The sequence below is a fragment of the Acanthisitta chloris genome, unplaced genomic scaffold (genome assembly GCF_000695815.1).
Source record: "Acanthisitta chloris isolate BGI_N310 unplaced genomic scaffold, ASM69581v1 scaffold18468, whole genome shotgun sequence".
In the NCBI taxonomy this organism is placed as follows: Eukaryota; Metazoa; Chordata; class Aves; order Passeriformes; family Acanthisittidae; genus Acanthisitta; species Acanthisitta chloris.
Window position 1 is genome coordinate 1 of NW_008685576.1, and position 59,476 is coordinate 59,476.

The window sequence follows — 59,476 nt, forward strand, 5'->3', positions numbered from 1 at the left end:
TAGCACCAATCCTTTAGCCACCTATTGCAATACAGCAACCATTTTGGGTTGATACAGTGATCTGTCTTGTGTTGCAGGTCATCTTTCATTTGTGCATAGTTTTACTAGTCTGAGATACGGTATCCTGTTTTTTTCTTTCCTGTTTGAGCAATGCTGTATGTGATAGGGCTTGTGTATTACAAACTGCCTGCAGTTTTAAGATTCACTCTGATTTGTGACATTTGCAATGTAATTTTCCTCTTCATTTTATTTAATATTGGTATGTCTGAGTATGAACCTGTACCAAGACAGTTTTGCTATGCTGTAGCTGTATAGCTGTATAGCGCTGCTGTACTTTCATCTTGTCTCCCTGAATAGATCCATGTGATATTTGACCTCCTTTGGGCATTGTACTCTGTTTTTAATCTTTAGGGATCTGTCCAGTCCTGTGTTTGGAAGTATGGTGCTATTGCCATACTAACCAGAGCTCATTAACACGTCAGCCTGGAGCAGACAGCGCAGTATATATGCCAACAGCAATGCCCAGGTGAAACATGTGGCCATTGCAATAAAGAGCGTATGTTTTGAGCCCAGACTGCTGCTACACATTTGCCTTGATCATACACATGCACTGTTTTTCCTTGTGTGCAGACCAGGAGGTTGCTTAAGTTAGGCACAGCGGAGTGTCACAGGGTAATGGTTTTAAACTAAAAGAGGGTAGATTTGGACTAGATATAGAGAAGAAGCTTATCACAACGAGGGTGGTGAGGCACTGGAACAGTATGCCCAGAGCAGTTGTGGATGCCCCATCCCTGGAAGTGTTCAAGGCCAGATGGGATGGGACTTTGGGCCACCTGGTCTAGTGGAATGTGTCCCTGCCCATAACAAGGGTGTTGGAATTAGGTGATATTTAAGGTCCCTTTGAACCCAAACCATTCTGTAATTCTATAATTCTGTGATTCTCTAAGAAGAGAACTGACTTTTGTGAGATGGTTCCTGTTCAGACACAGGCTGATTATGTTAGAAATATGTGTCCTACCCGGATATCTGAGCCAAACTCACAGGTACCTGAGGAAGCAACCACCCTGGTACAAAACCAGTTGCTATTCTGGGGAGGACCCCCATGAAGCAGGGCACTGGAAAACTTACTTCTGGAAACCTGGTCTATGCAGTGTGTAAAGCCATCAAATGGGCATTTGATTCACAGCCTCTGGAGGCACATACTCAGATCATCATCAGTACCTATTCATGGATCTGATTTCTTTTTTTACGTGACAGTTGGAACACGTAGACTCATCCTCTGCTCACCAGCTGCATGCAAGTTTTACCTCCAGAGCTGGATGGAGTCCCTCCTTTGTGCTGGTTCAAGATCAACTGTGCTTCCTCCCTGGGGTGCTGGTTTCCTCCTGAGTCCTGCACAGTGTTTGTGACCCCCAGCTGAAGTCTGTGAGGAAGGAGCTGCAAGGGGCTATCCAGAGATGCAGTCGTAACAATAGGATCACCCTCTGGAATGAAAAGAGCTACAGAGAGACCATCCCCACTACTTCTGCGAGTAGTGGGGGTGTATTATAATTACTCATGTGAAAGTGATAAAGTGATGGGGCAAATGAGGTGGCAGTTTCTGCTTTTTATTCCCTGCTGTCTCTTTTCTCTTAAACACTTCATGGCAAAGCTGACAAGGACATTTCTCCACCTTCTCACAAGGGAGCATGTTGTCATTTAAAAAGAACAAGTCTTTGTGAGCAAGAAAACAATTTTGATTTAACTGCTGGTTTTTTGAAGCTGCTGTGTGTGCAAAATGATGAGGAGAGTGCTATAATCCACCTCTGAAGTGGTCAAATTTTGTGCAAGATGAATGATAAGGATTTGATACTACAGCATCAACGCCTAAGGGAGGACAGCCCATCCCCTCTGCTCCAGTAAGGCCCTGAGTGATGTCCATGTGACATATTTCCCCAGTGTAGCAGGAGGCTGCACGGCTCCTCGAGTCCCTGTAACAGTGCCTGATCTCAGCAGAGATAGCTCTGCTGAGGTGTGCTGAGACATCTCGTCACAGACTCCCCACTGGTCCCATTGAGGTGTGTTCCCAGAGCATGGAAAATGTACTGTGTGTGACAGTCAAGGATCATCCACTGGAGGATACTGCGGTGCAGGGAGAGGATGCAAGATGGGGAGGGTCTCCAGTGGCCATGCACCAGAGGGTATGGGCTAAACTCTTGAGCAATGCTTCTCACTGAATGCTGCTTGCACACAGGCTGTGGCACTGATGCAGTAATAGCACGAAGGGAGCCGTTTTGCCTCCTGCATTCTCCTCTTTGCATCTCCTTACACCTGTCAGTCATGTCTTGGTGACACTTGGCAGTCAGCCAGGCATTACACTCAGCACAGTTCTGTTGTCTGCCTCTCCCTCTGAGTCTAAGCCACTACAGAAACACATGAGCTGGAAATGGCTGGATTCTGCTGTGTCTCTTAAATAATATTATAATCCATTTGTACAAAGGCTGTTGTTTCTTCACACTTCTGGGGATGCCTTTTCTTTGTCTGGGAATTATCTACCCACAGCAATAATCCCCCCTTCAAGAGCTTGCTGAACTCCATCTTGCTCTTTATAAATGCTGAGGGGCAACAGTTGCTGTGGCTGATAGGTGCTGTCTGTTCATAGCTGCCCAGGGACCTTCTTGGATGAGTCATGAAGCTCAGGCTGCAAGCATGGAATTGGATGCTGCTTTACTGCCTGCAAGCAGTAGTTATGCTTGGTTATGTTACCATGACCTTGTTTATAAAAACTGATAGTATGTCTTACCTACAGGCTAATGGGGCTCCTCACAGCACTATAGCAGTGACCTTGAATGGATCTTGAATACACTTAGGATGACTTGCAAAGTGTTGCAGCATTTTGAAGGTAGACAGGGAGATGTATCACGTACCTGTTGTGTGACCTTGCTGAAATGGCATCTTTATAAATGGCTGCTTTCCAAAATAATGGCTCCTGCTTGAATATTTTTAATTTTGCAGCTTCATAGAAAGTCGGCAAATATTACTGAAAATTAGACAGGCTGATTAGGAAATGATTTAATGAAATAACACAAGAGATGAAAGAAACTGTCAGGAGACCTATGTTCCTGGCTGCCCTGTCAAATAGTGGATATGCTAACACGTAAGGTAATTGTGTTCCAGTACAAATGATTTAATTGCTTCTGGATTATGTAACAAAGCAGGTCCTTTCTTTTTCCCCCCAAAAAAAGCATAACTGTGTGTAGTTTTCATCTGAGACCTGCCTAGTTTTCTCTTTTGTGAGATATAAGAAAGTGTTCTACTGAAGGACAACAAAACCACCTCCTGCACTGAGATGCCCTTTCCATTCCCACTTGTTTGCTACTTAAACCCTAGTCAACTGTGCAGAGATATTTTCATATCAGTTTACTCAGTGCAGCATGAACTCATTCACTGAAAAGTGCAATAATTTGTTTTTGACTGGGTTACAATGTGCTACCAGAAAACCACCATTGTATTGTTCTTCTGAACCTAATAAGTATTTTTATACTTCTCTGTTTTGTGATCTTGCAGACTCAGCTCTTGGGAGTTTTGCTTGCTGCTGCTTCAAATTTTCTGATTAGTGTCTCATTGAATATACAGGTATGAAATTGTTTCTCTTTATGTGGAGTTGTTTATATTTAGTAAGTAACTTATGTTGCAGTTTGGTTTTGTTGAAGTTCAGAATACAAATTTTGTTGCATTTAATAAGCATTCTCTCTCTTTAACTGTAATTTAACAGTGCCCTTCAGTCATTGCTGGGACTTTGGAATTGTTGGGAGCTCTCAACCTGTTCTGTGCTGTAATTCTCATATAGGAACAGAGTCAAAATTCTTAACTCCTGCTCCTCCATGTAATGTGCCATGAGGAAATACCTGCTGTGACTCACTTGTGGTCCCACTGAACCTGTCTCAGAGTGTCCAAATCTAAAATTGAATTGGCCACAAGGTCTTAGGCACTGCTTAATGGAGTGATTGATGTAATTAAATGCATAAAGGCATAAAGTTTTTTGCAGTATTGGGCCCCAAAGCAACTTTGACCAATTTAGTTTTCCTTCTGCAATTGGGATAAAATAATCTGAGTAAATACTATTTAAATCATAAAAGTAATGGGAGGTGCTGCCCTTACAACTGTGGTAAAGGGTTGTAGGATGACATTTATAAAATCCTTTTTGTGTTAATGATTAGAATACATACTCAGTAGAAAGTTAAATAATTCACTATAATACATATCTTGTAGACTCCATTGTATTTTTAGGTCTTCTAACAAAAGTTTTTAAAACACAGAGCACGTTGCTATCTAAGTTGTCCAGAAAAAGTATTTTTGTTAGCTTGTATTTTAGGAGTTGTATGTCTCATATGAATCTAATTCTTGCTTCTTCTGTAAAGGATAAAGCAGAAAGCTGTGAAATATGAAATCTATTCATGATAACTGACTTTATTAATGCTAGAACGTTCTTCAGTGATTCCCTCCTATTTTAAGTATCTCTAGTTGGAGAATCCCATAGAAAGAAACCTGTTAGGCAGGGGTGGCAGGCAGGTTGGTATGACATCTGCTTCTCTGATATGAGTTCCAGCCTGTTGGTGGTGATGGTGCTAGGACAGGCTCTAGGAAAACTTCTGAGTTGAAGTGGAAAGGTGAAGGTGAAGTGGAAATTCAGTCTAGCCTGTAATAATGAGGTTGTTCAGACTTTATACTTTTGTCTGCTGAAAGCCAAAGTGGATGCTTTGCCAAGGGAATATGCTTCTATTGACTTGTCATCATTAACAGCACTTACTGGATTTGGACTATCTTTCAGGTTTTTACATGCTGTTTAGGAAAACCCAATAGCTCTCACTGCTGTTTGACAGATAGTTTAAACTGAAATTTTTATTTAGCATTTAAAATAGATTTTTCTCCATTTAGTAATAGTATTTTCTAAATATGAATAATGACTTTCTCTAGATCTCAGCATTTAATTTCACAGCCCTGGAGGGCTAAACTTCCTAGGATTTCATCCCCATGCATATGTTCCATGAAGCTGCAATAATGTGCTGCATCCTCTCAACAAGAGAAATTACTAAGACTATGGAGGATCAGAGATATTACTGCTTGGCCTGTGGCGTAGAATGGAAGTACGAGGAAAATTCAGAATCACAGAATCAATTAGGCTGGAAGGGACCACAGTGGGTCATCTGGTCCAACCTTCCTGCTTAAGCAGGGTTGTCCTAGAGCACATGGAACAGGATTGTGTACAGATTGTTCTTGAATATCTTCTGCAAGGGAAACTCCACAACCTCTCTGGACAATCTGTTCAAGTACACAGTCACTGGCACAGTAAAGAAGCTCTTCCTTGTATTCAGGTGAAACAACAATGCATCCCAGGATTCTGTTGGCCAAAATAGCCACAGGGGCACACTGCTGGCTCATGGACAGCTTGTTATGCACAGGGCCCCCAGGTCCTTCTCCACAGAATTGGTCTCCAGCAAGTCAGCCCCCAGCCTGTACTGGTGCTTGGGGTTACTCTTCCCCAGGTGCAAGACCTTTGCCCTTGTTGAATTTCAGATGGTTCTTTGCCCATCTCTCCAACCTGCCAAGGTCCCTCTGAAGGACAGCACAGCCCTCTGAGGTATCAGCAACTCCTCCCAGTTTTGTATTGCCAGCAAACTTCCTGAGGGAGAACTCTATCCCCTCATCCAAGTCACTGATGAACAAGTTAAGCAATACTGGGCCCAGTATAGAACCCTGGGGGACACTAGTGACAGGCCTCCAACTAGGCTCTGTGCCACTGATCACAGCTCTCTGGGATCTGCTGCTCAGCCAGTTCTCAATCCACCTCAGTCCACTCATCCAACCTGCACTTCTTGAATTTGCCTATGAGGATGCTGTGAGACACAGCATTGAAAGCCTTGCAGAAGTCAAGGTAGGCAATATCCACTGCTTTCCCTTCATCCATCAGTTGTTTCACCATAGAAGGCAACTGGGTTGGTCAAACATGAATTAACTGTAGTGAATCCATGCTGGCTACTCCTGATCACCTTCTTGTCTTCCATGTGGGCAGAGATGGCCCCCAGAATTGTTTACAACCTCCCCAGGGCTCTGCAGGGACACCTCTAAAATCAAATATTAAGTTATGGTGAAAAACAAATTGCCACCATTTATATGGCGATAACTGTATCTTTTGAGTTCCAGCATTTTTTGATGCATGCACAGAGACACTTGATTGTAATTTGAGAAAGGAAACGATATTCTGCAAAACTAATGTGGTAAACATTGCATCATTCCCATTTATGACACCTTCCTGATGGAGACTGCCTGGACTCTGTTTCAGATGATCAGTGTGATCAAAGACAAATTATCTTGTTATATACAGGTTCTTGCTGTACAACAAGAGAAAAAACAATTACAACCTGTGTCAATGATAGCATCTTCATGTAATGGGAAGTGTTAATGAAGTATTACTTGAGTATATGTTATACCTGTTGGCACAGGTATAGCTGTTTTTCCTTCAGAAAATAATTCTTTATCTGTGATCTTCACTAAGGTCAAACAGGAGACTGTAGCCAAATCCTAAATTCTCCCTAACTGTTTTAAAGCCCTCCCTACAGAGGATGTGATTAAGTGCTGCCTTTTTAATTTTGAAGTTTTATTTCTGGTGAGGATATACATCATGGACAGGAATGTCATGTTGTCTGTTCCCCTTCTCCCAGTGTGTTGCCACAGTTCTGATTCTGCCCCATCTCCTGCCTTTGAATATTCACAGCACAAGCTGTGGAAATCATGAGCTTTGCTTTGAGGCAGGAAGGGATGTGTGCAGTCATAGCTAGGAAGCACTAGCTAGTATTCACTTAGTATTTTTCAGGTTTATTCAGAGACCTGGTTTTTCAACCATTTCCACCACGGTTATGAAAGCACATCTGAAGCATCACTGAATTAACACAAAGCTCTGCAACAACAAGCTGAAAGTCTTGTTTAAAAAGAAAACCTCAATGCACCTGGAATTTGAAGTTGACAGCCCCCTTAATTATTCTGCTTTTCTCAGACATAAGAACACAATGGAAGTCTTTCTATTCATACCTCTTCCTAACAATTAATCTTCTAGAAATGCGCTCATCTCCGACTGGTTGGCCAAAGAGAGCTGAAGCCCTACTACACGAGCAAGCTATGGTGGTGTGGGATTACCCTCCTGGGGCTTGGAGAGGTGGGCAATTTCACAGCCTACGGATTTGCCCCTGTGGCTCTTGTCGCTCCACTGGGATGTGTGTCTGTCATAGGTGAGATGGTTTGCCATTTCTTGCTTGGGTACATGTTTTAATCGAACGTTTTCTTGTGACTAGAGGAGTAATACAGCAGGAACTGCAGCAGGAACACAAAAGGAAAACATTAAATGTTGTGGTTTGAAAAGAAATTATTCATACAATTGCATGAGCTGACAGTTTAACAAAAACTGTCTACTTAACTCAGAGACTCTTCTAATATACTTTCTTCTCCACAGTTTTATCTTTTGTATCACTTTGTGCTCTGCCAGTTCCAGCCAGTTAGTCACCCAGTGCTGTACCAGTGCTGCCAGCTCTAAAAGCCCCTGAGGAGGGAGGCTGACCCTCTGCTGACAGCACAGAGCTGTAGTCTGATCCTGAGTACCTACATGTTTTCTATGTTGCCATCACACCAAGCAGTTTCTGCTGCCTGTCCCCTGCTCATCACCATGATTCATGCTGACATGGGTGAACTTGCTTGACTCTCTGCAATGTGTGACAAAAAGGGCCTAGACATTTCTTGAACGTTTAGTATGTTTGTGGACAATATTAATTCTGTTCATTTGTTCCTTTCTGTACAGATTGACTGGACTTCAGCAGAAGTGATATGATTTTACTCTTTGTGTGGGTTTTTTTTGTAATTAAGGTATTGAGACAGGTATGAGCTGTTTCTTAGATAAAGAAACATTTTAAAATATGTTATCATGCTTCACTAATGTAAAACAGAGTGAACAGGGCAATATTGTAGAGGCTGTGAAAACATGAATATAGCTGCAGCTGCATCCCTTAACCTAGTCACTTCACATCCACAGCTGAAACATCCAGGGCTGAGATATCTCAATAGTTCTGCATATGCTGGAGCTCACTTACTTCTTATTGGCAAGTGATAACATTTCATGGTCTGTCTCTAGCTCCCAGTTTCATGCTTGGAAGTGACATTGCAGTGAGTGATTCTGCATGGGAAGGTAGCAGAGATTAATTATTTTCCCAGTGGACTGCCTGGCTGCAGTGGAAGGAAGCAGCTAACCATATGTGGGTGCAATTTAGCAAAGAGATAGTGGGGAAAGGAAGCTGCAGGCAATTTACTGTAATCTTTAATGTTAAACTGTTGCAGAATTTTGGAGAGTGAGATCTAAAGCCATTGTTAGTTCACCATAGTAAGAAAAATTTCTCAAAGAAAGGAATGAGATATTACCTGAGATGGAAATGTAAATTAATATGACATATCCCAGTGTGATTTTGGTGGCAGTAGTTATATTTTTAACAGTAGTAGACATTTCCAGATATCTCTGAACGCAAAGGGATATTGACCAATCTAATTTGTTCCCCAAACTGAATAAAATGCAAATATATAAAACAGGAGAAAAGAAGAGAAAAGCAGTGAGAAGGGAAAAAATCCCACTGGTTATTAAACTGCTACAAAGAAGAGATCACATTTAGGACTGATTTTTATCTGAGCAGATTCCTCTTCTTCACTTTTGTTAAATGTGAAGAAATGTTGCATCTGTTGATTCCTCCATTCTTCGTTCCTCCTTATAACAATTACCAAGAAACCATTTTTCCTAACTGTTGTGTCTTATCAAAATTCTCATCCACTTTTTTTTTTTAATAAACTGACCCAAAACGTTTATCCTGGAAGACCCCAGAAAGCACTTTAATATCTTATATTCCATTCCCATATATCAGCTGACAGTATCCATTTCATAGCCCAAACAATAGAGATATCTGAAATTTTATTTAGTCAAGCAGACATTCCTTTAAGGAAGGGAAAGTAAAAATCATGTAGACAGCCAATTACTGCAATAACTTCCCAGTAACACTTCGTACCACAAGATACTTTCCTGTCTTCTGAAATGAAAGCCAGAGAGAGAGTACATCCTTTTAATTTTAGAAAATTTCATAATTTAGGGCAATGACAAACTGACCAAGACACATGTGCATCATCTGCTAAAAACTGGGAAAAGGACAGTTCAGGCAGCAGGTCTTCCAGTTTAAAAGATCAAGAAATAGTTTTCTCGCTAAGTTGTGACCTTTTTAGGTCGTGGACTGTGGACTTTGCAGAGTCTGCCTGGCAGTTGTTTTGAGGTATTGTTGAATGTGTCTTTCGTAAGTTAATTTTTTTAAAGAAGAAATTAAGTACTTGATAACAAACTCCAAATGTGTATCTGAATCCTAAGTCCAACTTTCTGAGAAGCCTTTTTTTCCCAAATTCAGTGTCAACACATCTCACATGGTAAGGGCTGATTCTCACTGACAGTGGGAGCACAGTACCTATGGTGTGCTGAGGAGAAATGTGCTTTGCACTATATCCAGTCATCGAGGGGATTCTTTGCAGATCTCCATCACTCTGGGTCTGCGTGGAAAGTTTCCTTTGCTTGGAAACTAGGAGTTTGGAGGAGGATAAGGCAGACTGGAGTCTCTGCCCAGAATGGATTTGATCTGTGCCCGTCATATATCTCCAGACTTCTGAGACGGGAAGCATCCTAAAATAACTGGAGCCAACATCTATTATGCTCTGCTGCCACATTTAACTGCATCCAACTGAATTTTGCACTTAACCCGGTATCAATTAAATAGTGAAAAGTTTGTGCCTCATTCTATTGAGCTGAATGCTTCTGATGACTGGTTTTAAAAAGAATCCAGCACCACAGACCATGAATTGGCACAGCACCAGTAGATTTAATTATTTTTTCCTTAGAATTAAGCTACAAAGACTATATTTTTTCTTCTTACAGTGGAAGTATTTCTGTGTGTGGTTGCAATGATGCAAGCTCTACATCTGTTCAAGGTTTTAAATAGTTTGAGAGGACAGCAGTTGTTTTCTTCAAGAGGAGAAATTAGTAAATTTTTAATTTAAAAGTGGAGGAGTAATACATGTTTGATGTGATCATTAAGAAACTTTCTATACTTGAAAAGTAAAAATCATGTTTTACATGCAGCTTGGGTAATTTTAGGCTGCAGTGGCTTTTAGCTCGTCTTGTTTTTGCCTGCAGAAGTAACTTGGGTGCTGGGGAGGTGAGGAGAGGCAAGGGGCATTGGAGATCATTTCTTCTGCAGTTTTCATCATTCTGTAGGGAGTTGTTTTACACTTAACTCACTTAGACTGACATTGTTGAGATCCCTTTGCATTTTTATATGCTCCTTATAAATAGCTTTGGGGCAAGCTTTACAGTTTGAAAATTGATATCCCTGAAGGTATGTTAGGAAAAAGTTTCTCACATATTCTTGTAGAAATGGATTTCTCCCATCCACTGTAATGTAACATCTTTGTAGCCCAATGAACTTTGAATTTTGAGAACTCTGTTACTAATGATATCTGGGAAACATTCACCCAACTGTGTTTTAAAATACTTAATTTGTACTTGTCTAGAAGGTGCAACAAAATGATTTTCAGGGCTCTTCCTTCACTCTGAAGTGTGAATGTCCTCTAATCCAAGTTCCAGAATTAAGCTCACCTTAATGGTCTCTCTTTTGATCACTTCCTCTGATATTTGGAATTCTTTTTATTAGGATATTGTCATTAGGGATGCGGAAAAATGTTTCAATGTTCTGTCCACCACTTTTCCAGCACTAATGTTTAATCACATTAGAAAAGTTACATATTCAGTGTTCAGGATGGCTGTCAAGAGGTTATGCATCAACTGACTACATTCTGTAATACCTTTCATTGTAATCAGTGCGGTATTAATACCCACCACATAAACTAGGAATAGGTTTTAGTAGTCAATTACCTGTTATGAATTTTTTCCTAGGTGTCTCAGGCAGAGCTAGTTCAGTTTAACTCTGGCTATGCATACACATACTCTAATTCTCCCTTAAGCAGAGCTCTGGCCCTGAAGGAGACAGAGGTCCCACCAGATCTAAATGCATTCATTCATCCTCCTCATACCTAGATCTTCTCACCTGTCTACCCCAAAACGACCCACTTAGGTCAGCAGATTGGTTTTCTTTGAACTCCTGGCCTCCCCTTGAGCAAGACAGTAATCTGAGATGTAGATAGGATAAGATGAAGGAGGTTTTATGCTAATAGCCTTAGGGCAGGGAGATTCTCAGACAGGAATTGTCTATATGCAGACTCCACTGTGAAGATGGTGCTACAGGCACTCAAAACCAGCTATGACATATCAATCAGTGCCTTCAGAGTACACATGGACTTACCTGTCCTCATGCTTTGTGCACAGGCATTAGGGGCCATCTGTGGTTCTGTGCTCCTTCAGTCCCCCTCGGTAAACCTTTCCATGGGAGAAAGATATTTAAGCCAGATCCAAGACTGTGAGCACAGCTCCTTTCACCAAACCAGCTCTTTTTCCTTCTGAATGTGCTTAATAAAATGCTTGGACACTCTTCAATCATTTTTTTTCATGCTATACTTAAGCTAAACCACATTCCTCTCATGACCAGTAATGTCATCAGTTCAGCTTTTTTTCTTGCTCCCTTCTTAAGGTACAGCCTCTGGGACCCCTATGGAAATACTGGTACTTGCCCAGGAAGACCTACTCCTCATTCTCTGCCCCTTTAACTTCCTGCTCATCTGAACTGCATCTGTCAAATGTACTGCTTACCTCATCATCTTTCCTGATCTTCCTGACTGTATGGCAGGCTACAATAGCTTGTGTTTGGGGATGGATTGTAGCATCTCTAAGTTCTCCTGTACTGGGATGATCCTGAATCTCTTCGGCTTGGAAGGTAGATTGAGGGTCTGTCTGTATAAAGTATACTTTGAGGTCACTTCTCGAAATGTGACTGGCAGCAACTATATCCTCATAACTTGAGCACTGCTCATTGGATTTAGGGCAAAATCAACTGGATGAACTTAAATTGTGTGATTAGATGGAAACAGACCCTTAAGTTGCATAAACCAGCATAAATTCTTGGTCTCAAAGTGAAATGTTGTTTGAATAATGACTAGTACTCCTCCTTTGGCATTTCATCCAGACTGTGAGTGAAATGGGTACGAAAGCATTCTGCTGAATGGGTGGTTTTAAATGCCTTTAGCTGACTGAATCAGTTAAGCTCGACAAAGTGAACATTTAAGGCAAATATTAAATTTTGCAGTTTTTTTAAAAAAAAACCTGTTGGATAAGACAGAAGTAGTACAAGCAGTCTACGCATTTATGAGGAGAGAGCTAATCTTTTTTAAACAGTACATAAAGCTCATCTTAGAATAAAAAAGAGGAAAAGGAAGGATACACTAATATTTAAGTTATGAGCAGTTGTGAAAGAAATTATTTAGTGTAGACTTGACAATAAAAATAGAGGTAACAAAATTATATTCATAAATAGCCTGACTAGCAAGAAAACAATAATGAAATATACTTCTTTGTGAAATAGTTTTGGATACGAAAAATAAATGAAGGTCACTCTTTCATTTGAATTTTTTAAGGGTGGATTGGACAAAATGCTGAAAATGCACACCATGTATCAATACGTATTTTCTGTCTTTAACTTCTGTTGTGTATTATGTCTTTCTTAAAGAAACAAATGAGAAACAATCCTGACTGCAGCTTTCATGTCTAGGAGGCAGAGGAGTTGTTTTGTGAGCTGGATTCTCACCATTCATTGTCTGCTAGCGACAGAACCCACACATCACCCTGCTCTTTATTTCTATTTGTGCTGGAGAAAACCTACATATGGAGATAATTGTAAACTATCACTCTTCTAAGACAATGAGCAGCTGACTGAGCTATGTGTAGCAACATTACAGCCCTCTCTCAGGGCACTTAATTGCATATAATGAACAAACTAAAATTTTTTAACATTTTTTCAATTTAATTTGAAATTCACATGCTGCAGTGAATATATATTCATTCATTAATGTGGATATATAGTCATTCAGTTATGAATGTAAAACAGCCTGGTTTATGCTGATGAGAAGATGAAGTTGTTTCAACATTACAGTTACGCTCCTGAACAAACTCTTTTTTCCCATTTCATACTCAGCAGTTTTTCTTTATCGTGATTTTGATGTAGCGTCAAGTCATATTTTCCATTTTTCATTTGAGTTCCATGAGCCTACAGGAAGGCTCTGTCATATACAGCATTTTACAGGACCTATTTATTTCTCAAAATATGGATATTAATATAAGCATGCAGTCAGGGCATGAAACAAACTCAAGTATTTCATTAGGATGTGTTGGTTCTGTAATGTTTAATTCTTAATGGATCATCTCCCAAATTTTCTGCCCTTCTCTTGATCTAGCAGGCTACCACTCTCAGTAGGAATGGGAGTTAGATCTGTGCCTGCTTTTGAAGGTTTTACCTTAATAATTACTTAAAAAGCTCCAAATAGTTTTGATTCACCCCAAACCACACAAGTCTTCTCAGATGACCAGGGATACAGTCATTGCTTTGATGACTTTCAGGCTTGGAGTCATGTGTGTGTTGTATTCCCAAGACCAGTGGTTCAAAACCAGCCGTGCTTCAGAACAATGACAAATTTCTTGCCTTGTTGCCGAGCTGTTGCCAGCTTACTCTTTGACACAATTTTGTGTCTGCATTTCTGTATCATTGTATTCTATTGCTGACCAATTAAAAAACAAAACCCAAGAAAAAGAGACTATTTCTCACTCTGACACAGATCTCAATCTCTATAACTGTAGCTTTAAAAAAAAGAAAGGCAAACAAAAACCAGTTGCAAAGACATATGAATACTTTTTCTGCACAGCAATTGCCCAAGTTCCTCAGTCTATTCACCCATAGAGTTGAACATAACGTTCAATGATTTATTTTCCACATCAGTATAATGGTGGAGAAGGAGGAGGAAAAGAGTTTCTGTGAGGGAGTGGGAATAACAGGACCCTGGCATGGAAAAGGGAAAATGGGCTGCATAGTAGGAAGCTGGACTCATGCTGTGGCGATGGGATAAAATCAAGGTGAAGGGGAAGTGGGCTACAAGGAAAGTGTTAGAGCATTACATCACTGGTAGTGAGGAGGAGAGGTGCGAAGATGCAAGATACACTGTCTGTGATCTGAGGGATGGTGGGAAGGGAGGAGAGAGTCTGGGGAGTTTCAGCAGGGCTGCATTTAGGAGCTGAATTTGGGATACAGTAAGGGCTTAAATTCATATATCTGGTAGTCTTAGTTCTAACCTCTGGATGCCCACTTACTCTCCTGCCAAGGGTTCAAGGGTCCTAGGATAACTCAAGTTAGAAGGCACCTCAGAAAGTCCTCACAGCAGGATCATCTTGGAGGCCACCAGGCCGAGAGGAGATGGCAGGGGGAATGTGTTGGCTATCTAGCGTATTGTGAAAAACTGCATTTTCTGGAAGAGTCAGTGTCTTAGGCAGGTGAATGCACCTGAGGCTGTGAGCGGGAGCCTGAAGGAGTTAAGAAAGAGGATCAGAGCAGCTGGGAGGGCTGTGCATTTCCCACTGGGCTCCTGAGGTATCCTTTGATGTCTTCCATTTGTCTTACCAGACAGGCAAAGCTGCAAAGCCAGCAGAAGGCAAAACTAGCGAACACCAGCCTGCATTCCTGGGGCTCACAGGCTCCTTTCATACCCCTCCTCCCCAGCCCATCATTTCTAGTGAGCCACTATCATCTCTTGTTTCTTTGCTTTAACTTCATACAAACCTACTCTGAAAATTAAATATAAAAGGCTATTCAAAAGGCTCATGCGGGAGTTCAAATCCCAGAAAAGTCACAAAATAAAATAAAATAAAAATATCATGTTAGCCAGTGTGTTCTCTTGGCTGGGCTACTGTAACTTGCTTAAAACTCAGCCCTGGAGGTAACAGCCAGAGGTTGCCAGGCTTCTGATCAGTTGTGTATGTCTTTTAGTGTCTCATCAGGTCTGTGTAACTGTTCTCTGCTTCTTCGCTTAGATTTACCCCATTTGCTTTTCTTCTTCACTTGAATGCATATGGAGCATTGGCAGCTTACCCACAGGGACAGTTGTCTTTTGTGTTCAGAGTGTCTCCAGGGTCTCCCTCTCCCCACTTTGGTGTTGCACTTCCCCTCCTACTTAGTTTTTCTTCTAATCCCAGATGGCCTAATATATGTTCTTAAAGACTCTCCTATTTTTAGATTCCTCTGCATATTACTCTACCTCATATAAAACATTAATTATGCATGCATTCTGTTAAGCTCATGATCTCTGGTGCATTTTCAGCTATCTCTGGAGAAAGAGCTTGCTGCATTTGAATGTATTATTAAAGTGGATGACAGGCTGAGTGACAAGTTTCATTATCTGGCTGCATTCCAGTACCTCCTTGTGCCCACTGCCAGTCTCAGAGGTTGTGATCCCCCCCAAGCTGCCATTTTTCATCTCCAGATAGGTGAGCTCTGGAATTCTGAGCATAACTCATCTCACCCCAAATTGGATTCCAGCAGTGGAATTGAACCCTGGATTGCATTTGCTAGGTCTCCACTGAATACAGAGAGCCCAGACAACCACCAATCACTGAGGTATCAGTTCTTTAAGCAATAGGTCTTTGCTGTGACAGTGACTGCCTAGGTGAGTGGGTTGAGGTGGAATTTGGGAGAGCTATGAGAGAAGGAGACAGAGCAGTAATTAATTCCTGCACTATCTTGGATGATGCTGTTTCTTTCCTGGCTTTTGTCCTCTCTTTTTCTAAACCTAGGTAGCTCTGCTATTACCAGTGTTGCCTGGATACCACCGGTGTCTTCGATCCAGCAAAGTTGTCACTGAAACATTGAATAAAGAAAACAGTGTCAGGCAGCTTGCTTTCAGTGAGGCGTTTTCAGTTGAAGACTCTTTTATTGCACTTATTCATTTGCATAGATCTCCATCACTCTCAATATAGTTTAAATTTATGACTTCTGCTATATCAGATTTTTTACTGACTGGATAACACAGACATGATGCTGAATTTCAGTTATCTGTTTACTTCTTGGTGTGAACCTTTCCAGTTTTATCCTGAGTACACCTACTAGCTAACCATAAATTAATTTTTCTGTCAGAACAATAGAGATAATGAGGCAAAGAGTAAACCAGTAATTTCATGCTGTGAGCAGGAACAGAGCTCTTGTAATGGCATCTGATGACTTAGGTTCAATATGTCCCTTCACTGTCCTTCCTGGGCAGAGTCTTTGAGGTTTCTAAGTGAATCTAATATTATCAGTGCACCTCTCACAAAGGACTTTCCTCATCTCTTTTACATAGGAGTTATCCAGCCTCTTTTGCTTCTCTTTAGAGGTAGATGCTCTAATGTTGTGTATTGGAATAAAACTGTCTCTTCCAGGTGGCCAACAGTCTCGTCCATCCTAAGATCGAACCCCTTCTTTCCCTTCTAGCACATGTGCACACTGAGCTGCTTATCAGAAGTCCTGGTCCAACCACTACTGCTGCTCACCTGCCCACTGCTGCCCACCCTGAAGAGGCAGGGCTAGGACCTGGCAGAGAGCAGATGCAAGAGCTGAACAAAGGAAAGAGTTTCCCAAGAAACAGGAGATTATTTCTAGGGCTCACTTCTATTTTTCTCCTTCCTCAGTACAAATCACTGTGGAAGACCATGGGCAGTGCTCCTGAGCGGTACATATGCAGGATTTTCTACCTGTTTCCATACATCATGACCACTCTCTTAGTTCATACTAAATACTGTGATTTTGCAGTGTCTTTCTTCCTCTTGATTGTACTGCTGTTACTTCACTTATAAGCCTCTAATACACTGAAGTCTAAAGAAGCAGAATTTTATCACTCTATGATGCAATTTGCTTTGAGCAAGTCCAAATAGTGAGTTGGTAGCAAAATGGGGAGCGAAACAGTGAGGCTGATCAGTGCCCAGTTTTCCTGGCACATCCACATAAGGCTGAATCAGAGCAGTTTAAACTATGTCTGTGTGGGAGATGGGAAGGATATTGCATCTTTTCAACCACAGAAGAGCCTGCTGGATACACTTGAATTAACTGAGCATTGGTTGGTTGCAGGAATGGACCCCTGTCTGTTTATATCATGGTATGGTGCAACAACAACAGCCATGAGATATATTTAAGCTTAGCTCAGAGCAGCTTTTTGCTATAGCACTTGATATTGTAATAAATATACTAAAAAACCCCAAACCTTTATATTTCTATTCTAGGTAGTGCATTTATTTCTGTCATTTTCCTGAAGAAGACCATGAGGACTAGTGATATATTGGGTAAGCATTTGCTAATACAGACATGTGTGCTGCCATATGCTTAGCAAGCTGTAACTCTCACGCAGCCCCCCATCTTCACACTCCCACTTTCCCAAGCAAGTGTTTCAAGGCAGATACTTTGAAAATTGGGAAGAAGTGATAAAAAGAGAGAGAATTTTCAATGCAAGAGGAAAAGACTGCATTCCCAAATCCTCTGTGCATACAACCATAACTCATTCCTTATGTGTCCTTATTGTTCAAATGTATTTTCATTTCTTTTTTTTCTGCCTCTGAGGTTGTCTTGAGTATTATCTTTATGAGTACATCACGGTTTTAATAAAAACAGTGAAGTTATTGAGTTATTCATTCAAATATAACAGATTTTTTTCTTACTGTGTAGACATTGCACAAAACTTCAAGCTCAATTAAAAGTGGTAAGTTCCCTTTCGGTATTAATTTTTTCACTTCAAAGAACAAATAATCACATTGTCAACTGTTTTGTTGGGAAATGTCTTCACTATAAAAGCCTGTCAGCATTTTTTCTGCGTCCAAGACTGTTCTGCATATCAAAATTGCCCACCTTGAACAGAGTAATAGTGAGACATGAGCACATTCCGGGGTTTGGGCTTTACACCAAGCCATCTCAGCTGGGACAGTGCACCTGATGCAGGGCACCTGATACTTCTGTGGGTTCCTGGTGTCTAGGCATGATTGTCCAAATTGCAGTGAAGGCAGCTGTTCTCGTGAATGTTTTGGAGAGATCTGTTCAGTATCGTTCCAGGAATACTATATACTATTTATTTAGGTTTGAAATCCAAGTTTTCCAGCTCAGCTGCTACATTCAAACCCTCCCTCCTTTCACTGATCATGTTTCCCTTATGGCCTTATACACTGTGTGTTGCTATAACTAGTGTTCAGCACTGATTTATTTTATTTCTGTGAGTTTGACTTTGCAAGAAGAATTTAACAATGTTGCTACATTCCATAGGAATGAGCTCTGTGATGGGAAATATGGTGATGGTTTTGCAAGCACATAAATATAGAACAATTCTGCTTTTCCAAAGGAAATGTCGGTGATAGCAGTGCCAGCAAAGCCCTCCGGATGTGCTTTGTTTTGTATTCCTGAGCCTTGTATTCCACAATGATTTATAGGTTTGCCAAGAATGTTAAAGATTTCTTGAAGAAAAATTGATTAGCTAATATCTTCCTTAATCCAATACAGTTTATGAGCTCGGGATCAGCTCAATTCTATCTTGATACTTCAATCAACATCTGTGTTTGTCAGCTGGCTGTCCACAAGGCAGAACTTCCAGATTTTTATTAAAAGCACAATAATGCAACTTCAACCTTGAAAAGGGGCCCTGGCAACCTAGTGTCTGAACAGTCCTTTGCAAATCAACCTTTTATAAAAGGTGATTAGGCCTGCAAATACAACAGGGACTGGCAAAAATGTTGGTCTTGTGACAACTTCACATAAGCACTGGACTGGAATGTACGTGTTGCATCTCATTTTTCCAGGGCAGATCTATAGCTGGCCACACTGACTTTGGGAGAGTTATGTTTATTTACAGTGGTTAATGATCTAGCTGACTGCACCAGTAAGCAACTTGTCCTTTCAGTTTAGGCTAAGTTTATGTGACGTGCTTTGTGCCTGTGAGAAATACAAAGGATTGATTCTCCTTTGTCATACACTTGGTTTTAGAATTGAGAATGTTTGAAAATGTATTGTTGAATTGGAAGCCTCATTCATGAGGCTTTATTGACAGCTTTTTGCATATTTCCAGAAGTCTCTGAGTCTTTAATAAAAGAAAGACTAGAAAAGACCACAATTACAAAGCAAACCAATTACCTAAGCCCAGATCTGCTTAAATAGATTTAAATTTTCTTCTCAAAACTATTTCTAAATCAGCTGGAGAGCAAGGATGACCATGATTGTCAAATACTACATTACCAAAATAATGTGTCCTTTTCTTTAAAGGAGGAACACTGACAGTAACAGGGACATACTTGCTGGTGGCATTCGCTCCAAGTCTACCCCAAGAGCTCACAGCAAGACAAGTACAGAATTACTTAGTGAGCTGGCCTGTTTTGGTATATTCAGTGAGTATCTGGTTCATACTACTCCCTAAATCAGAAAAACTGGGGTTAGCAAGCTTTTTAAACCTCTGTGAATTAGTGCTAGAAAAACTCCTCCTGAAGATAAACTGCATGATTTTCATAGGAGAGAGAGTAAGTTCCTGGGTCATCATCCTAGTCTGCATGCAGAACCAAAAGATATCTTTTGAATTAGGTGCTGGGGAAAGTCATAGTTTTGCAGGATTAATAAGAATGGAAAGATTTTGGGGCTTGGGGAGCTTGAGGAAAAAACATAAATATTGGTACGGCTTGTATTTCCTATATATGTATTCATTCTACCCTGTCTGCGTGTACATCTAAATTACGTTTTTTTTCTGGAATGTGATGGAATTGTGCTTTTAAAAAACATGCTGTGTATGCTCTTGGTCATGCGTTTTTCTTTCATATCACTCTGTTTTATCCCCACATTGTTAAATCTGGCTGAAAGGAGCTTTGTATGGAGCTGAGATGTGAAGGGGTGGCCTGTTTCACTGCCACTCAGGTTAATCTGACCCTGAGTTGGAATTCAAATGCAAAAATACTATTTTGATTAAAGTATCTGTATTCAAACTTCAAATACCATGTATCTTCTTTGATGTATTTAATTAGCATCAGGAACAAGACCAGAGTGAGTAGGAGGAATTTCTGTCTTTCTGTTTTCCTTCAACTGAATGTAAAAGATGCAATACAGGAGCTTCAGAAGAAGTTACTTTTTTTTTTTCCCAGTAAAGTGACTTACTCAGGTTAGATTCTTAGTGCCCAGGCTTTTCTCAGTAGGAAGCTCAGTTAGAAAGCCACTGAGCAGACAGTTTAAGGATCTTAATCTTTCAGCCAACCTGCAGCCTTTACATGTATCTAACTATCCATGAGACTACTGATTAAGCACAAATTACATGCTTCTATAAAGACGTTGATCCTCTCTTTTGATTTGCTGTGCATTTTAAACCCTCTTTCAATATTTTGTGCATTTTAAAAGTACCTGAAGGATGGTGATACAGTTCAGTGGAAGAAATTAATGATCATGCTGTATAAATCACAACATGCACTTTCAGTCAGGCAGTAGAGAGGCTTTTGAAGGCAGTGCCCAAGAGTTTTGGGGTACTCGGTAAGGGTAGCTTCAGCCTCTGCAAGAGCTTCAGCAAGTCCATGAAATCAGCAGAGCAAGAGGGACTTCTTTAGGAGGGGGTTCAGAACAGGGATCACAGTGCCCACTGGGGGACCTTATCTCTTTTCTACTGACTATCCCCCTCTACCATGCAGTTCCACCTATAGATGATAAAATAGTCTAGCATTTTAGGCACTGATTTTAAACTGTTGAGTCACCAATTTGTGTAGAAATGGTGGAGAGCGAAAACTCCCCATCCACTCTCATTGTCACCAGATATTTCTGTGCTATTTGCCTTTCACATTTTCTTAAAACCAACAGGTTGCTGGAAAAGGGCTTTTCCCATCTGAGGACTTTGTTTCAGGAAAAGTTAGTACGAATGCAATTTAATGCCTAAGAAGACTGTGCTGTATTCTTCTTAGGAGATGTTATAAGAAGGTGGTGGGTAACCCCTGGACTTTCTTTCCCCTCTTTTCTCTTTTCCCTGCCTCTGCCAGCATCTAATTCTACAAGTACAGCATGACTAGCAGGGAAGGATGGAGCAAGTATACCACAAATCTTGTTGACTCAGCAATGTATCAAGCCTTATTTGTTCCTTCTGCTCTCTGGATTCATCTGTGTTAAGCCTCCTCTGTCCAAATGAAAGGGAGGAGTGAAAGACTCTGCAAGAGACTCTGAGATACCAGCCTGATTATCCTGGTATGCTGCTGGAAGATCAAGCAAACCCTGCTGTAAACACTCGCTTTGGGCAGGGAACTAGCTCTTCATAATTGTTTGTAAAATGCCCGGCACAGGTTGGCTCTTGAGATATAAAAAAGTGCAGCAGAAGTTGCAGAGTTTCCACTATAAATATCTAGCAAGGAGACAGTGCAGCAGTATAATGCAGACCAACAGTCTTTCTAAAAGTAGCCCCGAAGTGTGGTCTGCTGAGAAATACAAAGCCCCAATGGTACAAAATGTTCTCTGTGGGTGGTAAACCATCCCCATGTGGCACTCCACTGGCATATTCTGCAGAAATAGCCTCTAATTCTCACGAGACAACTTTGAGTCACCTTCTGAGACTTTGCAGTAGCATAATCATGTCTGAGCAAGAATGACTATCCTAAGCTTGTTTTTTCTTTTGCTTATGTGCACTTTGAGTCACTAGAGAAGACATAAATTATACATGAACCTCTTAGGTTTCCCTAAACAGAAGTGTAGTAAGTATTGGGTTGTTAATATTTAATCTCTGCAAAATCAGGTTCAAAGCATTTCTGCTTTTCTTTCAAAGTGCCTAGAAGACCCTCCTGGTTCTTTGGTCCTTATGTTGCTGTATATGCTAGAAAAGAGTTGAGGCAGACAGTGTGGTATTTTGTTCTGGTGCCTTCTGGTAATGCTTAGAAACATGGAAAACATCATGATTATAAAAAATGTTGATGAGATGTGAGCTTGAGGAGACATCAGTAGAGATTAGTTATAATAGCAAAGATGATTGTAAGCAGGTCAAGTTCCTTCAGTTCCTCTAAACAAAATACGTGAAGCTGGTATAATCCATGCACTTCCCATTCCTGGACTTCATATTTAACACTACCACAGCTATCAGCTATGAGAGCAAGCACTATTTTGGGTAGTTATCAGGAGACAATCATAGGCAGCAGCTGGGGCACCCCAGGAGGACTCCTGTCTGTGTGAGGTCCTGTCAGGAGCCATGCACTCTGCTTGAAGTGTGACTTAATTGTCATAGTCTCCCTCGTCTTGTGGTTAAAGGTGCCCTGTTGGTGGGTCACCAAGTGGCAGAGAATCACGGAAGAATCATTTGGCTTCTGGGCAGTACTAGGTGAGATCTAATTGTTTTAATTTCATGCTTAGTATGTGAGACTTGACAGAGCTGAGTAAATTTAAATAGGAGCCCTGAAAAGCAAACATCACTTTTCTCTCTAGGTTTGATCACAGGACTGCCATCTCTGGACCTGCACCACTGCTGTGCTTGGGGCTTCCCCAGGAGGCCAAAGCAGCCACACACACAGACCTGTGTGCCCCTTTGAGAGCTGACATCAGGGACTCTTATGTCCTTTTGATGGCTTTACTTGGCTGTTTGTTTCCTTTCAGAAGTGAGTCTTCTTGGTGGGTTTGTTTGCTTTTAAACAAGAGGAGACAACAGTGGAGCTTTATGGTAGCTTTAGCAAGAGGAGAGCTGATGACAGGATGAGGGCCAACAGAAGGCTGACGGACAAAGCCACCTACAATGACCTGATTCAGTCAAGGCTGGTGCTGCTGGGCACTGCCTGCCACTGGGGGCTGGAATGAGGTGGAAGAGGGAGTGGAACACCAGAGCTGGGAGCAGTTGAGCCAGTGATTCTCCCTTAGCTCTTTTTAGGATGATTGTTCTTGCATAGTTTGAAATCTCAGTCACAGGGCAGAGGATAGTGCTTCCCCCTGTTGGGGTTGTTTAGAGGACATAAAATGAATCAGTCTGGGAGGTGTAGCTGGCTGCCTGCAGTAGGGTTGTCTCATGGGTTTCTGCACACTCTGGCAGCCAGACCAAGGGTCTATGAGAGGTGACTGGTGCTCAGGTTTGCATTGGCAGAAGAAGCAGATCTCACAGTGCTGTGTCACCGGGTGCCATGGCCCAATCCCAGTCACACCATTCTGCGTGCCAGTCCTGAACTGGTGTGTCATGGAAGAGAATACCTAGGATGTCTCTGGAAGTTCTTTCTTAGCACGAATACCTTTCTGTGTGGGGAATATTTATTTAGTGCAGATTTCTTCTAGTCTGTTAGCAATTGTTTAACTGTCAAAATAGCAACTGAAGCTATTTGAAGGCTGTTGTAGCTGCTGCAGCCTGATAACGTGACATGCCCCTCTGACCCTAAGATGTGTTTGCCAGTGGCACAAAGAGCAAAGCTGCTACCTTCACTTCTCCTCTCAAGTTCCCTCAAAATCCTGTCATAGTTTTCCACAGGGAGGCCAAGATGAACTCACCTGCCTGCAGATCGTAACATGTATTCTGCCTTGGCTCCTGATTTAGACATAGCCAGTGTTGCACTGTTGAATAGAACTGGGGAGACTGGCCAAGTTACATACTGTAAAACTGAGGCAAAAGCCTCTTTTCTACCAGCTGGTGGCCCAAATTCACCTCTGGGTGCAAGCCTGATGGGGAGGGATGCCACTCTGGAGGGAGATGAGACCAGCACTTCACAAGTGATTGCAAAGATTATTAAACTGGGATTAGTCCAGGTATGCTTTCTTTTAACCAGCAGCAAAATGCTTTATTTTATTCAACACATTTTACAAAGAAAACCAAAAATACCAACAAATGCAAAATGCCAACAATTTATTGTTGGGGTTTTTTTAATCTTGTGATAAATATTTGATGTTTTAAAGAAAAGTGGTATAAAATTCAAATTTGTGTTCGTAATGTTCTGAAATGCAATCATCTCTTGGTTGTCTTTGGGAGTAATGGGTCAGTGTGAAGGTAAATAAAAAATTAATTAAAGCATAATTATGTTCTGCTTATATTTTTAAACACTACTAAACTGGGGAAGGTGTAAGCATGGTAGAGAATTTTAGTAAATGGATGTAGCTGATTATGGCTTTCCTGCTGCAGTCACTCTCCAAAATGATAAATGGGCTATTTACATTATATAACTCTTACTACTAACTGGTAGTAGTAGTAATTTATTTGGAAATTTCATCACCGCAACACCAAGGTATTTTTTAGACTAGTGCTGCCTAATGGCAACTGCTGGTTTAAGACTGAAGTGGCATTATAGAACATAAAATAGTGTGCTGGTGGCAAAATCAAGGAGATAGATTTTTCTATGATTTGTTGACAAAAAATAACAATAACCAGATTCAGTAATGATGACAATCTCATTTTCTGTCTTATTTCCCCCATTTGATTACTTTCCAACACGTGCAAATGAACTCTTTCTTCATGCTATGTCTAAGGCTACCAAGGCTTCTGAGCACCTCTCAGTGCAGAGGTCCATCAGCCTTGTTTTTGTAAGTCTTCTGGGCTTTGAAGAAGCTTTATGGCCCTTGGACTTGCTGTATTACTTAGGCATAGAGAAGTGTTTGGGCAACCCCTTTGTATAGGAGGGAGAATACCCACACTTGAGATGGTGAAAGTCAAGAGTTACTGAGGAAATCTGCAGAGACGTATTAACAGCAAGTCAGTAAATTTAACTGTCTGTCATTTAGCTGTCACTTGTTATTGAAGGAACAAAACTGGACCATGCCTAGTGCAAGTAAAGCTGCTTCAGAGGGAGTTTTTTGTAGGAATGGTGAGAAGGGCAAAGAGGGTAGCAAAAATAAGCTTGCACATCACAAAGTAACACTAGGAATACCATAGCTAAAAGGAGAGACTACTATTTCTTTAACTAAGTGCTTTACTTCATAGGAATTATAAACAGAGTTTCTGTAAGAATTATTACCAATAAATATGGATACCTTCGCTGTCACTTTAAAGAAGTCTTCTCAACATTACCAGTAACAAAATATAGATAGAAGTGTGAAAAGAAAAACTAACTAAATAAGAAATGCTCAAAGTTTAACTTTTGCTACAATAAGAAGGATAAATGACAACAATTGTTTGATAGCTCAGTTGAATGACAATAAAGTTATTTTTAACAGAAGGTGCTTTATACAGCAATTCTCCTTTGAAATATTAGAGCAGCAAAAATGAATGTGACATCTCAAAGACTTTGAATGAAGCATTTATTATATAGTTTTCAAGTTCTAATTTTCTCCTCTTTTATTTTCAGGTCTTAGAAATTATAATATTCTGCATTCTCCTCTATTTTTACAAAAGAAAGTCTGTGAAACACATCGTGGTTTTGCTAATGATGGTTGGACTACTGGGTAAGCACATATTACTCACTTTAATGTTCCTGTCTGTTACTTGATAATTCCTTGTCACTTGGTCTCTCAGCTTGTTTAGATTAGGGCCATTTCAAAGCAGTGTGGTGAAGGACAATAGTTGCAACATTTCACATGGTTTTTACTGGGGTCTCTTTTTGAAGAAAAAGCTGATGTGAAACATAGTTGGAACAGGTTGCCCGGGGACGTGGTGGCTGCCCTGACCCTGGCAGTGTTCAAGGCCAGGCTGGATGAGGCCTTGAGCAACCTGATCTAGTGAGGAGGTGTCCCTGCCCATGGCAATGGGACTAGATGATCTGTAAGGTCCATTCCAACCCTTAAATTCTATGATTCTAGGATAGCTTCTATGCATTTTGCTGGCACCATTTCTTTTTACTTTGAAATTAATATGCTGTGTGCAATGGTATTCTGAAGCTTTTTGGAAATAACACCTTGCATTTAGATCCTAGAACAGTGTCTTGTGTGCAACTTTGTTTTGGAGAGCAAGCTGTGAAAATCAGTTCTTTAAAACAGAGCAGCTTAAGACCTTGTAAGCACTTTGTAAACAAATAGAGTGATATGCTCTGACTGTACAACAACCTGTCTTTGAATTATCTATTACTATTTGCATATGCAACATTTCATAATTTACCACCTTTCCAGAAGCATAAGAACTCAGTGAGTCACTGAAGTTGCCTTCTGATTATTGTCACCACAATCAATACTCAGGGAAATAGGGAAGATCATTTTATCAGGCAATGTTCAATAAAGTTAAACTTGAATCAGTTTTGAGAAATGTCAGGAGGTTATCTCTGAAGCTCCACTGCTTGCAGGCTTATATTAAGAATTTTCACCACCCCATGTGACAAATTCTCCTGTCTTGTCCCTTCTCCATGAAGCCCTCATGGGACACCACAGGTCTTTGGTTGAAGTGAAAGGTGCTTGAACTGTGCCACTGAAGTAAAAAGTTATTTTTTCACTGAGTTCAGTGAGTGCATGCATCAGTTTGCAAAGACTTATAAAGCACATTTCTAATGGAGATGATTGTGAGGGTTTTGATAAAACAGAATTTCTCTAAAGTTTGCCAGGTACAAAATTTGGATTTAACTGGATCTGAAAAACTCTCACAATCTCAATGTCGTCCTTCAGATCCCTGAGTGGTTTCTTACTCAGTTGAAAAGCTCAGACTTCCAGAACAACTGTTTGGGACAGTCTTCCCATGTAGGTTTCCAAGTGCTAGGAACATTAGAATCTGTAGCTCTGCAGAAGCATTCAAGGATTTCCATGCTCTCTGCATGAGGCAGAGATGGAATAGCCCTAAAAGCCTTAGGTCTAACTGCTCCAGTGTTCCTGGTTTGGAGGAGTAAAGTATGAGTCTAGCCATCCCCTAGCTCCTAGCATGGAGCCTAGGAGCTTTGGCAGAGCTCACCTGAGCTTCTCTGCCACTTCCAACACTGCCATGAGGAGTGTGAAGCACTGTGCACTCCTGAGCCTCCTTGTTGCTGAGCTGGAAGCCTGAAGACCTCCAGATGGGCTTCTACACCTCACTGCTGCAGTTCTGGGCAGGCCCACTGTGACAGCTGCCCCAAGCAAGGTCAACACATGGCTCCAGGAGACCTAGATGTACCACACTAGATCTGTGTAGTCCTGCGTGCTTGTTTTGCCATGGAGCCTGCCAGCCCTGATGCCTCCAGTGCGAAAAGGACACGTGGAGCTGCTGAGCAGCAGCAGGGCTGCAAACTTGTGCCACGGCAGGCACTAACTGCAGTTTGATGGTCAGGCTGCAATCAACCCAAAATACAATTTCAGCTCGTGGCTGCTGAGGTTTTGGTGAATATATGCAGCTTGAGGAAGAATATGTCATTATTTCTGCTCTATTAAAAAAGATATAAACAAACAAATCCTGGTTCATGGGAACTTCTGAAATACTGACATTTCTCTTGATCAGGAAACCCAGAACTGCATCTGACTCTGATCCCTGCAGCTGTCCTGGTGTCTGGCAGTCCCCACAAAGCTACACTTAGAGCATTCTGCTTGGTCTCTGACTGTTTTTGCTGAGCAAAGTCACAGAGGGGATGAGAAATTGCCCAGTAACTCTGCTCCCAGCTGTCTGACACATGCACTGAGGGGTAGAGGAGGCTTGGGGTGATAGCAGCTCATGGAAGGAGATTTTGGCTTTTTCTGTTCAGATACATTCCTGGTGGAGTGTTCATACAGATGTAAATTAAATGTAGAAGGTTTCTTTAAAGAGAGGACAGCCTATGTGTTTCACTGGATATGTGAGCTACTTTCATCATGAAGAAAATACAGAGGTGATCATAAATCTGCAAACATTTTGCTTAGTACAACTCTGCAAGTTCATTTGGTGAGAATTATCTTACCTTATGTATATGCTGAGAGTTGTCATAAGTTTGGGGGGGAATATTTCAGATTAAAGTGGGATTTCAGAGTTTTCTGCTCTAACAGCTGGAAAGTGACATCATTTGTCACACAGGCCTTGAGGGGAGGTAATTATATCAGAGAAAGGAAAACCATTTCCTAGGTTTTGAAACTTATCCAGAGCTACTTTAACAAAAAAGATCATTCCACTTTTCAAAAAACTAAACCAACCAACAAATCAACCAACCAACCAAAAACCCCTGATGCTTTGTTTTCTGTCTTTTTAAAATTGTAAGGGATGGAAACTACCCTTTCATCAGAAACAATTTTTCAGCAATCCTTACCCTTAGATGGACAATTCAAACTACTAATTTTTACCTGTACATGTTCTTTTAAAATAATAACTTCCTCATTGAGAGTGCAAATCTCATTTTTTTATGTAGGCTGCTTGTTGGGGCTCAACTGTATTTTTGACTTTGTATCATACCATTTGCACCGCTGCAGGGCCAGCATTTGACCTCTGCTCAGTTTCACAGCTGTGTTTGTTAAACCAGTTCACCTGTTTCCATTACAGAGAAAGAAGTGAAGTACTTAGTGGACAGGTTGTCATGAAAACAATGAATTTCATGGTGGTGAACAGGATCATCACAAAATGTATGCAACTCTTAAACTCCCCCTGAACTTTTGGACTTGCTATAAGAAAAATGCTTGCAATCAAAACCACAGACCTGAATTCATTCTTCCTCCCCCACCTTTTCTCCCAATCCTTGACCTGAACTTTTTGCACAGTGCAGATCTCCTTGCCAATCTGAATTTTGCAGTTATGGGAGGATGAATCAGACCACTGAAATCCAACACTCCTCAGCCCTGCATGAGGGTGGAACTGGATCCCAGCTGGGGGACGGTGCTTCTGACAATTAATTACCTTTTTTCAAAGGTCATCTCTGCAGCCTGACTCTTCTTACAGTTTTTAGTTTCTTTTGAATTTGTTGCATTTTATTTGCAGTAATCATAGCCTACTTGGGTTAGCTTCAACAAACCAAGAGCACACTTAAAAGGAAATCTAAAGCAACCCTTAGCTAAACTCTCAGCCCCTTTTCTAAAAGATCTGTCTTGCAAGACTTCTCTGAACTGGTGACATGTTGTCTGAAATTTGTTTGTGATGGTGCAATGATAGTGATTAAATGCACTGACAGAACACCACTGAAATACTCTGTTCTGTGGGCTAAATCTAGTAAGTGGTCTTAAAAGCCTGGCCCCTGAAATGAAGTGTGGACCCCTGTGCTGGTTGTCTGCTCTCCAACAAAACCCGTGGGAGAAGTAGGTGCTTTGGGATGTGATCCCAGAAGTGAGTTTTGGCCAGCTTTGGCCAGCTCCTGTCTCAGCAGAGAAATACTGAGGGGGAAGAGTTATTTTAGGCATCCCGTGTCACATGCAGGGTGCTGTTAGGAGGTGTCCTAGCTGCTCTGAAGAGGTAACCAGACCTCTCCTGAGTAATGCAACATGGACTCCAATTTAGCAGCTGGAGCTAGGTAAAGTATGTTTGGAAGATGTGGAACCTCCAACTGGTAGTCCAGTGTTGAGAGCATATGCCCAGCAGTGGGAAATGGATCCAGTTCTTTCCATACCTGGAGCTCAGATTCTCTCTCTCTCTCTCTCTCTCTCTCACACACACACACACACACACACACACACACACACATATGCACACTTCAAGATTTTATATGATTCTAACCTCAGCTGCCCTGTTGAAAATGGATAGATTCTGGGTAGGTGCAAGGTTGCTGATCTCAGTGTTACAAGAACTTCAGTGCAAAACACAAAGCACACACAGAGCGATGGCCAAATCCTACCTCAGTCTTATTTTTAGGTGGTCAGACCTGTGGCTCTGACCTGGAACCTTGTCCTTCCCCAGTGATGATCCGGGATCACTGCTGTGAATTCTGCCCTGCTAATCGCTAACTTTCCCTTTCAGCATCACTGACTGTCATTGCTGTAAAGGCTGTGTCCACCATGATAACACTTTCTGTGAAGGGGAAAATGCAGCTAACTTATCCCATTTTCTATATCATGATTGTTTTAATGGCAACATCTTGTGCTTTCCAAGTCAAGTAAGTGAGATTCTTATCTCCTAACCTTTGTACACATTTTATCTGTCAGTTTTATTTGGTACTGATAATGATTCCATATACAAATTCCTGGCAGAGCCTTGACAGATGCATTGTCTCCAGCTGATTGTATTGTTTATTTAGGCTTTATTTCTTATTTTAAAATTGATTGTTAGAGATGCTACCTCCTCTCATTATCACCTTCTACAAGGTCTACCCAAATTTGCACATCTAGGTTTGGCACAGGTCTTAACTCATTAAATGAAATTTATGTTTATGCAATCTTTTGGGAGTTACTTTTAGAAACCTTTATTGCTGAATAATCAAATGGACATATCTACCTTCATTATGCATCTCTTCTTGCCAGCTTTATGTCACCTGACTGAAGAAGAGAGTTTATCCCAACTTCCTCCTTGTCTTTATTAAATCTGCATGTTGCACTTTGCTATTCTGTATGTATGTCCATTTCTAGGAAACAGTTAACTTTTGGTCTGCTGGGGACATCCAGGTTTTCCCTGCAGGCCTCTGGTCTGTTAAGTGATTGGTTTATGCTGCCTTTGCAGATTGCTGGGGGTGGCAGCATAGTAAAATATGTCTTGCAGCTGAACCGAGGGTCTGTTCGCTTTATGCCTGTCCCTCTGCTTCAGGTGCTGATAGCATCATTCAGTAATCTCATCTACACTGCTCCAGTGTGAGCCTGAGTATTTACTTGCATGATTACTTTCCGGTAGAAGAGCCAACCCAGCTTTCTCATGGCAGAACACACCATTCCCATGTGGAATCAGAAAGTCCATGCATTATTATGCAGTGACTCTCCATGGCTGACTTGGGAACTCCCCTGTAACATATTATAGAGTGATTTACATCCAGCTTGTCTTCACTGGGAGAACAGCTCTGGGCATTTAAAATAGGAAGTGAGAGCTTGGTAAATAGGAAGTTGCTGAATTAACCTCTCCATCTTGTTGGGTTTTTTCTTTCTTTCTTTTTCTGGGCCAAAATTAAAACAGAAGTGAAAAGTGCCCATTTCATTCCCAGGACTCAATGTCCCTTTCTCTCTTCTCTCTTGGACACATCTTCTAATGGAGACAGTGCTGTCAGTCTAAAATCCTCATTTTATTTGTTTCCTCTCTTATTTTATTTGACTGCCATGTGTTAGCTCAGAACAGCCTGTGCTGCAACAACCTGCTAGATTCAACACTGGACCTTGGTATCACTGTTTGAGTCCCTGTGACCAAGTTTGTTGCAAATAGGAGAAGATAATGAGGTGTTTTCAATGACTTCAAAATCCTGACTATCCTGTGGATATGTAGGATTTCTTTATTTTTAAAGCACCATGGAGACTGTTCAACAGTTGCTAAAATAACCATGCAATTACTTTAATGGCTAAAACAGACCCAAGCTTGGATTTTTACTGTGCATATATATTGTTCCAAGTGAAACATTTAAGTGTGGTTCTTTTTATAGGTTTGAATATACTCTGCAGATTCCTGTTCTCTTTTGGTCTGAAATGCACCATTCACATAACAGAATATCTGCTGGTGCACAGTTCACACTCATGGGTAAATGCTGATAGCTGTGGTCTCTGTACAAGCGGGTTAATTGCTTTGCCTTTTTCATCCACTGATGCAGACTGTGCAGGCTGCTCCATGGCTGGTGGCTCAGTCCTGCAGGTCTGTGTTCAGTGTATGCTTCCGTGGTCCTGCACACTCTTGCTCATGATTCTGGTGAAGATTCATGTTGCCTTTCTGAAGAGCACAGTGGAGAGTCTCCAACTGAAGGAGCACAGGCTTGGGGCCACCTTCCTGGATTTTCCCAGCAGGACAGTGTGTTTCTGGGGTGTGATTGCGTGGATAAATATACAAATAGGTGTTTCAGCCAAGTTGGATAGAGGAGTAACAGCAACGTGGACTTGAGCAAAGTGAAATAGTTCCTACGAGAACTCACATGTTCAAATATGTGCTGTAAACATACCCTTACACAATCTGTTTAAATTAGAGCAATTTGTCCCTGGCTGCTTGCAGACAGCACTGCTTCCAAGAACCAATGCAGACCATAAGCAATAATGCCCTAGCATTCCTCCCTTATCTGTGGCAGACAACATTTTTCCAGCAATGCTTCAAAAGACTGTCCACTGACAGCCTATGGCCAGAAGAATCCATGCCAGCCTTCTTGCTTTCACCTATTCATTTGTACTCTGCAGAGACAAAACCAGAAAGTAAATTCCATACACATCTGCATCCGTCCAGGGTTGATTGCTATTGTGGTAAGAAATGGTCACACTTAATATTAAACTGACATAAAGTGGTTTAACCTGACAAAGTGCAATGAAGCTCCTGTAGGCATGAGGTGCAATAACACTTGTCTTGCAGGTTCTTGAATCAAGCAATGCATCTGTATGAAGCAACAGCAGTTGTGCCCATTAATTTTGTGTTCTTCACCACCAGTGCCATCATTTCAGGTTTGTTTCTGGCCTTCTGCCTCTACAGAATGATTTTCTAAACATCAGGTTTTCAAGAATTACTATCTGTGAACAGGAACCCAAACCAGTCATGTTTGTCTCCACAAAAAGAAGTTTTTCCTAAGTCACAGGTGTTTATGTTCTGAAAAATAAATAAGTTCACAACTTTTGAAACAAAATAAATGGTGGGGGGCTTGGAACTAGATTATTTTTAAGGTCCCTTCCACTCCAAACCATTCTATGATTCTATGAAAAATAATCAAATTCAAGCCTTTCCAGAATAGATTTGTGTGATTTACTGAGCCTTGCTGGCTTACTAGAAGTACCTGCATTTATCCTAGCCTCATCTTGACATCCAGTAAATGTATTTACCATGTGCACACCATCCTCTCTGTATACGAACTGGTAATTTTAACAGCCTGGCAAACTACTCAAATGACAACCAGCTGTGCTTCATAGTAGTTAGCATATATTCTGTTTCAGAAGGTGGAATTCTGGGTTAAGTGAGGGAAATAAAATGACTCCAAAGACTTTTTAAGCATTTAACATTTTATTTTGGGTGAGAACTTTGAACTCAGCATTGTTAAAGAGGGACTGCAAATCTTGGAAATGGTGCACAGCATAAGAACATGAGCAGGGAGGACGACTAAGATGCTGTATCAGCAATGAGCCAAAATGATCATGTTGTTAGAACATTTATGACTCATTTTAACACACACTAGGGGCTTTCCTGTCATTGCTGTGCAGGAGTTTCTCATGCAGAGCTGCCATTAATGAGAAGGGGAGTTAGCTTCACACACAGATTGCCTCAGCACCTGTGTTAGAAGAGACCTACACTTTGTGACTGAGAGGAGACTTGTGCCAAAAGGGGGTTGCGTTCCTGTGACCATATGGGGAATTTGGCCTGGTGCCTCCTTAAAAGATCAAGTACCTATTCAGGAATGGCTTAATAGCTTTGAGACTGGATACACAGGCATTTGCACTAGGTTAGTTAAACCAGTGTAGGGCTTAGACGAACAACCTCTGCTGAATCTTGCTGAGGTGCTCATATAGAAGGTACCTTGTCTCATGATTCTCCCATCCCCAGTTGCAGCCTTTGAAGACACAGCCATGCTTCAGCTGTGCTGGTTCACACTCTGGTGTTTCTAAGCAGAACTATGCTCATCACTGGTTTAAAGCTAATATATTTGGCTGTGAATTGGGGCAGCTGAGACCCAGATACACATCTGGCTCTGTCACCTCCAGTATGAAGGTGCTAATTCCTGGAAGAGGAGTGACCAGAAAGAGCTAGTGATCCTTTCAGCCAGAAAGATTTGGCAAACTTGGCTGCTGGAGCCCTTAGCTTGGTGTAAACATCAGGGACACAGTTAGTTATTGAAAACCTGTTCCCAATTGGAGTTAAGATGTCCACATGGTCTGTTGGAGCTGCTTAATGAAATCCACGAAGAACCTCTTAGCTATATTGGTATGTCTTTGCTTGTGAATAAGACCTTGAGTTTGACCTGCATAAAAACTGTTGCTGACAATGCAAAAAATACCTGCATCAGTGCAGTTACTAACACAGCACATGTTCCAACCTGATAGACTAAATCTTCTCCAGTCCTGTGCAGTATCTTGAGAAAGCCTAGATTATGGAATATAGGCACATAAAGTGAACCCATCATGATGTGTCTTAATACCTTATTTGGGATTCTTTCGCTCCGTTTAAGCATGACACTGCTCCTGACCCTCCCAGCTGTAATTCATATCACTTGGAAGCCAGTCAAGATCTGCAATTCTTGTTTCTGTCACATTCCAGGGGTCATATTTTATCAGGAATTCCAAAGTGCAGCTTTCCTGAGCGTGTTCATGTTTCTGTTCGGGTAAGTGTATCAGCCTAAAATCTGCACTAACGTTTGTACTGAAACAGCATTGCCCTGCAGAATCCCATCTTTTCTTAGTAAGAAGAAACCTACCTTGTTATTAAAGTATTATGGAATAGCCATTATAGTAGGATAAAAAAACATTAAAGGAAAGATTGATGTCTGTGCTTTGGGAGTTCGGAGGCCTGGTTTCAAGTCCAAATATGTAAAAATGTGAGACACTTATGAGCCACTAATCTCATGATGGAATGAAAAACCAGCACCATGTGTTCCTCCAGCAGGAAGGAGCAATCACTGCTCTCCAGCAAATATCAAGTTATGGAGGGTGCTTTTACAAGTGCAAGACATCTCCTCCCATGTTACCTTCCACTTGTGTGTCTGACTGGTCTTTGCTGCTGCTAGGCATGGGCAATTGTATGAGCTGCTTGCCTATGAGGCAGTGCTGTAATAACTCTCTCTCATCTTCCAGTGTCAAGAAAGACACAGCATGCCTGCAGAAAAGTTCAGAGCATGCTAAATAAATTTTTGAAGAATGGCTTGGAGTTATGAGAGCAGGAACCTTCTGCTGTCTATTAGCACCATAACAACTCTTAGGACAGGTGACAGTTACTTGATAATAGGTGTGGTTAAAAGCATCTCACAGAACTGCTGAAGGTGTCTTGCCACAGTGCTGACAAATAAGTGGGGCTGATAGCTACAGACATCTTCTGCAGTTGGGCTGGAATAGGTGCACATAACCGATGTCTTTTCTGACTGCTGGAAAAGAGACAAAAAATGAGGATGAGCAGCCATGTATTTGACAGATAGAAATTAGGGGTTGTGTGTCCAACTCAGAGCGGATAGAAGATTTGTCTGACCATAGCAGTTTTTCATTGCTTCTGGCTTACAGCTTGCCCCTGAGACACACAGCCAAATGAGAAAAACAACAGAGATGTTGATTGTCTACAGTTAGACTGAGTTGCTAATTAAATAGCACATGATAGAGTGCTAGCTTGGATGCTCTGTGAAGATTTGCTCAGGGATTCAAATGTTGTGGTCTCACACTCACAGGCATTTGATTAGGTATATATTGCTAAAAGTGTAATTTTGCCTGTGGAGCCTCTGGAACTGATAAAAAAGCTTCAGGAGGAAAAAACTGGACTGAAAGAAAGCTGAAGATGAATTTATAGAGCTGCCAGGAAGAAGTGTGTGTTTATAAACTCAGCAACTTGGTTTTGTAAGTCCTTGAAAAAGAAACATAGAAAGAAATTCTCATCTCAGATGCAGTGAACTGTTTCTAATGATACTCTGCCACTGTTATTTTGCAGGTGTCTTCTGTCTTTCCTTGGTGTGTTTATAATTGCAAGAAATAAAAAAGAGGAGCATTCACAAATTCCTTTTATTGACTGTGGACATATTCCTGGTAAGTAGGGCATTTTTTCTGTCTCTGGTTGAATGAGATATCAGATAATGGGATGGCCTAGGAGAATTGAGTCATAAATGTGCTCTAGTCATATTTAATAAATATACTGTTCCCTTAATTTCTATTCCTGTTCCCAACAGATTTTTCAAAGAATTTTTCAGAGTTTTTCCAGGCTATTGTTACAACCAGTCAAATGAAAACAATGATTACTGGAGCAAAGAATGTTTAAATGATGGATTGGTGGGGGATTTGTTTTATTAAAATTCTGCACAGAGTTGTTGTTTTTCCCTTCTCTCACCACATTTCCTTAGGACAAAAACTGACAGGCAAAATACAACCAGATTCTCACAGCTCATGTTATGGCACACTGAATAAGGAAGACGACTCATCAAAGCTGAAAGAAGAAAGTGCCTTACATGACAATTAACAGGAGGAACACCACTGGAACAAGGGTCAGCAGAACAGTTTTGTTGGACATATTCAAGTATACATTGAACTCCTGTATGTTAATGAGTCATAGTATTATTTAATCCTAATTCATTTATCCCATGATTGTCCCAAATGTGTTCTAAAGATAACGGAAGCCTTAAGAAAAGAAAAAGAAACAACCATTAATGAAATAGAATATTCTCCTAGTATCTATGCCTCTTTGGGGATATTTTTAGTTTTAATTGCCTTGAAAAGCAAATAGGCACAGAGCAGGATTATAAAAATACCCCTTTGAAATCCCTCAGATCTATGTAGATGCTTAAAGACGAAGGTGGGAAATGAGAATTTCAGTAAGTAGCTTCAAAGTATTCTGCTATATGTATAATGTCTTTTAAATCTCTTTCTTCCTGTTCAGGAGTCAAAGCCATGGACATATATACAGTATACACAAATAGATACACACAAAGTATTTTGTATTGTATGTAGAGGGAAAATCCTGATTATCTTCTACCATCAGATTAATTATCTTATCTTCCAAGGAAATAAACACTTGTGTGAGGAGGGGAAAGGAAGAGAGTATTGACCATAAACATAGGCACATGGGCACATACACTTTTGATGTGCCTGGCCAAGGCAGGTCTAGGGAACTACGCTTGACATTTTCCATCCTCCCGGAAGATTCCTGTGCTCTGGGCTGGACTGGACTGGGCTCTACAATCTGTTAGCATAGTTTAACCTGACATTTAGCTTCTCTTTTCTGCAAAAGAAGTTTTTAGTGAAGAAAGTGCATAGATTTTCGGGGGGGTGGGGTAGCCAGTCTCCCTCTCTTGAGGTGTCTTGAAAAAAGTACTCCTGAGAAAGACAAGTAGGGTAACTCCTGGTTACCACTGGTCATCCTGCATGAGGAAAGGCTGTAAAAAACAGGACCACAAAGAGTCATGGTAACTTCAGTTCTTCTGATATTAAACGACAGTGTCTGCACACTGATTTGTAGAGCCAGCAGTGATGGGAACCATGAAAATACAGGCTCTTTGTTCAGGTCTGGAAGGTCTTGGTGTCCCTCAGTCTCAGTCTCCCAGGAAAAAACCTTGTTCTGAACATTTGACATGGGTCCACTTATCCCTGCCTCCTAGTACTGATCCACCTCAGTCAGCACAATGAGGGTCAGACATATCCTCTGTATAAACAAGTGAAAGTGCTCTTGAAAAGTGTTCATGTCTTGTTTTAGGTTTGATTTAATCTGCAGTAATGGATAGGGACCATAGACTGTGTGTATTTTGTCTCAGTGGGATATGAGGAAATGAGGCCTCTTTTTTTTTCTCAAATAATTGTTTATTTAATTTTAAAATCGCTACAGCTGAAGATCCATAAGGCAGTTTCATTTCAAATGCTACAAATCGCACACAGAGCTGCAGTTTTTCCTGTGCAGCAGTGTCCTGGGAACTAGGGCGCACAGGGACTTGTGAAGCTGTTTTTCAATGTGGATATTTTCCAGCTGACTCAGGACAAGACTCTCTGTCTGCACCTTACTTGTACCAGCTGCCTGGTTTGGACTTCCTTTCCCCTCTTACAGCTTGAGTTCAAGTTTCTAAAGCTTAAAAGAATAAAAAAAGGCACATTATTTTCACATGCTTTCTCCAGGGAGTGAGGGCATGGCTCTCTCTTTCTTTTGCAAGTCAAATTTAAGCTGCTTTCTAAGTCTCAAGTGAGAGTGTGTGCTAAAGATGGAAATAGGAGGCCTACAGGTTTTCATTCTGTGACCTGGGAAACAAATGGGTGAAAGGATTTGGTTTTGTTGCTTTTTAAAATGCATGGCCTTGGGCACCTTTCCAAAATCTGTTTCCATGACTCAGGAGGGCTGAAGGAGGTAATAAAGGTTACCAGGTGTAGGATTTTCTCTTTAAAGCAAGAAATCTGATGTAAAAATCTGTGGCAAAAGTTATTATATATTTTAAATTAGTGTATTTCTTCTTGAACAATGGGGTTGAGTTTTTTTCTTCCTATGGGTTTATACAAAAATTGTAAGGGTTAAAATGTTTTCTTTGAACTTTAATGTACTCGAAAGTAATTTATGGAGCTGGTAGGAATTATGTGCAATTAAAAGTTGTGATTTGACATGATCTTTGAGATGCAAGTATGTTCCAACTAATTAATGTATTACAAGATCAGAAAAACTCAGTGATTAGAATTCATTACTGCTCTGCCAAGAAAGGAGCATGACTTGTTTCAAGAATCAGTTTCTAATCGATGCTGTTTTCAGATTTTGCTTGTCATACTTAGGTTGCAAACACCACAGACAAATGCCTGCTAAAGGAAAAGCCTTTGCACTGGAATACAAAACTGTCTCTGGAGCCCTTCTCTTTAAGGAGTTATTTTCTTGAAATGTTTTTCCGGACATCAAAAATGCGAGCCAGATAATAAGCTGCAAAACTTGCACCTGCAGACTGAATTTTCCTGAACAGATGCTCCATGGGATCTGTGGAAATCAAACCAGAGGAAGGCATGGTGGGCAGGAAGCATCTCACATGGTCCCTCAGGCTCCAGCTTGGGATTTTTGACAGACCAGAACCAGCAGGACTCGTTTAGCGCTTGTTCCACTGCTGGTCAGGCTGCAGCAGGAGATGAAGTATTAACTGGCCATGGGCCTGGAAATGGGAGCTCTGGAGCAGAGTGAGGCCATTTAATTTTTGCCATAAAATATTGGGATGCACTTACCAAACTTTCAGCTGGAAAAAAATAAATGAACTTGGGACTGGATTTGTCTATCTGCCTATGGTGGGGGCCTGTCATTCACCTGGCAGGCTGATTGCCTGCTTGTCACTACAGCCCAGCTTTTGGCCGCCTCATGTTTTGTGTGCAGGGGCACTGGTCACCTAAAACCAAAGGAAAGACGCCGGACATTGAAAGAGCTTGAGTTTCTGTGCTTTGAAGCTGTAGTTTCATGCACCTGGCAAGCTGCTTGAATGGTTCAGTACTGCTAAAAGGCTTATCTTTTTCCCAGCTGTGAGGGTCTGTGGCTCCCTGTGAGCTCGTTCAGCTCACCCATCCTTCAGAAACCATCTACATCCTTCTCCTTGCTAGGATGGCTCCCTGAGTTGAGGCAGTTAGGCTTACTGGAGTGTATGGTGGGAAGGATGTGAAAACAAGGAGAGGGAGTGAGACGCCCCTTGTTTAGGAGGAACTGTTACATTATTTCTGTGCTACTGAGGTGATTCTCTCAGCATTCTGCTGAGGTCACTCTTCATATATAACCATGCCCCAAATGCAGTTATGAGCTTCTAGGAAGTGTCTGACTCCGGAAGCAAAAGCCTGAGCCAGGCTCAGGTTATGCATAGTGAACACTGAGTGGCCCCAAGTGGGGCTGAGATGGGCAACTTGTGGCACCAGCAGTGTCCCAACTAGAATCCTGGACACATGTCTGACTACAAACCATTCTGAGGACTAATTCTTTTCTTTCCATTGACTGTTTGATATAAGGTGCATAAACGGTGCTGGAAGGGTGGACTGAAAAGTCTTCTGAACTCAAAATGGTCTCACTCTTGTGGTCTGTCCTTCCAACCCACTTTATGCAGGATCATTTGCTGCTTGCAGAGAAAAATGTCTCTGATAACACTTGAATGCAGATAATTAGACTGAGCTGTCTTTCAGTTTGCCCTTTTGCTACCATCCTCCGAGTCTTGGCATTTTTCTTGTTCAAATTTGTTTGTTTATTCCTTCTGCAGAAATCAGCTGGACTGTGTTAGCAACTAGCCCAAAGGAGATAGTGGCTAGCTACCATAATTATTATTGGAGAGCCAAGCTGCAAGATTTACAAACTGAGGCCACTGCAGGAGCAAAAGATACAGAAATGTTTAGTGCTTTTGATTCTCAAGAGTTTGAGAAATCCTGTATTTGCAAAGTTTCTGGGTTCTGGGATAGAACCAGGGACATCAGTGAATAATGATTCCATATATTTGTGTATGTGGTTTTAGTTTGGGTTTTTTTGTTGTGTTTTTTTTTTTTTTACTACTGATTGGGAGGTGAAGGATGACTATTCTCTGTCTAGAGAAGTGGAGAGGAAATATGACATTCTTTTGGCAGATGGGGGATGTTTCAGCATTTTGAAGCTGGGAGATGTGTAGAGGCACTTTCCAAGCACCTGGATGAAGCAACCATTGAGTTATAACATACAAGGAGGCAGCACTGGCAAATACACACTACATACTAAGTGCTCATGGTCATTTAGAAAGGATCCTTGTCCTCTTTTCATGTCTTAAATCTCTTCAGAGCACTTGTAGCGGTCTTGTCCCTTAGGCTGCACATGTACATTTTTAAGACGTGCTAAATGTGATGCCTTGAGCATCGTATCAATGCTTCTTGGGTATGCACTGTATTCCACACAGAGCTCTTGTTGGGTCCAAATTAGACTGTGTGGTGGGTATGCACCACAGGATTACTCTGATAAGAAGATACAGTTCCAGGATATTCCCATGACCTGGTAAGTATTTATAGAGTATTGCCCTACAAGGAAGTTGTGCAAACCTACAGTCTTAGATTACATTCCCTTTACTTTCTGATTCCCTCCAGAGTAAGCAAGGACATGTTTTGGTATCCACATAAGCAGAATCATGAGTACCTCAGAAACTTTCAGGCCTAAATAAAAGCTTAGGTGACTGCCGAGTAGATTTCTTATTTAATCTAAATCCCAGTTTCACAGTTAGGCCCCTAAAGTTGTCCAAGCCTTTCAAAGTGCATTTCATAGTACAAATCTGCAGTAGCATTGTGATTGCTAATGAACTCAGGCATTAGTGCCAGGGGAATTTGTGTCAGTTCACAAGGTAACAATGAGGAAGACAGTGTTCTGCAGCAGACTCAGAAATGTGTTGTGGTGGCAGGAGAGTTTTTCATGAACACAGGGGAATGACTCCAGGTGACCACTAATCTACAGTGGTCTCCTGGACTCCTTGTTGGCAGTGTCAACAAGGCATTTGTGGACAGTTTTCAAAGTAGAGCTACTGTAAAGAAATGATCAAACAGGTGGTTCTAACATTGAGTGCTTTACATGAAGCCAATATATCACTGTAGTCCATGGCACTAATACTTTAAACATGAAAAGTGGCCTGTGGCCATTGATGAAGGAGCCAATTTCTGTACTTTGCTAAATCACATTGGGAAAAGTAGAAATGATTGATTTAAGCCTCCAGCACAAACATGAACTTGCCAGCTCTCCAGTTGGAGATTTCCACTCTTGGAATAGGCATTGCCTTGCCTAGATGAAATCTTTGGATACTGATGCCATGTCTTTTGCCAGAATCATTAAAGTGGTTGAAGTAAGAGCACTGTCATTTGTCATCCATTTGATAGCTTGTGGGCGTAAATCCAGAGCCGCATGAACACAAGATCAGGATTTTTCTCTCCAGCTGAAAAAAAAGTTTTTTTGTGAGTTTAAATAGATGTGTACCAGACCCAGAGCTTTATACTGTCTAATGTCCTCCAATACCCTCAGCCAAGAGTAAGAGGCAAAGCTTGTGTGGCACAGAGGCTACCAATTAGGCAGTTCTTACCTGTAACTGAAGGTCACTGCTGGTAACACATCATACAGCAACAGAACATGACAAACTACTGCAGCTTCTATTCAGTTTTCCAAAAACAGCTGTTCTGTGTTTTACAAGGGAAAGAAGCTGAGGAATATGATTTACTAAGTATCACAGTTACCCATGTGTTTATTTTTTCCAGATAATATTTAACAGTTAACTAACTGCATGTCCTGACAATACTGACTGGATTTTGGGTGTGTGGATGTGCTGCAGGATTTGATGCAGCAGTGTGAATAACAGAGGTTGCTGATAGGAGAAGGCAGCTTTACATCCTTTGGCCTGGCCTCCTTTGCAGGTCAAGTCAGGCAACCTTCTCTAAACACTTCTGTGTGAACCCTTTGGCCCATCTATAGAAAAAGGCAACCCATCCTCTCCTACTAGTCTAAGTAGAGGAACCACCAATGCCATTAGTATTTCTTACTAGCAATGAGTCATTGTTTGCTTTTGAACTCTGCCTTTTGTCTATTTTAACTTGTTTGGATTTAGCTTGCAGCTATTTGTCTTTTGCCAATGATTTAAAGCACTCGGTAAGTCCCTCTAGTAAAATACAGTATGATAACTTGTATTTTTTGCTAAGCCAAAGAGAAGGACCTTTTAAGTCTCTCACCATCAGATATTTCTGTCAATCCTCAAATTGTTTTCTGCGGCTGTTTTCTGCTTTCTCTCCATTTTCCCAGTGTCTGCATTTGGCCAGATACAAAGTAAAAGTCATATCCTATGAGCACTGAAGAAGTAGCACAGAACTGGACCAGACCCAGCACACTGTGATCGGGTGCTTGGTTTCCCCTCTTCCCACAGCTGCAGTCCTGCCACCTCTCCTGGGAAGTGCCTACGCTTTGTTTTGACACTATAATTTGACATCAGCTGTTTTGCATGCTCAGATATGCAGCAGCCTCAATTATCTTCAGTGATTTGATGTCTGACTCATTGCTGAGTTCGGTGGTGGTCCAAAGAGTAAGTGCCCCTACTCAGAGGTCCCCAAGAGTTCCAGCATAGCAGGTGACCTTGAAACCCTCTGGGCCAAGGTCTGACCTGGTGGCACCTGACAGTAGTAATAAGCAACATCACAGAGCTGCCCTTTCTTCAGTACCTGAGTGATTTCAGAGCTCAGCCCAAATTTGGGAGGAGGGTGATTAATTCAGTGACTGTTTAAGGTGTGGTAAGTAAATAGGCTCTGGAAAGGGTGCCTGGATGTGGAGAGGCCCTTCCCAGAGCCATTGTTCTTCTCAAGGATGGTGATGGTGCATCAGAGAGAAAAGACGCTGATATTTATTATAGATGACAGAAAGGCTTGTGCTCACTCTGTCCCTCACTGCTCACAGCCTCTCAGTGACCATGTGTTCTGAAAGCAGCATTTTGGGCATCTGCTCTCCGTGAGGACACAAGTACCTGCCAGTGCTGAATGGGACATCCAAACTCCAAAGGGTAGTCGGATGTGTATGCCAGGCCTGGCCTCTTTGGCCGTTTCAGGTGATCAGGCATTTGCTCAGGCTGTGGATGTCCCCACCCTGAGGTGCCAGAGGTTCTGTACAGGGTCCAGCTCCTGGGTGTACCCTGTGCTTCTGGTCCTACTTCTCCTTACACAAGGGATGAGTATTCCACAGCCCTTTTGGGGATACAGGGTTTGAAGTGCATTTGCATTGGAGGGAATGTTGTGGTGCTTTTACAGCTCAAGGTCCTGTGTTACACCACAGAGCAGGCACAACTAGTTTGCTGGTAGCCTTGTACTGTGAATAGTTTGAATCCAATGTTTTGAGGTGTTTGGGGTGGTTTTTCTTATGAATTTCAAATAACAAATCAGTAACGTCACCTCAATTAGCCTGAGATAATTTGTGGTGGAGTTCTTAATTAAAAAAAAAAACCAAGCTGCTTTTAATAGTGAAATCTTTGCAAATAAAAGGTCCTGTCAGAACACTTTGAATGTGATTACAGTGACTCAGATTTTTAATGGCTTTTTTTTTTTTAATCTCAAAAATGGCTCTTTTCCAAACAAAGTCCTACAAGACCTCATATAACAAACAAGGGTTACTGCTCTTTTCCACACATAACATGAAAAATATCCTTGAGTGGAGCAAACTGCAGCCCATCTGCTGTAGCTTGGCTGGTGTGTGACACAGCTCCCTGGCCATTACACATGGCTCTTGGTAAAGCAAACCACCTGCTTCCTGCACAAGGTCCTGCCTTGAGCCTCCCGAGCACTTCTCCTAGGAGGAAACCCATCCAAACCGCTGATGAGGGATGACAACCTTGGCATTCCCTTTCACTGCATTTGTTCTTATGCCATTTGTTGTTCAGTCAAGTGCTCCGTGGACTTTCGTCTTCTTTTCCATCCAGACTAGAAAAAGATAGGCTGTGCCAGAGATAGACTCTTACTTTCCTGTCTATTGCGTTTCCTTAATCTCCAGCTGCAGTCAGCAAAGTCTTCATTTGGGAACCCAAAAGGGCAGCCTTGAAGGGGAAGGGAAAGGAGAGAGAGGTCTTGGGCAATTTTGCCAGCCTGAACATCAGCCTCCTCCTCCCTGATTCAGGGTCGGATGCTGCAGATGCTTAATTGAGCTGAGTCTTTCATGAATCTCACTTATGTCAAACAAGTCCTCACATGAGTTCAAGAATCATCCTGGACATATACTTCCCAGGCACATTTCTTAAACACTTACAGCACAGACAAAGTAATTTTGCAAAGACTATGGTGAGTAAAAAATAGCATTTCCCCCAGCCACTTGCCATCATGCTGCATAGTTCTGCCAGCTGAATGGACCAAAGCCAATGCCATTACACAGCACATCCTCACACTGCCTTCACTGTCGATGAAGGGAGACCTCCACTAATCTCATTCATTGTTCAAAGCAGATTAAGGACCATTGCATAGCCCCATCCACCAGCTACACTGGGAGGGTGCCCTGAAGCCCTAGGCCCAGGAAGTGGGCATGGCTTCAGAGGACACAGCACTTTACAAAACAATTTGCTTTCTATGGCCTAAATGAAGTCAGGGTTAACAGTGCTCCAGGTACCTCTTAGTGGTCAAAACATTAATGTGAAGTTTTAAAGTCCAAGCTGAAATCCTTTCCCACTCTGAACTGGAGCCCATTAGCTATGTCTTCAGGAAGTGGAAGAACTCGGCCACTGGGGAAAGATCACAGAATTTTCACGGTTGGAATGGACCTTACAGATCATCTAGTCCCAAACTCCCTGCCATGGGCAGGGATACGTCCCCGCCAGACCAGGCTGCTCAAGGTCTCATCTAATCTGGCTCTGAACACTGCCAGGGTTGGAGCATCCACAACGGCCCTGGGCAACCTGTGCCAGTGTCTCACCACCCTCACAGTAAAAACCTTTTTCCTAATATCTAGCCTAAATTTCCCCTCCAATTTGAACCCACTACCCCTTTTCCTATCATTGCAGTTCCTAACAAAGAGTCCCTCTCTGACTCCCCTGTAGCCCCTTCAGAATACTGAAAAGCTACTATGAGGTCTCCATAAAACTTTCTCTTCTCCAAGCTGAATTTGGCTTGGCTGTGACCCTGCTACTGCAGTCTGGAGGGTGCTGTGGTGGCACTTCATGTGGCTGTCAGAACAAGATGCTCCTACATTAAAAAGAAATTAAATCCAGTGCTGTTGTATTGCTAATAAATAAACAGTTTTCACTAGCTTCTTCTCTGAAGTTAAACAGTATTGTTAAATTCATTGACTATAATTAACAATAAAATGCAAATCCTGAAGTCTTCTCTACTTACAGTGGTCTTGCTTTTCTGTCCTTTTTGAGGAGCACTTAGGAAAGATACTCTTTTCCCTTTGTCTGTAGGGGAGCAATAAAATTAGTCATCTGAAAAATACTGGCATTAGCTCTGATAAAGAATAATGCAGAAATATGTCAAAGAAAAAAAAGGAACTTAAATTTTTGTTAGTGTCTAAGATAACTGAATTCCTCTAAATGAGTAGCACATTTATTATGAATGTCAAAATGTCCAAAGATAGCTTTCATTAAGTCTCTTAAAAAGTCAACCATCAACACCCACATGGTTCAGAGTCTGTACAGCAAAACCAATAATAAAACCAGGTGTAATAATTGCCACTCTTCTCTCTCCCAATCACTTTCTGTCTTTAAGAGTACTTGCACGTGTGTATGTCTCTGTGTGTAAAACGGCATAAACCTAGCAAAGAGCATGACTTGCTTGTCTCTGCATTGATCACTCTGCATTGCTGACTGCAAAATATATAATTCTGAAAAATGAAGAATTCTTGCTTCGCCCATATCATTCCCCTAGAGGAAGAACTTTCTTTTTCTTGCCTAAATCATCACTTGAAACATTTTAGGATTAAAACATGACTAAAACTAAACATTTTCATTTGGAGCAAGCATGTTCCAGCAGGTTTGGGTGGTCAGCTGCGATCATTTGGCTTCTATGAAGTTATTTGCAAAGAAAAAAAAAGGATCGTTATAAGTGATTTCAGTTTTATTCAAAGATTGCTTTCTTGATAATGTTATACAATAAACCCCTAAAAGCTGTTTTATAGGCCAGCTCCACAAGACAAACAGTGAACAAATTGGCCTGGGCAAGGAAAGCTTTCCTAAGATAATTAAAACCAACTTGTGCCGGCACTGTGAGAAAGAAGACAGCTTTCAAAATGTTTATCTTCAAGCTAAAATACAAGTCCCAAGTTTGAGTTTGAAAAGCAACTGAAAAATTGTTGACTGTGGTGAGGAGCTGATGCACAGTGGGGGTAGGTGGGCCAGGCTCTGAGCACCAGGCAGGTGGGACCGGGGCCAGCGGGTCAGCTGGGATGGCACATTCCCCTGTCTCAGAGGCACATCCCCCACCAGCTGTCTCACAGTCCCTCCTCACATGAGGCTTCCTACTAACCTGCCCCAGCACCTTTAGCCTCTCAGCTTGTTTGTCCCTGTTGGTCCCTTCATCCTTTGGCACCTGCGGATGATCGTGCCGCACAGCTCCTCTGCCTCTCCTGCACCTCCTGTGGAGCACCCTGGGATATCCAAAATACCCCTTTCCTTTAACCAACATATCCTTCTCCTGTTGCTTGTCTTCATGTAAGTTATTTAGGCAATGGCTTATATGAAAACCTAGGGTGAGAACAGAAACCAACATAGTGAAAAAGCTTTGGTTGTAACCTCACTCTGAGTCTGCAATGTTAAGAAACTGCTGCCTCCCTGTTCCAGATTTCCTGGCATCGTGGCTGCCTGCAGCTCGGCGGTTTTGTTTGTTTTGGAACATATCCTTCACCAGAAGAAAGGAAGCAAAGTGCAGCCATTACTGCATGAGTGGGAAGTGAAGAATAATCCCCTTCTCCTCATTGTAAAAATACACTCAAATCATTTTCCCTGCCTTCCTCAACCATCCACACAGGACTTCAAAGCAAGAGGCAATACCAGGCAGTGACATTTGCTATGGAAATATGGTTATGGAATGCAACAAAGAGCTGGGTCCCAGAGGAAATTTTTGTTGCTTACTGGATAGTTACAAGGATTTGGAAATCACCTAAGGAGCTTGTGGGGTAGGGTGTTACTGTCTCAGTCACTCCTTAAACGTGTACCTGATGGATTTCTGTGCAGCAAACTGCCCTGTGCAGGACTGCCATCCCCAGAAATAAACAATCTCAGCAGGCCAAGGGTCTGGAGAGAAGATCGAACTCCACACCCAGGATGAACTTTTGCAATCACAAAATTGTATAGTAGTGGTCTCCCCTATAAGACTCATTTGGCCTTCTGCTGACTGCGGATGGGAGATTCACCAAAGTTTGTGGGACATCTCCTGGTCACTGTGTAAGTTCTTCTCCTGTGCCACCTGCAAGGACTGTTGGGCTACAAAAAATGCAGTGTGCTCTGAAAATGCAAGCAAGTTGGACATCTAACTAGAGAACATGGTCACAGTTTTGAAGATCCATTTCTCTGAGAATTAGGGAACAATAGAGCCCAATAAACAGGACAAGCATACAGTAAATACTGGCCATCTCCAGAGAGACCTGCACAGAAAAGCGACATCTTCGGACAGGGATCATCTCTTATTTGCGTCTCTTACTTTCTTTTGGCTAAGAGTGGAATCTCTACTTTGTAAATACCTGATATATCCTCAGTGCATTTTGCTTTATTGTGATAGGAGGTGGCACAGAAGCACAGAAGACAGAATCTCTTTAGGGCCTCTGAGACATCACATCAGCTGTATCAGGAATAGCACATAACATCGAAGGAGGAGTGATTAAAACACCATACTTGCAAGAAACATTGTTAAGAAAAAGTTTCAGACCTGGTGGGAAGAGTTTCTGAGAGTGAAAACCATGTGTTGCTTATCCTCCAATCCTGAAGGACTACCAAACTTCTGAAAGACCTACAACATCAGATAACACCAGTGATGCATCCAGCTCATTATCCCATCTCCAGCCACAACCAGGAGGTGCTATAGCAGAGGGCAGGACACCTGTATCCAGTAACTTCAGCCAGTGAAAGTGGTGACGGTCTCCTTATCAAGAGTCAAGGATCTTAGAAACACATTCTTCTAGGATGAATGCAGTGTTGCCTCACTGAAAAGAAAAAGGTGGGAGGATGTGCTCCAAATGGTAAGGGTTAAACAGAAGGGCAATGTCTGCATAGTTTTTACTGCTGGCAAGTTAATATTTCATGAAAACCATATTTAAGCCTGAACACACTGGACACACAAGTAACCTTCACGCATCTGAAGTTAAGAGGCTACCTTGTTTGCTGCATGGTTAGTAGCTAAGGCTTAGGCTGACTCATTACAGTTACAGCAGCTCTGCAGCCCTTCCTTGTGGAAAGAGCAAAACACTAATATGAAGTATGTTACAGGTCTGTAGCAATACAGGAAAGGGCTAAAATGAATGGTGGCAAATAGTGGGGGAAAGGTCATGAGAAAAAAAAAATGAGGGAAGTAAATTGTATGAGCAGAAAAACAGGGCATGACCCTACCATTTGGCAAAGTTACAGAAATGTTAACCTTTGGAAATACTATTAGTTCATTGCTGTTGGAAAGTTGGCTAGAAAGGCAACACTCAGGACTGACTCAATTCTAGGGTTTCTGCTGTGCTAAGCACAGTAACACATGAACACACCTCCCTCCCCTCTCAGAGGAATGCTCGTAAGGAGCAGCCACTAAATGCTGTGTTATTCCTAATATTTTGCTACCCTAGGCAACCAACCATCAACTCCACTTGGCATGACACAGCCTGCAAGAACTAGATAGTCTAGAATTAATTTGCTACTCCAGTTGAGTTTGATTTTATGATCTTAACACTTGTCATTTTGGGAAGGAACAAAACATTCACTGTTCCCAGGGTTTGTAATGCTACTGGGAAGCCATAAATTTTAATTCAGTGCTTTATTTCCCTAGTGAAGAGATGTTGTTCATATGTGCTGTCACAGTTGGGGGTTCCTCTTTTTTCTTTCCTTTTGGTTGCTTGTCCCTTCATTAAGTTGAAACACACTCAGAAATGCAACAGCTTTTGTTTCTGTTGATGATGGATGTTATAGTGAGAGTTTTGGTCTGGTTTCCTTGGACCAGGAAATGTTTGGCATGATTTTTTTTCTGCTGGATGAGCTGGCACTCCTGGCTCCTTCTCCAAGTTCTGCCAATCACTACTTTTTTCCCTTCAGCTTTAATTTAAAGTGTCAGGATATAGAGATTGATGGTTTTATTCTTTAGAGGCAAGGAATCAATTCAGAGTATATGCTGGTGCCCAAAAGAGACTTAGGGAAGAGAAGCACTCTGACAGTTTATCCAAGTGTATTTCAGGACCTGAAAGTTGAAACAGAAAATTTATTAAAAGTATTTGTTGTTTTGTGGTGGTTTGTTTTTTTTTACATTTGTATTTTAATTTGTTGGAAAAACCATACTCCATAGAGTTTTCTGCAAGATACATTGCATCATATCTAAGAAAAAGTACCCAGATGTCTAGAGGCTCAGGAAAAAATATCTGCTTTTCATTCTTCTCCCTTATATTTTTCACTTGAAAAGGTTTTACCATGGCAAAAAATGAAGGTACATACAGGAGAATGCCCAGTTAACAGAAAGACGCCTACTACAATCTGTGAAAGAAGATAGGTGTTATCCTCAAGGAAAGAAATTTTAATGATAGCAAAGTTCAAAGGAGAATCTTTTAAGGGTTTTCTACAATTTTATGTTATGGGATAAAAGTATATCCTGTCTGTGAGGTCAGCAACCCTATTTAGCTCCTGTTTGAGAAGGAGACTCAAACTTCTGTCAGGAGATTGGCTGAAGCTTTTAATATTTTTCAATACTCAGTGGTCTTAGCATTTTGAGGACTGAAGAGGAGGAAACAGATAATACAACTTGTATTATCTTCTCCAAGTCTAAGTCCCCATAGGGTAATTTATGTCCTTGAAAATGTGCAAATTAATTTTACAACTGGATCTGGGTAAGAATCAATTTTTAATGGTCATCAATTTAATGACCTTGCAGATAGAAGAAGTGACCTCTCATACTGCTTAATAGACTCTGAAATCCAGCTGACGTGTGGAACTCACTGTTTTCAATGGTGAAAGGGAAGTTACTGTGTTTGGTGAGGTTTTTTTGTTCCCATCCCTGAAGACCACATGAAACCTGGCTATTGTCCTGGGACTTCAAGTTACTGTCTTTGTAGTCCCTGAAGTTAACTTAATAGCCTGGGATCTTGACTGTAGAAAACATTTAGAGAAAAATTAATTTATGCTATATTTCCTGCATATTCTTCATAGCTGCTTGGCCAGACTAACAGCATCCCTCTTTGTACTGTGGGACAGTAATCTTGCAGCTTTTGATGGTCTTTTTCAGAAGGAAACCTGAATAAAAAAAACACACAGTGTTTCAAACTGAAGGCCAAGGTTTACTCAGACTAGGATCAAAGTGAAATTTAAAACACAGATACAGCATAGATATAGGCTTTCCCCTCTTCTGTGGTCTTTATGGCACTTCTACAGGAAAGCTGTCATGAGATAAACCATTCCACACCAAATGGCAAGGACACTGAGTACAAACTCATGGGGGAAGTCAGGTTGGATGGGGCTTTGAGTAACCTGGTCTAGTGGAAGGTGTCCCTGCCCATGGCAGGGGGCTTGGAACTGGATGATCTTTAAGGTCCCTTCCAACCCAAACCATTCTATGATTATGATTTTGAAGTTGTGTCATGCCTCTTCTGCTTCTCAGGCAATCAAAGAAAATTATTTGCTGCAAAAGATGCAGAGATTTAAATATAAGTTCATTAGAAAGCTTTGTACCTTGTGTGTCACGTGTGTTTGGCCATGTGCAAGCACTTGCACAGCAGCAACATCTTGTAACATTGGTGAGCTCCAGCTTTACACCAGTGTGTTGTACAAAAAAGGGGTTGATTGCATATGATGTGAGAAATAAGCCTTCAGGCAGGGAATTGCTGTTTTCTGGATATTTCTGGGTTTGTTGGACAATCCAAAAAGGAGTAAAGCTAGTCTTCTGCATGTCTACTAACCTAAAAAAAGGAAAGTTGTGGGGGCTTTATGTTTAAAAAATTTATTTATTTATTTTTGGCACATGTACCCAGGTGCAAGTATTAGGATGTCTGAGCTATTTGTTAGACTCACTACCCCTCCAGCATCAAAGGACTCCAGAGCTTCGCCATCAGCACGGGAAGGAGTCGCTTCCACAGCTCAGCTTCTGACTGAACGTGCTGTCATATTGTTCCAGGAGCAATGTCTACTGAGGCTGTTTTCTCAGGTTCCAGTGCCTGTCCCAGCTGGTTGCTGCTGGCTGCACACAAAGCCCCAGAAACCTCCTGTGTCCCAGCATCAAGTTTGGGGAGACTTCAGGGGCCACAGAAATCTGTAGTTTTGGGGCTGCCGTTTTACAACTTGTGCCACTGTATGCTACCTATAGGCATAAAAGTAAGTTCTTAAAGACATTAACAGAAACTACAGCTAATTTTTTGTATTTTAAAGAATTTATTCTAGTGAATACATATCATGAATGCCTCAAAATACAGTACCTCAGTGAAAGTCTTAAAAAGACTAATGGAAATTAGAATTAATTAATTCTCTTTTAAGACTTTCCTTGGACTATGATGCATTAATGTTTATTTTCATCTGCTTCTCTTTGGAAAAAACCCCAACAAGTTAGGTTACAGTTCTCAGCCAATTTCATACATTTTCATGCCTTCATTTGGAACCTCCTTCATATATTTGCCAACTAATTTAAATGAATTATTTCATTGCAAAAATATTCAAAAAAAATCTGGATGCAATTGATTCCTGTAAGACATTTTGTCTGACAGGAAAATAAATTATCTACCATTAACCCTTTAATCCCTTCTGGTCTGTTATCAAAACTACTTCCACATGAATTTAAGAAAAAATTATTAAAAATCACTGTGTTAAGCAACTGCCCATCTGAAAAGTGTATTTTTAATAGCAGATTTACAATTTGTTCTTCTGTGCACGTATTCCAGATTTTTTGGAGTGCTAAGGAACAGTAACAGACTTTGACGTGTGTGATGCCTCTTTTTCACCCAACTGGCTTTGCCCATGGGTGAAGCAGCCTTGGATGACACCTGGTACAACCCAGGGAAGATTTTTCAGAAGAGCATGTGTGGTATTTATAATTAATTACAACTGTAGACACACAGGATTCATCACTAGAGCCACAGTTAAAACAACAGAGATGTCTCAGGTGGGGAGGAGGAGGTGGCTTATTCCTGAGGTGGCATTTAAACACAGTTTTGAGTGATAAAGCTCCAAATAACTTGGGTTTTGTCTGTCCAAGTTTGTTTTAATTTCAGCCTTTTGCTAAAATACAATAATAATAATAAAAAAGTCTTTGATATTACCCAATATGAAAAAAAGAACAAATCCAGAAATTCAGAGGAACAATGAGAGTGAGCCCTGACAGGCACATGGGTTTGCAGATGCTTGAGCTCTCCCATCCATCACAACCATCATATTATTTTTAAAAGAAAACATTTTCTGGACTAAGAAACAGGATGCTGAGGGAAGGACTGAGCTGAAACAGCTTTCTCATCCCGGCTATTTTTTTGATCTTGAGATGAAATGAAATATTGAATTGCACCATCCTTTCTAGAAATTACAGCAAATCCTCTCATATTTGGATCATGAAATTTGAGTCACTCTCTTCCTTCATAGTGCTTTTGCATTCTCTGCTTTACTTTTGCTGTGTCCTGGATATCTTTTTGATTCTGTTTCTTAAGAACTGGGCTTAGCTGTGCAAGGCTGTCAGAATAGCAGCACTGCTGTAAGCCCAGGATGAGAAGACAGCTAAAATGTGTCAAGCAAGCTGATGCTGGTACATGTTAGGCACATCTTGGAGTGTCTAAAAAAGTAATAATGTAAAAAAAATTACCATTCTGTGCAGGCATTTTTCCTACAATAGAACAAACTATTTCTTTTAGAAGAGACCCAGTGCAATAAATTAAAGCTGTTTTGTCCATTTTGTTCATCACTCCACCTATTTTGCAAACTACCTTGAACTCATTAATTTTATTTTGTCCTGAACAAGCTGGCTCTGACTTTCAAAGCTGCCACAAAATGGTTTCAGCCCATCTCCTCTGTCCTTTCTGAGTTCTCATTATTCAGTACAAGTTTACTTGCTCTTGCAGGGATTTGATGAGACCAGTGTTCACAAAGAATTCTAGTACAGCCGAGCTGAATTTGCAAGAGGTAAACTGTGGGTGCTGTTGTATTGCTGCCCTCTGGAAAGAGCACTTAGAAGCATGAGATTTTGGGTGGAGGTTTTGTGTGCGTGTTGTATTAGCGGAAAATAGAACAATGCTATTGCTTTTCTCAGTGCTTCAGAAACCTGCCTTTGGTAGTTTACTCCCCCAAGCTCTCTTCCTACTACCTACCTCTTATGGACATGTGAATAGATCAGGTTTGACATATGTGGCTCTTCCAGATTTAGAGCACTGAAAGAAAACTGTCGTGCTGCATTTGACAACTCTGTCTGTATGTGCCATGGTCCCCCAAGGCATCTACCTCCACTGAGCAGTCTGTCGCCCTGTCAAGTATTTTCCCAGATTTGTTTCAACAGCCCCAACTGCCTTTCTGCCAGGTAACTTCTTCTGTTACTTACAGGCTGTTAAACAGATTGCCCTGATCATCTTTATAGCAAACATACAACAATCTGGCCACAGTCCCACCTCACCTCATTCCACAAAGTAATCACCACCCTCCTCTGCAACCTCATTTTCTGGATTTGCAATGGTAAAGAATGCCTATCTTAGAGACTCTCAGCTTGGCAGGTCCATTAGTTACCATGCCTCTCAACACAGCAGGCAACAACCATGTAAGTCATGGTTCAGACCAGGAAAAGACCCTTCACCAGGTGAGTCAACGCAGCACTTAAGACAGCTGCTCAGGAGCCGAAGAAAGAACTACAGGAGCAGTGCATTACCATTCAAGCTCTTCACATTGCTACAGAGAATGCCAAAGTTGCTTTCTGTGCTTCATTTCAGCTTCCAAAAACTCTTGCCAAGCACGGAACAAGAGCTAAGGGTTTGTGCTGGCATCCATTTTGAGAAAGTTATCTGGAGAACAGCATGGGAGCCAGCGAACTTGTGAGAGCTGCTCTCACTGAGCGAGAGCTTCCTAGGTTCCCAAAAATGCTCATGTATCACAGCCCACGGGAGCTGATCCAGATGCTCCGGGGTAGTTAACCAACGGGCAGCAACTGCAGCAAGAACAGATGTGTGCTGCAAACTACACCTGATTCGACACGATGAACACAGACATACTGCACAGCTGATGCACAGATAACACAGGTTTAATTATCCACAGTTTGATTATCCGGCGTTGACATGGTTTTTATGACTAAGTCACCCTTGAGACGCTCAGAATCTGGAAATTGCAACCACAGATAAAAATTTCCTTGCAGCTACATAAAGTCACGGTACTTTTCTAACAAACGTTGGCTGAGAGTTTTGAGCATTTTTAACTTATCGGGTTTGCAGTGCATTTTACAAGGAGTGAAGTCTTAATGCATAAATCATTGACTTAAAGGAAAACAACTGTGTAACAATATTACAAGTTATACAGAACAGGATGCTCTTGGACTCCGGTTTCTGTTCATTGGCTCTCCAGAGACAAGGATCATAAATCAAAAATAGAGAATGGAAATCAAAGAAAAGTAACAGGAAGTGTCAAAATGAAAACCTGGCAGAAATTACCAATAGGAGGAAAAGGAAAAAAGACTCCAGATGTCTTTTTAAAAAATAAAAACCTGGGAAAGATTCAGTGAACAAAAGATCTACAAGCAGAAAAGAAAAAATGATAGCTTGGGTGGGGGGCTTCTCCTCTTTCTCACATACAAGCCAGGTCTAGTGAGGCAAGAAAATATGTATCTACTAAGAAGACGAAGGAGGTGTCTGGGGGGAAAAGCCATATAAACATCACCTCCTCTCCTTTCTTCCCATGAAGCACAGCTCTGGAAACTATGATCCTAGAAGTATTTCAATCAGGCTTACAATTCAAAAGATTCATTAAATCCAGGATTATTACCACGAGAGAACTTGATCAGAGCAGCCAGGCTGTAACGTTTAAGAGGCTCCTTATTCACACATACCTACAGACTGCAGCACTCAGTCACACGGCCAGGAGCGTGTGAATCCCAGCTCTGCCAGCACCAAGGTTTTTCCTCTGGGGCCATCTGCCGGCTTTGCTGCAGATGTGTCTCAGGACCTTTCTGGGATGATGATTGCTTTATCAGGTGCATCAAAGGTGAGCAGGGCTGGAGCCATCCAGCATGATTTCTCACGGATCTGCAGTCCAAGCTGTGCTGGAGGCTGCATCTTTCTGTCTCTCATGCCACCATAACTCCCACTGGTGGCACATTCTGCAATCTATCTTCTGAGCACTTCAAGAAAAAAAACCACCAAAAAAACTCCAAAAATCCAGCCCCACTTCCAATACTTCCCTTGCAATTGGAGATCTTCTCCCCCCTTTCCCATGTGTGTGCCATATTAAATCCAAAAACGGTCCTAAATTTTAATAATCCTGGGAGTAGGGCACACTAAATCCTTCCTCCAACAACTCCAGCCAACATTAATCTATTCAGTTAAGACTTTTCCAAACAAAACTGTGAGAGAGGGAATTAATTTGCAGACTGATATTTAGAAAGACAAAGTCATTAACTGATCCATATTTAATTTCTCTAAGAATCAAGCTTAGTCAGTAGACTCCTGACTCAAGAATAGATTACATTTTTATTTGCACATGATCATTTCAGGGTAAATTTACCAACTGGCATATATTTGTATCATGCTGCTATACAGTGTATTATTGACTAAACTACAGTGTAAACTTGTTTTCAAGCCGCTTAACTCAAGAATGACTAGACGCTTAAGGCTATCATTAAAATGCCCAACAAAACACCAAAACCAACCAACCTACCCACACTGCCCCAGTCAAATCAAACACCTTTTTCCCTTCAACCCTCAGCACAGTTTACAGGTTTTATGACCAAACAATATTCATAAACTGTACCATAACATGAAGAAACCTTCAATCCTAGCACATTCCATACAAAAATAAACTCTTATTTTGAGGAACAAAAATATCCCCTATTATTAACAGAAAACGTATGCTCACCCACCACCAGCCCATTTGCATCTGAAAGGCTTGTTACCTGCCAGACGAGAGACATTTAAATTAAAAAAGCTCCAGTTGCTGTAATTCATAATTTTATAGCTGGACTCTATTTTATTTGCATTTCATTTAAGCATTCAGCTTTCTGTACTAGGCTCCTCTACTCTGCTGTGTTCCACTGTGGCCACATGTACTCTGATACAAGGAATCAGGAAAGCCACTTGCTATAGATACTGGATCAGACTGCATGCAGTTACATGTGAAAGTGCACTGTACAGTTACAGTCTATCTGACCAAAAATACTTATAAAATGAAAACGATGATTTGCTGTGTATTGTTATAGCATCCACTGCTCTGAGGAGAAAAATGAACAATACACTTCTTTAGAGATAAAGTTATGCTAACAACCTGTTAGAAATCCTTACCAATGCAGACATGAAAAGTAATACTAGGTCTGTTTATGCATTAGTTATTTTCTTGAATAATGCTAAAAAGGTTTCTAACTATTTCATAATCTTAGAGATGTTTGGGCTCAGAACAATCTCAAATTTGAGACGTATCAGAAAGGCCACAGAACACAAACCAGACACTCTTTGGTAATTTTGGCATTCTACTGCACTGCAATGATACTTAAACCTCAATAGTAAGTCTTGCAAATCTGTACTGTAAAGATGCTGGGGTCCTTAGCAAAACGAGCCCTTTTTTATCTGCTGGCTGGTTGTGTAACATATAAATTAACCCTGTCACGCTAACAAAACCCAGTGCTTCTCCACAGCCTGCAGCCAAAGAAAAATCCCCGCGAGTGACATATCCCAAGACAGTCCTGGAGCAGTGGGAAGTAACATCTGGGAGAGCATCTGACCAAAGACCAAGAACGAGATCTTCGTGGTCCTCAGTTGTTTCTTTATCTGGAACATTTGGAGGGTCACCTTCTACAGCCTTCATGTTATCCTTTTTCTTCTTCTTCTCCTCTTTTTGTTTCCGTACCTTGTCCTTGAATATGTCACGATGTTTGGGTTCTTGAGGACCACAGAAAAGTTTGTCTTTGCTTAGATGCAGCAAGTCATCTTCTGTTGGGATGCAAATCATGGCATGTAATTCTGGGTTCCCCTTTCTCAAGAGCGACAAGTTGACCCAGACGAGAGCCCTTGGATAGCTCGTCAAGATTGGCAAAAAAACATCTTCGGTCATTTCCTTCTGTCCCAGTCGAGAAATGAGGCGGATTCGCCGATCTTTTCCAGCAGTGGGATAGCACCAGGCTGATAGCTGCATGAGCAGTTTCTCACTCCTATTAAAAAATTTCAAAAACAAACATCCCGGGGAGTTATTAACAAGCAGTACAACAGAAATCCAGCACCCCACAGATTTGCAAAAGCACAATTTAGAATAGCCTTGGGGCTATTCTATTTCCAAGCTGGTATTTGTATCACTCTTAGCACAAAAAGAACATGGGTGAGTGGAATTCATGTGTTTTCTTCAGAAGGAAGGGGACAGTACTTGTGAAAAACCCCAGAACTTGTTAAATCACAATCACTCTAAAACCTTCAGAGACATTAATGCAGTCCAGAACTGCCAGTGTTTTCTTCCCCTGGTAACTACACAAAAAATGAAAGACCTGCTTTCAGACATTTTCCAAACACTGTTGCTGCCCTCATGCGTTGCATTGAAATGCAGAGGATTCTCTAGTTTCTTTAGAGACCTCATTAAGGAGTGCAAGAACCACCTGTGGCGATGTATTAGAGAGGAAGAGAATGCAAAATGATTTTCACAGCAACAGTTTAAAAATCACAAACATGAGCCTCTAAAAGGTCCATCCATGTGGAAGCAGCCAGAGTATGCCAACTCTAAAAACAGTTAACTCCAGAGTACAAAATTTAAGATAATTTAAGGAATTTACTTCATCTAGTCACCAAGTTTGCTGGGGAAAAACAGGACTTCCACTCAACAGTAACAATCCATGACACAACTATTGAATCTCACTGTATTTGGATCAAATAATTCAACAGTCAAGGCTAACCTCTTCCTTTCCCCAATTCAATAATTCCTAATAAAGAAATAACACGTGTATCATTAGACATACCTGAGAACAATAAAGTCACTTGTTTTAGTTTCACCTCTCTCACTGAAGTCTTGGGTCCTTGTAACATCTTCTGTCCTTAGGGCACCTTCAGAACTTGTTATTTCCATGGTCTCCTCTACCTCACCAGTCTCAGGGGAAGCTTCTCTGACCCCTTCTGCTTTGGGGTCACAAAAGCTATGCCCTTCAGTTGTGCAGTGCTCAGGGTGTGGGGAAGAAGGACATACAAATCCTCCTGAAGCTTTCATTCTTCCTTCCCAGTTCTTTGCCAGCTGCCCCCAAGGACAGATGAAAGGAGACAGAGTGCCCAGCTTGACATAATTTGCCCTTTTTGCAGGTGGACGTCTGAATGATAAATCAAGTAAGAAGGTAAGAATATTTGTTTCCTGGGCCCTTATTCAGTCCTTAGCACTTCAAAAGGCTGTCTGCTTTGTCCTGCTAGTCTTGTAATGTTTTCCGTTTTCAAAATCAAGTATTTAGAACAGAAAGTTAACTGTGCATTCCCTTTGTAATCTCATTGAAAAGAATTTTAAAGTTACAATCTAGACAACACTGCTGTATTTCTGACTACCATACCCTTTCAGCCATGCTGGAAATGTCTATATGCTGTGACTGACACTACCACCTTTTCCTCTCAACTTCTCCTACTCATCCCTCCTAGCCAGAGGGAGAACCAACACCAGCTGGTGCAGAGAACACTTCCAGCTACTCCATAGTCATGGTTAAGAGCTCTGTGTTTGTTGTAGTGAAACCGAAGGCAAACTTCAGAATACCTGACATTTAAAAAGTAGACACTGTAATATACCTCTTAATCCATGTTATTCTTTAACACTTGGTACATACTTCAATATTCTGCCTTTGCATTCTCCTACCTCCTCTCTCATTTGCTGCTTAGAGATCTTGAAATACCTTTGTTTATTTTATTGTTATGCAGCTTTGTTCAGCTCTATAACTTAGTATGTCTCTGGGAATAGAAGGGTTTAATATATATGCCCTGTTTAGCAGAGTTAAATATATGTAGGATATATACAGTACTAAGATTTAAAACATTAGTGAAAGATCTCAAAGTCCAAGTCTAAATGAACACAACAACAGATAATTAGGGAATATTTTTACGCAGTATTCATTTCTGTCATTCCTGCAATCAATGTTTAAGTTAATATTACCGTTTGAATTTTTCAAGAAGGCTGGTTTCCAGTTCTTTGGCAAACTGC

General features: G+C 41.3%; 2 protein-coding genes across 2 annotated transcripts in view; one reads left to right on the forward strand and one right to left on the reverse strand.

Annotated features, from left to right (window-relative positions):
* Nucleotides 1-3,546: 3,546 nt before the first annotated feature.
* On the forward strand, nucleotides 3,547-36,021 carry NIPAL2 (NIPA-like domain containing 2; the record flags this gene model as incomplete). Its single annotated transcript, XM_009079821.1, has 10 exons — nucleotides 3,547-3,615; nucleotides 7,094-7,265; nucleotides 17,288-17,347; nucleotides 19,305-19,426; nucleotides 25,292-25,388; nucleotides 29,740-29,875; nucleotides 32,242-32,330; nucleotides 34,129-34,192; nucleotides 35,500-35,594; nucleotides 35,906-36,021. Coding segments are annotated over 10 exons (1,020 nt in total), but the record flags the coding sequence as incomplete, so codon positions are not given.
* Nucleotides 36,022-56,800: 20,779 nt separating this feature from the next.
* POP1 (processing of precursor 1, ribonuclease P/MRP subunit (S. cerevisiae)) overlaps nucleotides 56,801-59,476 on the reverse strand; it is a 21,921-nt gene continuing 19,245 nt past the window's right edge. Inside the window, 3 exon segments of the mRNA XM_009079822.1 lie at nucleotides 56,801-57,473; nucleotides 58,266-58,607; nucleotides 59,429-59,476. The exon segment at nucleotides 59,429-59,476 is cut by the window's right edge and continues 22 nt beyond it. Coding sequence (XP_009078070.1) covers nucleotides 56,816-57,473; nucleotides 58,266-58,607; nucleotides 59,429-59,476 — 1,048 coding nt within the window. The 3' untranslated portion in view covers nucleotides 56,801-56,815.